Consider the following 72,089-nt stretch of genomic DNA (forward strand, 5'->3'; position numbering starts at 1 on the left):
CAAATCTTGGCAAGATCCATGGAACTCAAAAAGTGCGAGAATCAAGATGCAAGCCGACAAATTCAAGATCATTTTGGGAATGGGTATTTACAACTCATGTACTTACATTTTCATATGATTTAATTTGAGGCTCAACATAACTTAGAATGATTTTAGGATTCATGCATTTCATGTACATCATTAGGGAACTTATTGTTATAAAAGGTGTATTCCCAAGAAGGGGGGTGAATTGGAAATTTTAACTTTATTCCTAGGTTAAGTCAGAAGTCAATATGTTTTGGTAACCTAGGGTCTTTCTACACAGTTCCAAATGCGCTGATAAATAAAATACGTGGAATTTAAATCATTCACATCATTCATACAATAACATATACGTGCGGTAAATATAAAGTGCTAAAATGTAAATAGACACACGATATGTTATCGGCGTTTGGCCAACTGTGCCTACGTCCCCGCCTCTAGCTCGCAAGTCAGAGGATTCCACTCATAACTCACTAAAGGGTGGAGCGGCACCGTTTACAACCAGGTCAAATTAACACAAGGCTGACCTCAACCTTAACCAGGTCAATTAGCGGGGCTGACCTCAACCTACACGACTTAACAGGACGATGCACCTAGCTTTCCTAACCAGGTCTAAGCCAATCCGGGACTATTCCAGGGCTAGTCTCCCTCTTCAGGCCCGTTCCTGGATATACAACAGATGTGTATATAATCAGATGGTACAATGATTGTGCTTTCGTGTAAAGCAGATATGTACCCAAATGCGTGCAATAACATACACACAATATGATTCAATATGTAAGCTCAATGTGGTCTAGATGGTTCAACTCTCAAAGTATTTTCTATCAGTGTAATGTGTACTTGAGAGTGTCAAACAAAATAATCTTTGTATCACAAGATATGTTCAATATAATAGTTCACACAAAGATACTAGCCAGACAATATGTATATTTCAATGAGCAGGTTTCCTCAATCATATGATGCTCCAGTAATATATATATATATATATATATATATATATTCAGTTTGCAAAAGATATTCAATCTTTGTATTCAGCAAAGGATATGTGAGTTGATGAATATTGCAACAAAGATTTTATCACACAAACAAATATCTCTTCAAATTTTTTTCAAGATAAAAGTACAATAGATATTTGAAACTAATTTTAAAAATATTTTGCAAACAAAATACTATACGATCTTCTCAGGATATTGCAATGAATGTGCAAGCTTAGAAGATCTAACAAAGTCTTCTTAGGGTAGACTTATCAACAAAGTCCCCTAAGAATTCTTAGGTTTTGCTCTCAAAAAAAATCGGTTCAAGCAAATAAAACAAGGAGAGCAAACCTTCCCAAACACACACTCAATCCACTTACAAATTATGTACGCACTATTAAACGATAAGCATGAGTGAATGGGGCTAAAAAATTAGTAGTATGGGCTTTTGGATTTTCGGAGAATTTTCCCTTAATCAAAGTGGTTAATCCATGCTAATTTTCTCAAATGATCTCATATATATAGGCATGGGAGAAAATATGACCGTTGGGGACCTATTGGGTATTATTATAAAATTTTAATGATATTTAAAGCATTTTAACCCTGTTTAAAAATATTAACTGCGATAAAAAAATCCAAGGCAACCCGAGAGGTCCGGTCGACCAGAACAAGTTCGGTCGACCAAGTCTCATATGCTTCGGTCGACCAGGGGACTTTTGAACTAAGGTCTCAGTCGACCAAGAGAAGAAGATTTCTCAATTTTCCAAGGTTTGGTCGACCAGGCCATTTTGACTTGGCTGGTTCAGTCGACCAGACTGCTGGGAATTCTCCCGAGGACCCTCCGATCGACCAGGTAGTTGGAGAACAAAAGTTCTCGGTCGACCAGATGGTCAAATGTTGACCAAGGAGGGTTTCGGTCGACCAGGTCTCTTTGAACAACATGGTTCCGTTGACCAGGTGGTCAAACTTTTGACCCAGGGAGGTTTCGGTCGACCAGGGCTTTTTGAACTACCTGGTTCGGTCGACCAGATGGTCAAACTTTGACCCAGGGAGGTTTCGGTCGACCAGGCTAAAATGAACTGACTTAGCTGGTCGACCGAAAGTGCATCATGTGTGCATTTCGGTCCCGTTTCGAAACAAACAAGCCCTATTCAAGTGCCTAACAAACATATGTGTAAATGTGTGTGTCCTAGGGTCACTTGAGGTCCAATTTGAAGACACCAAAAAAGTCCGGTGTCGGTCGACCAAAGGGTACACCCTAAGGTCCTTTCTCATTCATGGTTTGTTTGAGCTTACGTAGTAAATCATACATGTGATGTGTGTGAGCTTATTACAAACCAAATACCTACTTACTATTACAGACCAATTAAATATATTACAATACTGAATTATAAATTGGTCTTCAAGCTTTGCTTACTTTGTGCACATCTTGATCTTAACCGTCTTAGTTCCTGCACAAAAACTCAAACACTCATTAGATACAATGAGTATTTGTCATAATCAAAACCGGGCATGACCAATAAGGTCAACACTTACATGGACTTAGAAATTTTTTTTTAAATCATGGAAAACTTGTTTTATAAAATACCAAAGCAAAGAAGCAAAGCAGAATTTTAAACTAGAAATGAATAAGTGAGAAAAAGGGGACTTCGGTAGCCTGAACTCAACCTCAGTTGCCTGAAGAATTTCTTTTATTGCCTGAAGATTAAGTTCGGTAGCCTAAAGAATTAAATGGGAAAATAGAACCTGGCAGGGGTACTTTGGTCGCCTGACCCTGGAACCTTAGGCGCCTGAAGTTGCCACTTCAGGAGCCTGAACCCCACTTTGGTTGCCTGAAGTCGCGGGAAAGTCTAAAAATCAGATTTTTTTATTAAAAGGACTCGCGAGCTATTTTATTGATCCAATGGCTGAGATCAATCCTAAGGTTAATATACTATATATTATAAATATCTAAACCCTATAACACAAGTTAGACACAGAAGAAAGAGAAGAACACACATTGCTGAAAGAACGTTGAAAATCTGCTCCTAGTGCTATACGATTGCCTACACTTCAATCTCTAATCTTCAAGTTTAGGCAAATCAACTCAGATTCTCAAAGGGAACTTGTTTGCTCAACTATACTTCAATCTAATATTGAGGTTTGATCTTTCAAGTTATTATTCTTAAGAACATCTCATCTCATCTTATTACGTGCTCTTGATTATCATTAGAAAAGTTTTGATCTTGAGTGTGCATATTCGTATAAAAATTGAGTTTTGAAAAGATCATTACTTGAGAAAACTTATTTAACTTCGTTGATTGATTTTTTTATTCAAGTGGGTGTTTTTTAAAGGATTTATATTTTAGATAAATTAAAGCTTGATTAAATATCCTTGGTATTTATAACTACACATTTAATTGAGGGATATTTTCTGAAAATTAATATACTCAGTTTGTGATTGAATACATGAAATAAAACTTTGTGAGTTTGATTGAGTTTGTATTCAAGACAAAATTTTTGTTAACTAGTTCACATTAAACATACTTGTGCATTTTTGCAAAGTGAACCAAGAACCCTAGTTGACTCCAAAACATTTTAAATATATCTTTACTTGAGAGTTTTGGTTAAATAGGGAGTTGTGTGTTGAAGCATATCATACATAAAATGATTGTATCGTTTTTCATACATTCATGAGCTTCAAGTTATATCATATGTTAATGTATTAGGATTTTGAATTGTACTCACCTACTTTTGTTAGAAGTATTGTTTTAAGTGTTAATTTTCATATTCTATTGTATACACGGTTCGGTGTGTGAACCGGTGTGTGAGGAGAGAGTTGTATCTCTTGTAAGCAGCTGAGTAGGAGGAAGTTGTGCCTCTTGTAAGCAACGGATTGTAAGGGAAGCTCCATCCCACTTTAAGGAGCAAGGTTTTAGTGAATCCTTGAATGGTTGCTCAAGGCGAGGACATAGGCCAAGTCGGCTGAACCTCGTAAAACTGTGTTTGTCTTCTCTCTTCTCTTTACTATTTATTTTCAGCATTGCATTTAAATTGTGTATATTGCATGCATAGGTTGGATAGTCTTGCACAAAAGTAATTGAGTAACAAGAATTTATTGGTAAATATATAAGAAGAGTTTAAGCGGTAAATTAGTGCCAAAGTATTTTTAAATACCCAATTCACCCCCCCCCCTCTTGGGATTACACCTGACTCAACATATATATATATATATTGTGTGGTGTGTATGCAAAGTGCAGGTTGTTGAAGATCAAAAATCGAGATTAAGAAGACTCTTAACTTAAGAAAGTACGTTTGATTAAACTTTTTCGGAAACCCAAAAGGGAGTATTTTGTTTAATCGTTTGCGAAAGAGGACAAGAAAATTTCATTCATTACAGGGCTTGAAACAAACACATATTCACGGGGCTACAAACAAACTCTACCTTGAATGTTGTGCTAAAGCTGAAAAGTGCTACATCTTATATCTTAATTGAGTATATTGTGTTTGATTAGATTGTTTGGTTATTGTTTACTTGTGTTGAAATTAAGAGTGATTGTGGATTAATTAAAAAAACTAAGTTTTTGTTGAGTGTTGCTAAAGGTTAAAGAATTCTTAAAAAGAATTAAAAGAAAATTTTAATAACCCAATTCACCTCTCTCTTAGGACTATACCTTGACTTTCAAAATGCATTTCAGTCTTATCCCTATCACCTTGTTTTAAATTTTTTCCACTTTTGTTTGCATTTTGTGCTTTGACATAAGAAATGATTTTACCATAACAAGGGGCTTGGAGCCAGTGGTTAGTTGATTTTGTGAATCTATTCAAGAAGCAAAAAAACAAAAGAACAAGACAAAAGTAAAGAACAAAAGAAAGGCGAAAAATAAGATAAAAAAAGAGAAAAAAAGAAAAAATAAAAAATAAAGGAAAAACCTCCAAGCTAAAATTTGTCAAGGACCCCCTTGCAAAATAGAGACAAGGGGTTTTTTTGATTAAGAAGACATAAACAACCTATCAAACTTTATATTTGCTCAACGAAATCAATGAACAAAGTCTCCTGTCTTAATTTTCAAAATCATGATCAGTGTCTTAGGAGTATGATGATTATATTCTAATCAAATGAGGGGTGACCATCTTTGGTCGACCCATTTTTCCATAAAGAACCAAACAATGATTTACCATTTGTTAACCAAGTTGAGCCTAAATGTTAAACCAGATTTTTCTTGAAAGTTAGTTTGCAAAAAATTCAACCTATGGGTCTCTTGGGGTTTGACAAGTCATTTGAGGCGATGGTCACTACCAAAAGGATGGCAGTCCGTCTTTTTGCTATCCAAGAAGAAATTCAAAGAAAAACCCCTTGGTAACCATTTTGAGCCTAAAAAAAAAAATTCATTTCTTGATTGACCCGTCAAAGGATCACACCCCAAACTGGGGCAGTTTTAAAAGGATTAGTCCCAAATGGAGTCTAGATGAAAGAGAAGCTAAGATCCCTCCATGAAAGGGGGGAAAAAAGGTGTAGTAAAAGACAAAAATACAGAAAAAAAAAAGAAAAAGAAGGAAAAAGAAAGAAAGAAATAAGCAACATACATTATATGTGATCCTTGACCAATGATTACCCGTGATAAGATTGACAACTTAGAGCCTTATCTAAATCCTTTTTCTTCTTTAACCAATACCTCCGTCCTATATTACAGCCCAAATGAATGTCTTGACTTGATTGGTGCATACTGTTGTTTCAAATGATTTGTCAGACTCAATGTTGAGTCTGAACTACGTAATGACCTAATCATGAAAAGGTACATAGGCAGCTTGTTCAATAACAAGTTTAGTCAATACTTTGCAAATGTTTCACCATAAACTAGGGCAGAAAATGCCATTTAAGGGAATGGGTTATTGAGCCTTAGCTTCTTTTCTCTTGTTGAAATCTAAATCCCTAGCCCGCATTTCATCCCATGTCTTAAAGTCCACCCCAATATTGGAATATTGATCAAAGTACTTAATGGGACACTAGTTCAAATTCAAGACAAAAAGCTTGAGATAAGTAAGAAAGAATCTCAGGCCGATGATGCAGTGAAGGAGTTATGCTTAGGAGTGTTAACTATATGAGTCCTTAGTATTTGATCTGTGCATTGAGAGTGTGAACAGGAACATTATTTAGCATGCACGAAAGTTGAGGAAGTCAGGGAAGCCATAAGGATTAAAGAATATACAACCAGGCACAATTCATGGAATAAGAAGAGTAGAAGAATGGAGATGCAAGCGTCAAGTTGAAGATAGTCATGGGAATGGGTATTTAGATTTCATTGTATTCGCATATTTTATGATATAACTAAAAGCTCAAAATCATACCTTAGACGGACCTTAGGACACATGCATATCATGAAGAATTTATTTAAAAGAGTCTAAGGTAAACTGAATTTTGGAGGAAAATTTTTAGAGGCCTCGTCGACGAACCCAATGGCCTCTTCGACGAACGCATAAAGGCCACTCAGCGACGAACACCTTGTTCTCATAGATGAGAAAATACCAAGAGCACAAAAATTTTAGACAGGTCTCTCATCGATGAACTCACGTGCATGTTGACGAACGAGTGTTGAACACTCGTCGATGAAGGTGTCCTCTCGTTGATGAATGTCGAGCGCAAAGCTATGATTCAGTGGGGATATGCATGGAATTTCGTCCATTTAAATTGATCTAACAACCATGATTGAATTTGAGGCCGAGAACACCTATAAATTGGGTCTTAAACCCTAGTGCCTCACTTTTGGCAAAAGATTGAGAATCTTGAACGTTTAGCACAACTTGGGATAACATTGAACACACTACTGAACTCTTGCTTCAGATTTCAAAGCATATACGTCAAATTTGAGCTAAGCTTACATTGATTTTCAAAAGGCATTCTAGCGATTGTTGTGCATTCAACTTTGTATTGAGGTTTGGTAAATCGATCTATTTGTTATTACCTATTCTCAAAGAGTTTTTCATCTCAAAAATTTATTATTGAATATTATTTGAGAGATTGATCTTGAGTGTACTTTTATATATATATATATATATATATATATTATTTGAAAAGATCACTTGAGAAAAGTTCTGCGAAAGATTGAATATTTTGGATTCAAGTGTTTATTCATTTAAAGACTCGATATTTTTGATATTACAAAACCACTTCATTAAATATCCTAAGAGCTCATAAAAATAAATTATTGAGGGATATTTTCTGAAAAATATTATATTAGGTTTTTGATCTTTGGAACACATATTATATATATATATATATATATATATATATATATATATATATATATTCATATACAAAGATCATATTGTGTTTTGGATATATGGAACAAAACTTATCAATCTAGATTTTTGGAGCAAAACTGAATTACATATTTGTATTAAGATCATTTAGTTGGATTCAATATTTGAAGTGGAATAGTCATATTCTTTTAAACCAAAGATTATTCAGAGATTTTATTGACCACATTACATACGCTCTTTGAGCCTCAAGTTTTATCATATGAATATGTGTTAAGGACTTCTATTGTACTCACGAGCTTGTGTAGAAGCATTATTGAGTTTTTGCAGAATTGTTATATTGTAATCACGGTTTGGGTTGTAAACCGAGTTTAAGGAGAGAGTTGTATCTCTTGTAAGCAAAGGATTAGGAGGAAGTTGTACCTCTTGCAAGCAGCGGATCTAAGGGAAGCTCCATCCCGGTTAAAGGAGCAGGAATTTAGTAAATCCTTGAGTGGGTTGCTCAAGGCGAGGATGTAGGCCAGGTTGGCTGAACCTCGTAAAAATTGTGTTTGTCTTTTTTTTTCCTTTTACTTCTTTTAATTTTTGCAATGCATTTCATTACCTATCTTGCATGTACGTATGTTGAATAACCTTGCAAGCACTTGGTAATTGATTGGGTATAATTGAGTTTGAACTTATTGGATTGAATTAATTCCAAGCCATGGCGATAGTCTGTGTTAAATTTTAAAATAGGAAGTGATTGATGAAGTAAAATTAAATATTTTCAAAATACCCAATTCACCCGCCTTCTTGGGATTATACCTGAATTCACATTTGGTATCAGAGCAAGGTTTACATAGACTTAATCATTATTTTTGTAAAACAATCACATGGCACACATTGGTGTAACTCCATTCAGTGAGGGACACTCCTCCACTCGACTACCAATTTTCTGTGGTGTAAATTACACTTACTAGAAACATAGGATGAGTATATACCTATTAAATGTAGATTGGAATGTATGGAAAATAGTTTCTAAGGGAAACCATGTTCCCATGAAAGTAGTTGATAAGCTAAATATTCCTAAGACTGAAGGTGAATATACAGAGGAAGACTAAAAATCTGTGCAAATAAATGCTACTGCGATGAACTTGTTATTTTGTGCACTAGATGTAAATGAGTTTAATAGGGTGTTGTCCTGTAACACTGCTAAAGAGATTTGGGAAAAGTTAGAAGTCACATATGAAGGTACTAAGGAAGTAAAAGATAATAGGATAGACATGCTTAGTAAGGAATATGAGGCATTTAAAATGACTGCTGATGAATCTATTCAATCCATGTACACTAGATTCACACACATCACAAATTCTTTAAATGCTCTTCGTAAATCTCACCCTACTTAGGAGTTGATAAGGAAGATACTTAGGGGACTACTGCTAATTTGGGAAGCTAAGGCCACTGCAATAGAAGAAGGAAGGAATTTGAAGGAGATTTCTATTGATGAATTGATCGGTTCGTTTATTACTTATGAACTAGAAATAAATGAAAGGAAGAATGAGAAAAATAAAACTACGAAAGTTACAGTGCTTAAGGCATCATCCAATAGCTCCGGTGAGGGAAGTGATTTAGAATCGGCTGATAACATGGCGCTTATCACTAAGAAATTCAGAGAGTTCAAAAGAAAAAACAAGAAACACATCAGGAAATTCAAGGGCTCAAAAATAGAAAAGGGAGAGTCAAGCAAAAGGAAGCAAAGGAATGATCTTCCCATGTGCTATAACTGTGGGGAAGTTGGACATATCAAGCCAGATTGTCCCCAAATGAAGAAAGTATCTAAGAAGAAGAAGAAGAAGAAGAAGAAGAAGAAGGCACTAAAGGTTGGCTGGGATATTTACAGTACCAGTAGTTTAGAATCTAAATCCAGTGATGATGAGATTGCAAATCTATGTCTGATGGCTCACGAAGACCTCAAGGTACAATCTTTTTGTTCTGCTTCATCTTATTATTCTAGTGATTCAGAAAATGAAAATAGCATACTTTCTTATGATGAACTGCATCAGAATTATCTGTATACCCTTAAAATGCTTGAGAAACGACTAAGAAAAATTATGGGTTGAAATTGAAATTGAAAGAATTTTCAAAGTTAGTAAAAAGTCAAAATAAATCTCATGCATCTCTCATAAAAGACAAAGATTTGAAAATTGAAAAGTTAGAAAGAGATTTAAAAGATAAATCTAGGATTATCTGTAAATTTACAGAAGAACAAACTAATTATGAAAAACTCCTTGGAATTCAAAGAAACTCCCTAGAAAAGGAAGGCTTTGGTTGTAATGGAGAGGATAACCAAAGCAGAGACATCTTTACATGGGATATTTCATAAGAGAGTCAAAATCTTATGTTCCAACTAAAGACTATTATAAAAATCTTACATGTTTTAAATGTAAGAAGTTGGGTCACATAAAATTTGGCTGTCTTTTTAAAAATAAAGATGTCAAAATTAAGAAAGTCTAGAAAGTCAAAGAAGAATCTAGTACTAACCCCCCATGGACCCAAAAATATTTGGGTACCAAAAGTAGTTATCTGATTATGTCTTACAGATGTGCTTGAGATTGTCCTCCTCAAAGGACAAGTGGTATATGGATAGCGGATACTCACGACATATGACAGGAGATAAGCTAAATTCACATCCATCATATCCAAAGATGGATGATTCATTACATTTGGGGATAACTCGAAAGGTAAAATCATTGGAATTGGTAAGGTTGGTAAGGAACCATCACTTGTCATTGTAACGTGTTATTAGTTGATGGATTGAAACACAACTTATTGAGTATAAGTCAATTATGTGATAAAGGTTATAAAGTCTCATTTGAACATGACAAATGCATTTTAGAGAACAAATATGAAAACAAAGTACTGTTTACTACAGATCGTAATGAAAATGTCTGCACCACTAGTTTTGACAATCTTGTTTCTCAACATGTAACTTATAGGAGACTAAAACACGCAAACATAGACTTGATATCTAAACTAGTTAAGGGAGACTTATTTAATGATTTCCTAAGGCTAAATTCGTGAAAGATAATATCTATGTTGCATGTCAACTAGGAAAACAAGCAAGATCTAGTTTTAAGAAGAAGAAAGTTATCTCCACTACGAGGCCACTTCAAATGCTGCACTTAGACTTATTTGGTCTAGACCCAATTCAGAGTTTAGGAGAAAAATCATACGCCTTTGTCATGATGATAATTATTCAAGATATACATGGGTACTATTTTTAGGTCACAAAGATGAAGCGTGTGAACAATTTATAAATCTGTGCAAGAAAATTCAAAATGAAAAGTGATATTGAAACCTAAGGTATAGTTCCAAGAGGGTGGTGAATTGGCTTTATTAAAAATTTCTTTAATCCTTTTTATTAGCTCTTGTCTCTTTTTACAATCTTTTAAGTTTTTCTCGTATTTTCGTTAATTAGGCAATACACACTAACTCCTATTTCCTTTTAATCAATTAATTTACCATTCACACACAACAACCACAAGACAAGAAATCAATTCAGAATATTTAAAGGTTATGGCAATGAATGTTCAATTCCTGTTGTTGATTTATGAATTTGAATATTGCAATGACAACCAAACACATTTTCAATATCATAACTTAATTAAACCTTCAGCTAACAAGTTTTGGGTGTTAACCAATTAACGCACTTCCTTTCGGTTTCCACAAGAGATTGATTAACCAACGTACTCCCTTTTGGTTTCTGCAAGCCGAAGAACAAATTAGGCCTTTTGGGTTTACTTAAATTCTAATAAGTATTACTTTATGATTTCTAGTATTAAAACATTCACGCAAGTTATATTGTTGCTGAAATTAAAAGGACACTAAGGAGAAGAGAATAACACCACCACTTTTTATGAGGTTTGACTTACCCCAGCCTACGTTCTCGCCTTAGGTCAACCACCTAAGGAGTTAACTAAATCTTGTTCCTTCCGAGTGGAACAAAAAACCTTACAAAATTTGCCCTATTTTGCAGGAAGAGAAAACCTTCTCCAAGCACCAGCCTGTGCTTGGTCCAACGATCCAATCAATCTTTTGAACCATTCAAAGTATAAGAAGATGGGAAATAAATCTGCATACAAAAAATACTCTCAAAATTTAGAGCAAGTTGTACAAATTGAGATCTAAATTGTACTTCTAAAAACCAAAGAAAAATAGAATATATGAAGCTCTAAAGTTTTAGAAATCACCGATGGTTCTTAAAAAAAAAAATTGAATTGCAATTCGGAACCGAGCTTTGATAGTTTCAATCTACCAAAATGGTAAAATTCCTCTCCAGCAAAAGATGTGAGCAAATTGAACTCAAGGAGAATTTCTTTCTCTCCAACAAAATGATGTGGGCAGATGGAGCTCAAGGAAATTTTCAGCACAAGAAGAGTTTCAACAAAAGACTTATTAATCTCTCTTCTTTTGTATTCTATCTTATGTATATTTTTCATTACCTAAGGTGGTATTTATAGGTTTTTTCAAAGATTAATGTCCCCATCAAGTTAGGTAATATTTGAAAAAAAATATTGAATTAATTTTGAATTTCAAAATTTTTCATTACTCAAGGAGGTATTTGTATGCTTTTTCAAATATCAATGTCCCCATCAAGTTAGGTAATATTTGACCAAAATTGTTAACTTAATTTTTTAAAAAAATTTATTACCCAAGGAGGTATTTATATGCTTTTTCAAGGATCAATGTCCCCATCAAGTTAGGTAATATTTGAAAAAATAAAAAAATTGTTCACTTAATTTTAAAATTCAAAATTTTTCATTACCCAAGGAGGTATTTATATGTGAAATTAGGAATAGCTTGCCAAGAAAGGGGGTGAATTGGTTTTCTTTAAAAAAAATTCCTTTAGAATTAGTTCTTTTAAGTTGTAAATCTTAGAAACAATCACAATCAACTCAGCAATATCAAATTCTCAATTTATGTAACAATATATGTGAAAATTTGCTACACTCAGTATAAGCCCTGAATCACAATTATTCTTCTTCCAAATAAACTTTCAGATTAATAGGTCAAGGATAATCAACCAACGTAGTCCGTTTCGGTTTTCGCAATCAATGCTTATTTATCCAAAACGAATTATCTTCGAGTATATTTAACAACCAAACATTCAGAATTGAAATTTAAAGCAACCAGGCAGATTATATCCTTGAAAAATAAAGAGTAGAGTAGAGAAAGAAGAACACAAGGATTTTTCAGAGGTTCGGCTTCAACACAGCCTACGTCCTCACCCTTGGCCAAACCGCCAAAGGATTCACTATTACCGTTCCTTTATTAGCTGGAACAAAACAATTACAAGCACTCCTTGGGTAAGGCCAGAGCCCGCCTTCTCCAAACAATCTCCCCTTGTTTGTTCCAACGATTCAATACTCAAATCGTCAACAAACCCTATTATAAAGATAGAAAAACAATACGTACAAGAACTTGCTCCTCAAAGAGCTCATTAGTACAAATTTAAAACACTTATGCACTTCAGTAAATTCAGAATATGAATTTTAGAATGAAGCTCTTAGAAACTTATCACCGTGGGTATCTTTCAATGAGAGAATCAGCAATTCAATGATCAAACACAGTGAGATTCAGCAAAAACTTCTCTTAATTTCGAGCAAGGATGAGAACAATATGAAGCACTTTCAAAAATTCAAAATGAGAGAGAGTATGACAGCAGATTGTGAGTTCTTAATGATCTTGGTGATTAAATCAATGTGTCTTAGGGGTATTTATAGATGTATAAAACCTTCTTACTTGTTCCCCAAAGGATACTCAAACTTGTTTCCATATATTAAACTTATTTGAGTTTCCAAATATTGGAATTTCAAAAATTATATCCGTTGGAAAACAGAAAAATGCCGCGAGGCAGACGACTGTGAAGTCCTGACAGTCGTCTGTCCATTTAATATAACAGTAAAATTCATAGGCAGAAAGGTGACAGTCGTCTATCCTTTGAGTGGCAGTCGTCTGTCATCAAAATATGAGATGACATTCGTCTATCCATATGGTGACAGCCGTCTGTCCATGTGTAATTTTAAGCCTATTAATAACATAGAGGGTGGACAGTCAACTGGTGAAACCTTCACGGTCTTCTCACTTTTCACTGACAGTTGTCTGTCGGAGCCTTGACAGTCATATGTCAGGCTTTTGTGTTTCAATTTTATGCCTTTAATTTAGCCAGTCATCTGTCTATTAACAGACAGTCGTCTGTCAACTGAATGATTTTCTTTTCTAGTCACTTTTAGATTTCTCTCTCATTGTTACTTGGAATATAAATTTATTTTAACTTTGAAAACATGTTCCAAGTTATTATCTTAAAGTCTCTAAGTCTATTTGCCTAATGAGCTTCCAAATGAAAACTTCATACTTGAATAAACTTAAAGTACTTACAAAGACTTGTCCTAAGTGCTCAAAAATTCTTCTTTGCTCTGAACTTTCTTTGTTGCTAGTTTCTATCTCTCGGAATAATCTAATTTTCATTTCTTTAAATCCACTTGATATTTCTTCATTAATTCAAACTTTGAGCTCACATGTTGATCTTCTTTAATCATCATGCTCTTATGGTCTTCAGACTTTGATCCATACTATCAGATTTTGATCCATGCTACATGAGTACTTTCAATATGGATTCCTAAGAAAACACAACACTCAACTAATAAAACTGATAACAAAACATTGCAAAAGTTCAGAGTTTCAGAGCTAGAATACATATAAAGACTCATAGTCTTTGCTAACACATACTCCCCCTTTTTTACAACAAAAACAAAATACATTCAGAATTTAAGCACGTGTAGCAAAAAGCCCAGCAAAAATCTATATGTCAGAGTTAGTGTCATTGTCTTCAGCAATTCATTTTCCTTTGGATTGCTGTGAACCTTCTTCTTCTTCTTCTTCTTCTTCCTCTTCTTCAGTTGCTGCTTCATCATCTCCCGCATCTTCTTCTGCTTCTTTTTCTTCTTCTTCTTCTTCTTCTTCTCCTTCACCTTCTTCATTTTCAACTTCTTCCTTATCAGAATTTTTACTATTCTCATTATCTGAATCAGTGTCATGTTTAGTGACATGATGCTCTATCTTAGCAATACGATTGTCTAATGAGGTATACTTGTCATCAATGGTGGAGAGTTTATCTTGAAGAGAAGCAAATTTTTCTCGCATTTCAAAACTAAAACTAGTATAATTATGATAAAATGGAACAAACCAAGGTGGCATATCAACTTCTTCAGGAGCTGAACTCCTTTCTTCATGTGCAGGTCTTGTCGGTCTATTGCCTTGAAACATCCAACCCTCGGTATACTTTTTGTAACCCATTCATTTCAATGTAGTAGATGAGAAAACATGATAATGGGTTCTTTTTACTATTTTTGAATCTGGAGAGAGGACTTGAAAATGGGCAAAGATTAAGGAAAGAATACCACCGAAAGGAAGCCCAATTATAGGAGATTCAAGCTTCATCGCCATCCACTTCAGTATAATACTGGATAAGTCTAGTTTCTTCCCTTTTAGTAAGCACCACATAACAAAACAATCAAAATATGACACATGATAAAAGGATCCAGACCTCGAAATTATGTTGTATGCAATGATCTTATGCAGGATTTGTGCCTGAAGATTAAGCTACTTATATGGTGGAGGATGTCCAAAATACATAGGTGCATCATTCATCACAAAAGGTAGAAATTCTTGTGGTGAAAATCCTTGTTCCATGGTCCATTGCTTCTCAACTAGTGTACACTCAAAATTTCTATGCTTGATATGAAGAATATTCCGTAATAAGTGTGGGGTAAGTGTAATCCTTTAACCATAAATCTCAAAAGTAATTCCATCTTCCTTCTTAACCAAGTTAGAATAAATAATCTTGATCTGATCGGGGTAATACCCTTTTACTTGATGAAGAATGAACTTGTCCCATCCTATAGCTTTGAACATTTCAATAATTTCAGGAAAATTTTCTTCAAAGAAAGTAACATCTAAAATCTTACATAACATCGGTTCAATTGTGGATAGGTGATTCTGATACAATAATTTCACATGTGAAGAGACCAGCCATTTTTCTATGTCATCGTTGCTTGTAGGCTTTGAAGAAGACGAGGAGGCTTTGTCTTCTTTCCCACAGTTTTGGTACGAACCATCTTTATATGCAGAAACCCTAGATATGTATGGAGTAGGGTATGATGGATAATCATTGTGTGAAGCTTGGGAGTGAAAGAACTGAGAAGAAAGAGAAGAGAAGATGTTTCAGAGTAAGGAAGACGAATGGACAGACATCTGTAGGGTTTAAAAATCATGTTTTTAAGTGAAAAGAACAATACCCGCCGCGAGACAGTCTTCTATCTCTAATTGGACAGTCGTCTGTCCACATACAGTAGCGTGCCAATCGACTACTAGCTCACTGGCAGTCGTCTGTCTATTGTCTTTTACACAAACAGTAGCTTGCCAGTCGTCTGTCAGCTCTCTGGCAGTCATCTTTCCTAACCAACTGAACTTCTTCCTTCTTTTTTAGTTAACTTCTCTTATATGAAACATGCCTAATTCTCATCGAATAAATACAAATTGATCCTCAGCTAATGGTTTGGTAAATATATTGGCTAATTGAGCATGAGTATTGACAAATTCAAAAACTATTTTTTTCTTGTCTACATTATCTCTTAAAAAGTGATGACATATATCAATATGTTTAGTTCTTGAATATGATACCGGATTCTTTTAAATATTTATCACACTTGTATTTTTGCATTTTATGGGGATTTTTTGGTATTGAATTTTAATGTCCCTTAATTGTTGTTTCATGTATAGAATTTGAGCACAACAGCTCCCAGCTGCTATGTATTCTGCTTTAGCTGTAGATAATGCTACGAAATTTTGTTTCTTTGAAAACCATGAAACTAATTAGTGTCCTAAAAATCGGCAAGTCCCACTAGTGTTTTTTCTATCTATTTTGCATCCAGCATAATTTGCATCTGAATAACTCATCATTTCAAAATCAGTTCCTTTTGGATACCATAACCTTAAATCTAGTGTGCCTGGCAAATATCTAAGAATCCGTTTTACTACTCTTTGATGTGATTCCTTAGGAGCCGATTGAAACCTAGCACACATACACACATTGAACATTATATTTTGTATATTAGCTGTTAAGTAAAGTAAACTTCCTATCATACCTCGATAATGTTTGGTATCAACTTGTTTCCCTTTTTCATCCTTACCTAGACTAGTTCAAGTACTCATGGGAGTTCCTATAGATTTACTTTCTTCCGTATCAAACTTCTTTAACATTGATTTAGTTCCTCCTACATAGCTATGATCCAAGAGTCATCTTTTAAGGCTTCTTCAATATTTTTGGGTTCATCTTGAGATAAAAAGGCATAATGGTTCCAAATATTCTTTAATGAGGCTCTAGTGGTTATTCATTTTGATGTTTCACCAAGAATTTGTTCTTTTGGGTGATTTTTATCATATCTCCATTCTTTAGGAAGCTTCAGATTTTCTATAAGGTTTTCATTTGGAGCATCATTATTGATATTTTCTTTTATTTCAAGATCTTCTTCTTTTTGTGGAGTATCTTCTTTTTCATCATTCTCATTTTTATTGTCATGATTGTTTAATTCATCAAATGTTATGTGTATTGATTTCATAATAGTAAAGGTTATTTTATTATAAACCCTATAAGCTTTACTATTTATAGAGTACCCTAGGAACATACCTTCATCAGATTTTGCATCAAATTTTCTTAGATCATTTTTAGTATTAAGGATAAAACATTTGCATCTGAATACATGAAAGTAGGAAATATTAGGTTTTCTTCCTTTCCAAAGTTCATATGGTGTTTTGTCTATTTTTGATCTTATTGATACCCTATTTACAATGTAGCATGATGTATTTACAGCTTCTGCCCAAAAGTATTTAGGTAGTTTATTTTCATTCAACATTGTTCTCGCCATTTCTTTGTGGAGTTCCATTTTTTCTTTCTACAACTCCATTTTGTTGTGGAGTCCTAGGTGCGGAAAAATTATGGTTTATTCCATATTTATTACAGAATTTTAAAACATTTTTGTTTTTAAATTCCCTACCTTGATCACTCCTAAAGCTTGTTATATTATAGCCCTTTTCATTTTGTAATTTCTTACATAATATAATAAGTATGTCAAAGGCTTCATCTTTGTTTGCTAGGAATAATACCCAAGTGAATCTTGAATAGTCATCCACTATTACAAAAGCATATTGTTTACCTCCTAAACTTAAGGTTTTTGTTGGACCAAATAGGTGTAGGTGCAACAATTCTAGGGGTCTTTTTGTAGATATGTATTTTTTATTTTTGAAACTTGTTTTCACTTGCTTTCCCTTTTGGCATGCATCACATATCTTGTCTTTTATGAATTTTGTATTAGGTAGTCCTTTGACAAGATTTTCTTTGATAATTTGGATAATAGGTCCATGCTAGCATGTCCTAGTTTCCTATGCCATAGCCAACTTATTTCATTCATTGCTGCCAAACAAGTTACATTCTGATTTACTAAGTTCTCAAAATTTATGCAATAGACATTATTTATTCTATGAGCTATAGACAAAGTTTCTTTGTTCTTAGGTTTTTGGATAACACATTTTTCTTTTATAAAGATTATTTCGAACCCTTTACCACTTAGTTGACTAATACTTAAAAGGTTATGTTTTAATCCTTCTACTAATAGCACATTATCTATAGTGAGTGAAGGTTCTTTACCTATTTTACCGATGCCAATGATTTTACCTTTGGCATTATCATCGAAGGTGACGTATCCTCCATCCTTTTGTTTTAATCTTTTAATTTTCTTTGCTTTGTTGTTAGTTCCATTATTGACTTTCCATTCCTCTTGTACTTTAACATACTTTCTCTTTAGTGGCCAGTCGAACATTACGTGACCTTTAGTCTTACACATATAACAAGTGGTGTGTTCATGTTTGTCGTTTGAGGAAGTGCTAGCATAGTGCTTGGCCTCCTTGACAAAGTATCCCATGTATAATTTCTTATTCTTTTTTATTTGTCTTACCATTATAACATATTCCTTCTTTATTTCCATGTAGCCTTTGCTGTCCAATCATCTTTTCAAAATTATCTTTTCCTTTGGTAAAGTTATATATAATTTTTTCTTTATCCTCTACTAATATCTTAAGTTCATTTACTTCTAAATCTTTTTTATTCAAACTATCTTTATGAGTTTTGCTTAATTCTTGAGTTACTTTATTTACTTCTTCTTCTAGCTTCTCAATACAAGTGTCTTTTTCTTTTTCAATGATTTTGAATGATTCAAGTCGCTTTAATAGTTCTTTATTTTGATCTTTCAAAGTTATATTTCTCTTTGAAATTTTTATGAATCTCTTATGCAAAGAAAACAACTCTACTTGCAACTCCTTATAGGAAGGCATGCTGTCACATGACTCATCACATGACTCATTGTAAGATTTTGTAGAGAAATAATAGGAGTTTACCTCTTCATCATCGCCATGAAACATATGTTTGTCATCTCTTGTCCGCTTGATTCATTTTCTGTCTCGCTGGAGCTTGAATCATCCCACGTAGCTTTCATAGCTTCCTTCTTTTTCTTCTTGTCTTTCTTGAACAACGGATAGTCTGGTTTAATATGCCCTGGTTTCTTGCAATGATAACATATTGGAGGTTCATTCATACTCTTATTTTCCTTCCTACTTGTCTCTCCTTTTTTAGGTTTCTTTTTATTGAATTTCCTAGGAAATCTTTTATTTCTTCTATAGAACTTGCCTAGTCTCTTAGCGATGAATGCTAATTCATCTTGATCTAAGTCACTTATCTCACTTTCCTCTTCACTAGAGCTATGGCTAGAGGCTTTTAGTACAATAGATCTTTTATGCTTTGGTTCAGGATTCCTTTCTTTTAAGGCTATTTCATAGGTGATAAGTGAACCTATGAGTTCATCTAAAGAAGTAGTCTTAAGATTTATACCTTCAGTGATAGCTGTAGCCTTTGGTTCCCATATTGAGGGAAGGCCTCTCAGGATTTTTCTGATCATTTCGTAGGTAGTATAAGTTTTCCCTAAGGCACTTAAGGAGTTTATTATGTGGGTAAATCTGGTGTACATACTTGATATTGTTTCATCAGAATTCATCTTGAATTCTTCATATTCGATTGTTAACATGTCTATCCTATTTTCTCTAACATCTATAGTTTCTTCAAATGTCACTTCTAATTTATCTCATATTTCTTAAGCCTCTTGCATGTCATGACCCTATTAAATTCGTTAGCATCTAAGGAACAGTATAAAGCATTTATAGTGCTTGAATTAATTTGAAGCATTTTATAGTCTGAATCGATCATATCCCTTTTTTCTTTTGGAATCTATTTTCCATCAACAATTTTAGTGGGAATAAAGTCTCCATCCATAACTACTTCTCATGCTTTCCAATCCATGTGTTGGAGATAGATTTGCATTCTGTTTTTCCAAAATGTATAATTATGTCCACAAAAAATTGGTGGACGAGTTGAGCATTGGCCTTCACCGAAGGGTGCTACTCCTATATTTTTCATTTGATCTTTTTATAGTTTTTTAGGAATTGCTATAACTAGGCTTTAATACCAATTGAAATTAGGAATAGCTTCCCAAAAGGGGGGCTGAATTGGTTTTATAAAAAAAATGTTCCTTTAGAATTAGTTCTTTTAAGTTGTAAATCTTAGAAATAATTACAATCAACTCAGTAATATCAAATTCTCAATTTATGTAACAATATACGTGAAAATTTGTTGCACTCAGTATAAGCCCTGTATCACAATTATTCTTCTTCCCAATGTTCAGTTTTTAAATAAACTTTCAGATTAATAAGTCAAGGATAATCAACCAACGTAGTCCCTTTCAGTTTCCGCAATCAATGTCGATTTATCCAAAACGAATTACCTTTCGGTCTATTTAACAACCAAACATTCAGAATTGAAATTTAAAGCAACCAGGCAGATTATATCCTTGAAAAATAAAGAGTAGAGTAGAGAAAGAAGAACACAAGGATTTTTACGAGGTTTAGCTTCAACACAGCCTACGTCCTCGCCCTTGGCCAAACCTCCAAAGGATTCACTATTACCGTTCCTTTATCAGCCGGAACAAAACAATTACAAGCACTCCTTGGGTAAGGCTAGAGCCCGCCTTCTCCAAACAATCTCTCCTTATTTGGTCCAACAATTCAATACTCAAATCATCAACAAACCCTGTTACAAAGATAGAAAAACAATACGTACAAGAACATGCTTCTCAAAGAGTTGATTAGTACAAATTTAAAACACGTATGCACTTCAGTAAATTCAGAATATGAATTTTAGAATGAAGCTCTTAGAAACTTATCACCGTGGATATCTTTCAATGAAAGAATTAGAAACTCAATGATCAAACACAGTGAGATTCAGCCAAAAACTTCTCTTAATTTCGAGCAAGGATGAGAGCAATATGAAGCACTTTCAGAAATTCAAAATAAGAAAGAGTATGACAGCAGATTGTGAGTTCTTAATGATCTTGGTGATTAAATCAATGTGTCTTAGGGGTATTTAAAGATGTATAAAACCTTCTTGCTTGTTCCCCAAAGGATACTCAGACTTGTTTCCATAAATTAAACTTATTTGAGTTTCCAAATATTTGAATTTCAAAAATTATATCTGTTGGAAAATAGAAAAATGTCATGAGGCAGACGACTGTGAAGTTCTGACATTCATCTGTCCATTTAATATAACGGTAAAAATCATAGACAGAAAGTGACAGTCGTCTGTCCCTTGAGTGGCAGTCGTCTGTCATCAGAATATAAGGTGACAATCATCTGTCCATATGGTGACAGTCATCTGTCGATGTGTACTTTTAAGCCCGTTAATAACACAGAGGGTGGACAGTCGACTGGTGAAACCTTCACAGTCCTCTCACTTTTCACTAACATTCGTTTATCTGAGCCTTGACAGTCATCTGTCAGGCTTCTGTGTTTCAATTTGAAGCCTTTAATTTAGCCAGTCATCTGTTTATTAACAGATAGTCGTCTATCAACTGAATTATTTTATTTTCTAGTCACTTTTTGATTTCTCTCTCATTGTTACTTGGAATATAAATTTTTTTTAACTTTGAAAACATGTTCCAAGTTATTATCTTAAGGTCTCTAAGTCTATTTGCCTAATAAGCTTCAAAATGAAAACTCTATACTTGAATAAACTTAAAGTACTTACAAAGACTTGTCCTAAGTGCTCAAAAATTCTTCTTTGCTTTGAACTTTCTTTGTTGCTAGTTTCTGATCTCTCAGAATAATCTGATCTTTCATCTCTTTAAATGCTCTTGATATTTCTTCATTAACTCAAACTTTGAGCTCACATGTTGATCTTCTTTAATCATCATGCTCTTATGGTCTTCGGACTTTGATCCATACTATCAGATTCTAATCCATCCTACATGAGTACTTTCAATATGGATTCCTGAGAAAACACAACACTCAACTAAAGCATGTTAAATCCTACTTGTTTGTTAGCATCAAAATGGAGTATTAAACCTTGTAAGGCCAACAATATGCTTTTTCAAAGATTAATATCCCCATCAAGTTAGGTAATATTTGAAAAAGAATTGTTGACTTAATTTAAAAATTCAAAATTTTAAAAGTGAACTTCCCATTTGAGATCTAAAATCTGCTCTGCGTGGCAGTCGTCTGCCACGACATTGCAGTTGTCTGCCATGGTTAAATCTGAAACTTAGAATGCTCGCAGTCATCTGCCAGAATATAAGTAGTCGTCTATCATAGTTAAATTTTAAAACTAGAACAATGGCAGTCATCTGCTAGGACACTATCTTCAATTTAAAACACTCAAAATTTTCCAATCGTATGTCCATGGACAAACAATCGTCTGTCAAGTGCCTGACTTCTTTTTATTTTTGAAAACTTCCCTTCCTCTAAGACCTTTGTTGCTCTGATTTTAAAAATATATTTTAAGCTCTTTTAACATGGTGTTTCTTAGCTTCTTTTAATTTATAAGAGCTTCACATATCTAAATGGCATTTGGTTTATAAGTACTTACAACAGTCCTTCTAATTATGATCTCCTTAAATCAGTAGGTCCTTTAGCCTCTTGAGGTTCACTTTTGACTTTGAGTTTGCTTGCCCTTAACTTCTTCATTTTTCATCCATTGCCTTTGATATTTTGAGGAGCTTCCACTAGATTAGCATTGAGCTTTTAGTTTATCAACCTTGAAAGTCCTTTTACCTAAAAACATATTACTCAACACCACATGTTAATGCATCCTTTATTTTGTTATCATCAAAACAAGATTGAAAAGCCTAGTTAGGCCAACAATCTCCCCCTTTTTGATGATGACAAATGAGAAGCAAAAAAAATATGAATACGCATTAAAAAAAATCGCCCCCTTACAACTAGCATCATTCTACTCTCCCTTACAATAAGCATTACTTTAACAAATTGTAGATTCAAGACCGATCATGCTTATTGCTCAATGATGCTCAACATGCTCAAATAGTATTTTTTGCTCAAATATTACTCCCCCTTTTGACATCAATCAAAAAGGGTAAACATTAAAATGTACACATGACCACATACTCCTCACTCATGCCAAGATTCAACATCATATCTCAAACATCCACATGTAGCATGCTGCATCTCATTTATCAAGAACCTATGTTTCAAGAAACAAGAAAAGCAATTCAAGCTAAGTGTTGCATTATACAACACATCAAAGTATATGCCAAAATAAATTTTGATCACTCAAAAGAGACAAATCCTAGGTGACCCTAGAGACAGTTTATTGACTGTGGATTTTTCTTTAAGCCTTGTTCTTTTAGTTTACTTCTCTACTATGTAGTAAACCAAGTTCTCTTCTTATGGTTATAAATCTATCTACTGAGAGTGGTTTAGTAAATATATCAGCCCATTGGTCATTTGTATTGATGAATTCTAGATTTATGTCATTTTTTTAACATGATCTCTTATGAAGTAGTGTCTTATGTCAATGTTCTTTGTTCTTGAGTGTGAAATAGGATTTTTAGATATGTTAATCACACTCACGTTATCACACTTAATTGGTATAGTTGTCTAGTTTAAATTGAAATCTCTTAATTTTTGTTTCATGTAAAGAGTTTGTGCACAACAACTACCAGCTGCATCATATTCGGCCTCAGCAGTTGACAAAGCCACGAAATTTTGTTTCTTAGAAGACCGAGGAACTAAAGATCTTCCTAAGAAGTGGCATGTGCCACTTGTGCTTTTTCTATCTATCTTACAACTGGCATAGTCCGCATCTAAATAACTGATCATTTCAAAACCAGTGTCTTTAGGATACCATAGTCCTAAGTCCATTGTGCCTATTAAGTATCTTAAGATTCTTTTAACAGCAATTTGGGGTGATTCCTTAGGTGCTGATTGAAAACGTGCACACATACACACACTAAATATTATATCGGGTCTACTGGCCGTTAGATATAATAGACTTCCAATCACGCCCCTATAGTGCTTTGTGTCTATGGATTTTCCCTTTTCATCTTTGTCTAGGCTGATGGAGGTACTCATAGGTGTGCTTATGGGTTTACTATTTTCCATACCAAATTTTTGTATCATATCTTTTATGTATTTTGTTTGACTTATAAAAGTCCCATTTTTTGCTTGTTTAATTTGTAGTCCAAGAAAATAGTTTAATTCCCCCATCATGCTCATTTCAAAATCTTCTTGCATACATTTTGCAAATTCTTTATATAGATGTTCATTTGTAGTACCAAATATTATATCATCTACGTAGATTTGAACTAAAAGTACATTATGTTAGCCCTGTCAGCTACACTATCTTGGTTTATATGTTTTGATGATATTAACCTATTTGTTGTTTCTAGTATTTTCCATCCTAGCAGATCTTATCTAGTATACATACAAAGTGTCGGATACACAGAGGTACCAAATCAGAAGCAAAGATCGGATCTAGTAGACATCAAATAGAAAAGATCGTAAGGACACTGACTCAAAAACACCAAAGCACATCCCGAAGTTTTTATTGTGTATAAATTAATTGTAATAAAGGTTGTGTGAGTGAGTGCGTATTATAACTCTTGCGGTGTGTGTCTTGCATGATTTCTGAGTAAGAGTTGAGCCATTGCATAAGCATACTAGGACACATGAGCATATAGGATCTGCACAAAAATAACAAACTCACAATTCATAGTTTTCAAAGTAAAAACAAAGAGTTTGTCAAAATAATCTTATACTCAATTAAGTTTTCAAAATGAGACAAGTGTTAAGTAATATATGAGTCATAAACATTTTCAAAACTTGGTCCCGATTTTACAAAACTAGCTCTACATCCTAAAGTCCTAAAAGTCAAGCATAATTTCAATAAAGGACATACTAAGCATATAAGATATCAAAACAAGTTTTCAAATATGTTTTCATAAAACAAGATATCTTATATTTATGGGGAAACTCACTTGGGCAAGTTTTAATCTTCATTAGACTCAATATATTTCATATACTTTTATCCAAGAATGTTTTAAGTCATTAAAACACTTTTTGACAAGGAAAAACAAAGCAATCGTCACTACCGTAGTGTAGCCTTGAGTCCTAAACATCCTTTGGTATTTTAGACATAACTTTTTTCTAAAAATGTCAAAATGAGACGATCATAGTGTCCGTGGAAATCTAAGACAAAATGCCACAACTTTCATGTTGATCACTTTTTCTGATTCAGGGACCTCATTGACGAACACAGGGTATTCGTCGACGAGTGCAGTGTAAGGTTAATCGACGAGTGCAGGGCCTAGTCGACGAATTCAACGGGCAGAACCGCTCCAACAGGCGAAAAACGGCTAGTTTACCAAATAAAATAGTTTTTCTTCCCCCCAATGGCTAGTTAACGGCTCCTTTGGCTCTTGGGCTATAAATACAAGCTATTAGACTTGTATTAAAATGGTTTTGAGCATTGTTGATCATACTTGTGAAAAATATCATTTTATCCAAAACCTAAGCACTTTGCACTTTGCATTTTAGTTATTCTTTACAAGTGCTCAATCCTCTCTTGCTCACTTATCTTGTAAGATTCATTCCTTGAGAGAATAGAGTAAGGATTTGGTTGTGTTTCATATTGGCTCATTTAAGGAGCATTAAATTGTATTTCCAATCTCTTGTAAGGTTCTTTGTGAACCATTGTTGTAAGGTTCTTTGTGAACCGAAGCGAAGGCTCTTGGTGAGCGCGGTATGGATTTGTTCCCGAGTGTAGAGATTTGTTCTCGAGTTGTAAGGCTTCTCCGCCGATGAAGGAGTATCTTTAGTGGATTGTGGAATCCTTGGCTTGGTGCTAAGGCGTGGACGTAGGCTTGGTGTCGAACCACGTAAAAATACCGGTGTTGTTCTTTCTCTCCCTTACACTCTTTATTTTATATCTTGTGCATGATTTATATTTATTTTATGATATAATTTCTTGTATCTTTCCAAGAGTTTTTATTTTGTAGAAAAATACGTATTCCACGAAAAGAGTCTATTCACCCCCCCCTCTAGACTATATACTCCGGGTTGGGACTTCCAACACATTATTTTCCTTATTTTTAATGAACAAGGTGCTATCAATTTTTCCTCTTAAAAATCATTTTTCAATTAGAAATCCACTAAGTCTTTCATACCAAGCCCTAGGGGCCTGTTTTAGTCCATACAAAGCCTTAGTTAGTCTAAATACATGGTTAGAATTTTCAATATCCTCAAAACCAGGGGGTTGTTCAACGTATACCTCTTCATTAATATACCCATTCAGGAATGCACTTTTGACATCCATTTGCTATAACTTAAATTCTTTGTAGGAAGCATAGGCTAACAACATTCTAATAGCTTCCATTCTAGCTATGGGGGCAAAGGTTTCATCATAATCTATTCCTTCTTCTTGATTGTACCCCTTTGCTACAAGTATAGCTTTGTTTTTTGTGATTATACTATTTTCATCCTTTTTATTCCTAAATACTCATTTAGTTCCTACGATCAAATGATTTTCTGGTTTGGGTACTAATTTCCATACTTGACTTCTTTCAAATTGGTTTAATTCTTCTTGCATTGCAACTATCCAAGATTCATCCTTAACGGCTTCTTCAATATCTTTAGGTTCATTTTGGGATAGGAATGCATAATGATTGCAAAGGTTCTTTAGTGAAGATCTAGTGGTCACACCTCTAGATGGTTCACCTATAATTTGTTCTTGAAAATAATCTTTCTTATATTTCCATTCTTTTGGTAATTCCATATTTTCTATGAGTTCATATTTTGACTTTTCTTCGTTCATTTCATTTTCCTCTTTGATTTCTATCTCATCCTCCTTTTTGAAGATAACATTTTTTTTTCTTCATTTTTAACTTCTCTTGAAAAAGAGCTAGATTCATCAAAGTCTATGTGAACTTATTCAACTATGGTGAGTGTTCTTTTGTTGTAGACTCTATAGGTTTTACTATTAGTGCAGTATCCTAGGAAAATTCCTTCATCCGATTTAGCATCAAATTTTCCTAAGTTGCCTTTGTTATTTAGAACGAAACACTTACACCCAAAGACATGAAAGTAATTTATATTAGGCCTTCTTCCTTTCCACCATTCATAGGGTGTCTTGTTTAGGTTTGATCTAATGGAGACTCTATTAACTATATAGCTAGTTGTATTTACAGCTTCAGCCTAAAAATATTTGGGTAGGTCATTTTCATTAAGCATGGTTCTTGCCATTTCTTGGAGGGTTCTATTTTTCCTTTCCACAACTCCATTTTGTTGTGGGGTTCTAGGTGCTGAAAATTTGTGATTTACGCCATGTTCATTACAAAAATTTTCAACATTTTGATTCTTAAATTCTCTTCCTTGGTCACTTCTAATATTTGAGACATTATACCCTTTCTCATTTTGAAGCTTTTTACATAAAGTGATCAATGAGTTGCAAGCTTCTTCTTTGTTAGTTAGGAACAACACCCATGTGTATCTTGAGTAATCATCAATAATTACAAAGGCATATTGTTTTCCTCCAATACTTTGGGTTCTAGTAGGACCAAACAAGTCTAAGTGTATAAGTTCTAGGGGTCTACTAGTTGATATATGTTTCTTCTTTTTGAAACTTTTCTTGGTTTGTTTTCCTAATTGACAAGCATCACACACTTTATCTTTGATAAATTTAGTTTTAGGCAAGCCTTTAACTAAATTATTTTAGGTTAGCATGTCCTAACCTCCTATGCCAAAGAAAACTATTTTCACTCATGGCTGCTATCAAGTTATGTCTTGAGGGATTAAACTATTAAGATTTATGCAATAAACATTGTTCATTCTAAGTGCAGTGAATAATATATTTTGATTCTTAGAATCTCGTATTATGCATTTGTCTCTCTTAAACATTATTTCACATCCTCTATCGCTAAGTTGACTAATACTTAGTAGATTATGCTTTAGACCATCTACTAACAAGACATCATCTATAGAAACTGAGGAGTCTTTACCTATTTTACCTATTCCGATGATCTTGCCTTTTGCATTGTCACCAAAGGTTACAAATTCTCCATCCTTTGGAGTGAGAGAGGTAAATTTAGATTTATCTCCCATCATATGCGTTGAACATCCGCTGTCCAAGTACCATTTATCCTTAGACGGAGTGGTCCTAAAGCAAACCTACAAGAAAGGATTCAAGTTGTTACTTTTGGAATCCAAACCTTTATAATTTTCTTTAGATTTTGCCTATTTTTTGCATTTATCTTCCACTCATCTTTTACTTTTGTATACTTTTTCTTAAGTGGACAATTAAACATTATGTGTCCTTTCTTTTTGCACATGTAGCACGTGGTGTGCTCATGAATATTTGTTGATGAAGTACTTGCATAATATTTAGATGATTTACAAAATATCTCATATACAAGTTTTTCTTTCTTTAGTTTGAGCCTCCATTATAACCAATTCCTTCTTTGTTGTTTGTCATCCTTTGTTGTCCTACAATATTTTCAAAGTTATCCTTACCTTTGGTAAAGTTATAGATGACATTTTCTTTCTCTTCAATTTGATTTTTGAGATTATTTATTTCTTGCATAATCTTGCTATCTTTATTCACTTGAGACTCAGCTAATTTTTGAGATAAGTTATCTACTTTCTTCTCAAGTTCTTCAATTTTTAAATTTTTTTCTTATTCAACATGTTTTGCAAATTCAAGTTGATTTTTAAGTGCTTCGTTTTGTTCTTTCAAGTTTGTGTTCCTCTTCAAGATTTTAATGAACTTGTTATGTAGAAAGAGTAATTCAGCTTGAAGTTCTTTATAAGATGGCATACTTTCACATGAATTACTACAAGACTCATTACACGAATCTTCAGAGAGGGAATAATAATATTTTACCTCTTTGTTATGCGCCATGATGCACATGTTCGCTACTTCTCGATCACTTGGCTCACCTTCCAATTTACTCGAACTAGTGTCATCCCAAGTTGCCTTCATTGCAAGCTTCTTTTTCTTCTTTTCCTTCTTGAGTTGTGGGCATTCTGGTTTGATGTGCCTGGCCTTTTCACAGTGATAGCAAGTGGGAGGATCATTTTTATTTTTTTATTCCTTTTTATTGCTTTCTCTTTTTCAGCTTTTGATCCATTAAATTTTCTAGTGAATTTTTTGTTTCTTCTTAAGAATTTTCCAAGCCTTTTAGTTATTAGAGCTAAGTTCTCGTCTTCTAATTCACTAGATTCATTATCTTCCTCACTTGAATATTCTTTCAAGGCTTTTAGAGCTATAGACTTCTTATTTTTGTTTTATGTGCTTCTTTCTTTCAACACCATTTCATAGGTTAGAAGAGATCCTATGAGTTCATCTAAAGAAGTTGTTTTAAGATTTCTTCCTTCCATAATGGCTGTGGCTTTTGGTTCCCAAATAGATGGGAGTGCTCTTAGAATTTTATAGATCATCTCATGGGTGGAATAAGTTTTTCCTAAGGCACTAAGTGAATTTATGATATAGGTGAACCTCGTGTACATTCTTGTTATACTTTCATCGGAGTTCATCCTAAAGGCTTCATATTCACTGGTTAACATATCAATTCTACTTTCCCTAACATCTACTATGCCTTCATAGGTTACTTCTAATTTATCCCAAATCTCTTTGGCTATTTTACATGCCATTACTCTATTGAACTCATTTACAACAAATGCACAGTATAAAACGTGTATTGCACTTGAGTTAATTTGTAACATTTTATAATCTGAGTCATTTAGTTCTTTATCTTCTTTAGGTACTTCTTTTCCATCAACTAGCTTAGTGGGGATTAAATTTCCATTTGTTACAATATGCCATGCCTTTAGTCCATAGTTTGAAGGTAGATTCTCATTCGTTGCTTCTAGAAGGTATAATTTAATCCATAAAAAATAGGTGGCCTAGTTGAGGATTGACCCTCACCAAAAGGAACTACTCCTATTTGTGCCATTTAGATATTTATATAACTACTTATTAGGTTTTTCTATAACCTGCATTGATACCAATTGAAACCTAAGGTATATTTCCAAGAGGGGGGTGAATTGGGTTTATTAAAAATTTCTTTGATCCTCTTTATGAGCTCTTGTCTCTTTTTACAATCTCTTAAGGTTTTTTCGTATTTTCATTAATTAAGCAATACACACTAACTCCTACCTTCTAATCAATTCACAATCAGTAAACACAATCAATAAATTTACCATTCACACACAACAACCACAAGACAAGAAATCAATTCGAAATATTTAAAGGTCCTGCAAATGAATGTTCAATTCATATTGTTGATTTATGAATTTGAATATTGCAATGACAACCAAACACCTTTTCAATATCAGAATTTAATTAAACCTTCAGCTAACAAGTTTTGGGTGTTAACCAATCAACGTACTTCCTTTCGGTTTCCGCAAGAGATCGATTAACCAACGTACTCCCTTTCGATTTTCGCAAGCCAAAGAATAAATTAGGTTTTTTTGGGTTTACTTAAATTCTAATAAGTATTACTTTATGATTTCAAGTATTAAAACATTCATGCAAGTTATATTGTTGCTGAAATTAAAAGGAGAGTAAGGAGAAGAGAATAACACCACTACTTTTTACGAGGTTCAGCTTACCCCAGCCTATGTCCTCGCCTTAGGTCAACCACCTAAGGAGTTAACTGAATCTTGTTCCTTCTGGGTGGAACAAAAAACTTGACACAATTTACCCTCTTTTTTAGGAAGAGAAAAACCTCTCCAAGCACTAGCCTGTGCTTGGTCCAACGATCCAATCAATCTTTTGAACCGTTCAAAGTACAAGAAGATGGAAAATAAATATGCATACAAAAAATACTCTCAAAATTTATAACAGGTTGTACAAATTGAGATCTAAATTGTACTTCTAAAAACTAAAGCAAAATAGAATATATGAAGCTCTAAAGTTTTAGAAATCACCGATGGTTCTTAAAAAAAAATTGAATTGCAACCCGAAACCGAGCTTTGATATTTTCAATCTACCAAAATAGTAGAATTCCTCTCCAGCAAAATATGTGAGCAAATTGAACTCAAGGAGAATTTATTTCCCTCCAACAAAATGATGTGGGCAAATGGAGCTCAAGGGGAATTTCAGCACAAGAAAATTTTCAGCAAAAGACTTGTTAATCTCTCTTCGTTTGTATTCTATCTTATGTATATTTTTCATTAACTAAGGTGATATTTATAGGCTTTTTCAAAGATCAATGTCCCCAACAAGTTAGGTAATATTTGAAAAAAAAATGTTGACTTAATTTTGAATTTCAAAATTTTTCATTACCCAAGGAGGTATTTGTATGCTTTTTAAAAGATCAATGTCCCCATCAAATTAGGTAATATTTAAAAAAATATATTGACTTCATTTTGAATTTCAAAATTTTTTTATTACCCAAGGAGGTATTTATATGCTTTTTCAAAGATCAATGTCCCCATCAATTAAGGTAATATTTGAAAAAAAAAAAATTTGTTGACTTAATTTTAAAATTCAAAATTTTTCATTACCCAATGAGGTATTTATATGCTTCTTCAAAATCAATATCCCCATCAAGTTAGGTAATATTTGAAAAAGAATTGTTGACTTAATTTTAAAATTCAAAATTTTAAAAGTAAACTTATCGTTTGAGATTGGAAATCTGCTCCGTGTGGCAGTCGTCTGCCACGACATGGCAGTCGTCTGCCATGGTTAAATTTGAAACTCAGAATGCTGGCAGTCATCTGTCATGTTTAAATTTTAAACTCAGAACATTGGCAATCGTCTGCGAGGATACTGTTTTTAGTTTAAAACACTCAAATTTTGCCAGTTATCTGTCTATAGACAAACAATCGTCTGTCAGGTGCCTGACTTCTTTTAATTTTTGAAAACTTTCCTTTCTCTAAGAACTTTGTTGCTTTGATTTCAAAAATATATTTTAAGCTCTTTTAATAAGGTGTTTCTTAGTTTCTTTTTATTTATGAGAGCTTCACATATCTAAATGGCATTTGGTTTAGAAGTACTTACAACAGTCCTTCTAATTATGATCTCCTTAAATCATAAGGTCCTTTAGCCTTCTTCAGAGTCTTAAGGTTCACTTTTGACTTTGGGTTTGCTTGCCCTTAACTTCTTCATTTGTCGTCCATTGCCTTTGATATTCTAAGGAGCTTCCACTATATTAGCATTGAACTTTTAGTTTATCAACCTTGAAAGTCCTTTTACCTAAAAACACATTACTCAGCATCACATGTTAAAGCATCATTCATTTTGTTATCATCAAAACAAGATTGAAAAGCCTAGTTAGGCCAATAGATATACTATCACTAAAATCCAAAGTGATATGAGTAGAGAATTTAAAAATCAAGGCATGGAAAACTATTGCAATTCATTAGGAATAGCTCATAACTTTTCTACTCCTAGAACACCACAACAAAATGGTGTAGTTGAAAGAAAGAATAGGTCTATACAAGAAATGGTCAGAACTATGCTTAACGAACATAAACTACCTAAGTAATTATGGGCTGAGGCAGTAAATACCGCCTGCTATGTTCTAAATAGAGTTTTTATTAGACCATCTTTAAATAAGACTCCTTACGAATTATGGAATGGCCATAGACCAAACATATCGTATTTTTATGTCTTTGGTTGTAAATGTTTTGTGCTTAGAGACAATGAATACTTAGGAAAGTTTAATGTGAAATCAGATGAAGGTATCTTTCTAGGGTATGCTTTAGATAGTAAAGTCTATAGGGTATATAATAAATGAACATTAACTATTATAGAATCTATCCATGTAGTATTTGATGAGTCAAATCCCTTGTCCAAAAAGACTAATGAGGATGAAATTGAAATAAATAAGAAATTTGAAAAAATTGTTTATTGAAAACGATTCAGATAAAAGAAATGAAGCTAAGGAACCATCTCCTGAAAAATAATCAAATTGAAAATGAAATTAATGAACCACCTATAGAATGGAAGTATATAAAGAATCACCCCACTGATTAAATAATAGGTGAACTGTCACGTGGGTAGTCTCATGATCCTCACTTGGAAACATGGTTAGTCATTGTGCATTCCTATCTCAAGAAGAACCTAAGAATGTGAGTGATGCAATTGAGGATGAATCATGGGTGATTTCCATGCAAGAAGACCTAAACTAGTTTGATAGAAATAAAGTATGGACATTAGTTCCTAAACCTGAAGATAAGATAGTTATTGGAACAAAATGGATATATAAGAACAAGCAAGATGAACATGGGATAGTTGTTAGAAATAAGGCAAGACTAGTAGTTCAAGGATATAACCAGGAAAAAGGAATAGATTTTGAGGAAACCTTTGCACCTGTAGCTCGAATGGAAGCCATTCGAATGCTTTTAGCCTATGCTGCTTTTAATGATTTCAAGTTGTAACAAATGGATGTCTAAAGTGCATTTTTAAATGGCTACATAAGTCAAGAAGTTTATGTAGAACAACCCCCAGGTTTTGAAAACCATAAGTATCCAAATCACGTTTATAGACTAACAAAAGCCTTGTATGGTTTAAAACAAGCTCCTAAAGCTTGGTATGAAAGACTAAGCGGTTTTCTACTGGATAATAGATTTACCAGAGGGAAGATAGACATAACACTTTTCATAAAGTCTAAGAATAATAACATGCTCCTAGTTCAAGTATACATAGATGATATCATATTTGGAGCAACAAATGAAGAGTTGTGCAATGAGTGTGCAAGTACTATGCAAAATGAATTTGAAATAAGCATGATGAGTGACTAAATTTCTTCCTAAGACTTCATATCAAACAAGAAAAACATGGAATTTTTATAAATCAATCGAAGTACATTAGAGATCTACTCAAAAGGTTTAATATGGAAGATAGAAAAATACTAGGGACACTTATGAGCTCTTTATCGAAATTAGACAAAGACGAACAAGGTATACCAGTGGATTTCAAGCTCTATTGCAGGATGATTGATAGCTTACTATATCTGACTACCAGTAGACCTAACATAATATTCAGTGTATGTTTGCGCGCAAGATTTCAAGCTGCACCAAAAGAGTCACATTTATTAGCCATCAAACAAATACTTAGATACCTGATAGGAACCATAGAACTAAGATTATGGTATCCTAAGTATACATCCTTTGAGATTATTAGCTATTCAGATGTTGATTTTGCCAGTAGTAAAGTGGGTAGAAAGAGCACGCATCGCACACATCATTTCCTAGGACATTCTTTAGTATCTTGGTTTTCAAAGAAGCAGAATTCAGTTGTTCTTTCCATAACGGAGGCAGAATACATAATTGTAGGAAGTTGTTGTGCTCAAACGCTATATATGAAGCAACAATTGATGGATTTTGGATTAAGTTATGACATAATTCCTATAAGATGCGACAATACGAGTGCAATAAACATCTCAAAGAATCCTATATTACATTCACGAACTAAACATATAGAAATTAGACATCATTTTCTTCGTGATCATGTACAAAAAGGAGATGTGACACTTGAGTTTGTATGTACAGATGAACAATAGGTAGATATATTCACAAAATCACTTCTAGAGGATAGATTCATCCAGATTAAACGTGAATTAGGTCTTATGCATAGTTGAGAAGTTGTCTAGAATTATATTAGACTACATAATTACGGGGGACCAAAATTAACAACTGGTTAAATTTATCGTATTTGGTATCACACTTGGAAAAATTTTCTAACATTTAGTATCAAAATTTTTTCCAAAGTCTCCTGATATCTAGCATTGAACTCAAGACATGGTTATCACTTAGTTAAGTGTTGGGATTTTAATGATTGCTTAGCTTATACATGCCTATGTAAATTAAAATACTGTGTTTGTACACATTGACATTTGATTCCACAACACAGATATACATTAGAAAGGCTAAGGAGTAAATTGAACATAGGGGGAGAAGTTGAGCTTTGGTTTGTAGAAATGAGATATTTAAGTCAGAACATTTGAATATATACCTTTTTGTTGATGTCAAAAGGGGAAGAAGAATATAAGTTTTATAGAAAAAATAGTGTTTGCTAAACGGGGGAGAAGTATATAAGTTTTTTTAAAGCAAAGAGAGAAAAACACATAAGTACATAAGTTATACGTGCAAAACTATTGCCTATTTTTACATTGTATATGAGCATACTTCATATTGCTAAATTTTATATTGTGCATTATTTGAGGGGGAGCCATGTTTAGCATAACCCATTTTCTATTTTTACTCGTGTATTTGTCATCATCAAAAAGGGGGAAATTGTTGACTCTATGAGTCCAATCCTGTTTTAATAAAGAAAAATCACTTGGTATTTGATCTGTGCATTGAGAGTATGAACAGGAATATTATTTAGCATGCATGGAAGTTAAGGAAGTCAGGGAAGCCATGAGGATTAAAGAATATACAACCAGACACAATTCATGGAACTAAAAGAGTAGAGAAATGGAGATGCAAGCGTCAAGTTGAAGATAGTCATGGAAATGGGTATTTAGATTTCATTGTATTTGCACATTTTATATGATATAGCTTGATGCTCAAAATCATACCTTAGACTGACCTTAGGACACATGCATATCATGAAGAACTTATTTAAAAGAGTCAAAGGTGAATTTTGGAGGCAAATTTTTAGAGGCCTCGTTGACAAACACAACGGCCTCGTCGACGAACGCATGAAGGCCACTCAGCAATGAACATCTTGTTCTCGTCGAAGAGAAAATATCGAGAGCACAAAAATTTCAGCCAGGTCTCTTGTTGACGAACTTGCGTGCACGTCAACAAAAGTGTCCTCTGTCAACGAATGTTGGGCGTAGAGCTGCGATTCAGCGGGGATACGCGTGGAATTTCTTCCATTTAAATTGATCTAACGGCAAGGATTGAATATGAGGTCGAAAACACTTATAAATTGGGTCTTAAACCCTAGTGCCTCACTTTTGGAAAAAAATTGAGAATCTTGAACATTTACCACAACTTGGGAGAGCATTGAACACACTACTGAACTCCTGCTTTGGATTTCAAAGCATATATGTCAAATATGAGCTAAGGCTACATGGATTTTCAAAAGGCATTCTAGGGATTGTTGTGCATTCAATTTGGTATTGAGGTTTGGTAAATCAATCTATTTGTTATTACTTATTCTCAAAGAGTTTTTCATCTCAAAAATTTATCATTGAATATTATTTGAGAGATTGATCTTGAGTGTACTTATTATATTGTTTGAAAACATCACTTCTTGAGAAAAGTTTTGCCAAAGGTTGAATATTTTGGATTCAAGTGTTTATTCATTTAAAGACTCGATATTTTGGATATTACAAAACCACTTGATTAAATATCCTAAGAGCTCATAAATATATATTATTAAGGGATATTTTCTGAAAAAAATTATATTAGGTTTTTTATCTTTGGAACACATATTTTATATATATATATATATACATACTTATTCATGTGCAAAGATCATATTGTGTTTTGGATATTTGGAACAAAACTGATCAATCTAGATTTTTGGAGCAAAACTGAATTACATATTTGTATTGAGATCATTTAGTTGGATTCAATATTTGAAGTGGAATAGTCATATTCTTTTAAACCAAATATTATTCAGAGATTTTATTGACCACATTACATACGCTCTTTGAGCCTTAAGTTTTATCATATGAATATGTGTTAGGGACTTCTATTGCACTCACGAGCTTGAGTAGAAGCATTGTTGAGTTTTTGCAGAATTGTTATATTGTAATCACGGTTCGGGTTGTAAACCGAGTTTGAGGAGAGAGCTGTATCTCTTGTAAGCAGCGGATGTAAGGGAAGCTCCATCCCAGCTAAAGGAGCAGGAATTTAGTGAAATCCTTGAGTGGGTTGCTCAAGGCGAGGACGTAGGCCAGGTTGGATGAACCTTATAAAAATTATGTTTGCCTTCTCTCTTCCTTTTACTCCTTTTAATTTCTGCAATGCATTTCATTACCTATCTTGCATGTATGTATGTTGAATAACCTTATAAGAACTTGGTAATTAATTGAGTATAATTGAATATAAACTTATTGGATTGAATTAATTCCAAGCCTTGGTGATAGTCTATGTTAAATCTTAAAATAGGGACTGATTGATGAAGTAAAATTAAATAGTTTCAAAACACCCAATTCACCCCCCTCTTGGGATTACACTTGAATTCACAAGGAGGCTGATATATATATATATATATATATATATAAAAGAGAGAGAGAGAAAAGAAAAAGAAAAAAGGAGAGGGGTTTGCTCATTGACGTGATTCCTTGAGCTAGTAGCAAAGTTACAAAGTACTGGTAAGGTTGTTTCCTATTAAACAAGCACAAAAAATCAAGCAAGCTTAAGCATTCCATTCATATCCTTAATGAGATTGAGTTATCTGATTGCATGTTTATTCATTTAAACTTCAAATCGATTTTAAAACATTAAGGATGAAATCCAAAGAAAGCCCTTGTTTGGAAAATGCAAGATGTATAGGACCTGTTTCAAAATGCATCAACTGGGGCAGATTTCATGTCAAGTTTCAGGAAAGCCAATTCAGAAATTTGCTTACTTGAGTGGAATTTGAAAATATGGCCAGGATCAGTTACAAATGTATGTAACTGGGGCAGTTTTGGTGTTGAGTCTCATTGGAGTTAGGTCAAGTACCTTCATAGCAAAGTGGGAGTTGAAAACATGGCCAAAGTCAGTGACAGATAAATGCAATTGGGGCAAATTTCATGAGTTTCAATTGAACCCATTGAGATGCTTTCATATTAGAGTGGAAGTTGAAAACATGGCCAAGGTCAGTGGTAGATGAATGCAACTGGTGCAGATTCCACATTGAGTTTCAGTGGAACCCATTCAGGTGCCATCTTATCAAATTTGAATGTGAAAACAGGGTCAAGATCAAAGACGAGGTTGGTGATCACAAGCACGCTGGAAAGGAAGATTCATGCATTATTCACAAACAGCATATATATCCTTTTGTCATGCGGCAGGCATATAGATCATACATATAGAAACATATCCTTGAATTTAGGCATCATAAGTAAGCAACATGTATACATATAGCAACATATCCCTGCATTTTGGAACCATAGGTAGTAGCATGCATCATGTAGCATCATCGGTCATATTTGACATATTTTATGCATCTGTTGTTGATAAGCAACTTGTGGTTAAACATCCATAACCAGGGCAAAATTGTCTCAGGAAAGGATCTTGAGATCTTGCACTCGATTGTTCATCCCCAATGGAGTAACGTTTCAGGAACTTAAAGCCCCATACGAAAGGACGTTTGCCAGAAGGTCTCAAGATTATGCAGCTGATAACCCTTGTTCAAACCCAAGTACTCATTTTCAAAAATCTCGGGATCTTGCACCCAATTGATCATCCCATTGGAGCAACCTATTTTTAAGGACTTTTAATCCCACACCTAAGGACACTTTCCAAAAGATCTCAGGGTCATGCACTTGATCAGATTTCCCCGGTGAAGCAACCATTTTTAAAACACAAGATTTCATATTTAAATAACTAAAAGTTTTGGCTCGGGTCATTGAACTCATTGTGGCTCGGATTATCACATCCATGGTAAGCCATTTAAGGAAAGTTTTGGATCGGGTCATCGAACCCGTTATGGCTCATATTATCACATCCGTAGTAAACCATTTGAGGAAAGTTTTGGTCCAGGTCATTGAACCCACTGTGGCTCAAATTATCACATTCATAGCAAGCCATTTGAGAAAAGTTTTGGCTTGGGTCATTGAACCCGCTATGGCTCGGATTATCACATTCGTAGCAACGCATTTGAGGAAAATTTTGGCTCGGGTCATGAACCCACTGTGGCACGAATTTTCACATCCGTAGCAAACCATTTGAGGAAAGTTTTGGCTCAGGTCATCGAACCCGCTATGGATCGGATTATCACATCCGTAGCAAGCCATTTGAGGAAAATTTTGGCTCATGTCATCGAACTCGCTATGGCTCGGATCATCACATCAATAGCAAGACATTTGAGCAAAGTTTTGGCTTGGGTCATCGAACCCGCTGTGGCTTGGATTTTCACATTCATAACAAGTCATCTTGGAAAAATTTTCGCTTAGGTCAGAAAACCCGCTGCAACCCGAAATAATCACATACGATGCAATTCATTACCACACCATGTGATCTCATACTTCCCACCAACCACTAATCCCCACTGACCACTAACTTTTTTTCTCTTCTTAAAAAAAATGTGTTGAGTAGTCGATTGGCCTAGTCAAAATAGGTGTCTTTAGTCTTTGTAGGCTTGTTGCTACAAATAACGTAGGAGAGTTCCTATTGTTGCATTGAAGCAAAAAATTCTACAAAGAGGGGCAGTTGTCGACACCCCAATTTTAACCAAGCCGTTTTTGGAAGACCTAGTGTAATAAAAATTCACTTCAAATCCCAAAAATTGGAGGACCCTGTGTTGACTCTATGAGTTTGATCCCATTTTGATTATGACAAAACCAATGTTTCTCACCTATGCCCTGAGCTTCTTGAATAGGTTTATCCTTAGAATGCACTATTGGTAGGAACTTAAGCAAGTCATACGGACTATGAAAATCAAGCTTCATTTATGGCGTCTAAAGAATCGAAAGAATGAAGACCTATTCTCTATTGTATTTCCGTTCTTTTTTAATTGGTCTGTAATAATTTATATGGTTTGTAATCTAGCATCTATATGCATGATATAATTTAATGCTCAACAAGACCATAGGGACCGAATGACCTTAAGGCACCCTTCGGTCGATCTTTAGTCGACCCACACCAGGTTTTTGGGTGTACTTGAAAAGACCTTAGGTCCCAACACATATGCACTAATAAGTCCCCAAGATCACTTATTATATCAGGGGAATCAATTCATGCAAAAATGGACTTAATTTGAAAATCTTGAGAGAGCTCGGGCGACCGAAGCCATTGCGTTTAAAACGCTTTGGGTGACTGAACCCTGGATAAGTCAACTTGTTGACTTTTGTTCAGGCACCCAAATCTTTTTGAACGTTTCTTCCTCAATCACCGAACCCATGTCAGGGCACTTTTCACCAACCTGGGCGCTCGAACCTTCGCGTTCAAAATGCCATCGGGCGACCGAACTTGCTAGTTCGATTAACCGAACTTGTATTTGGGCACCTGAACCGCGGACAAAAACATTCTGTCTTTTGTTCAGCCAATTGACCCTGACTTCGGGCACCTGAACCGTTAAAAATTGATTTTCTAACTGGGTCTATTCGGACACCCGAACCTCAAATCAAGCACCCGAATCTCACAGGTCAAATTATTTTTTACTATGGTTAAATTTAATTAAACAGGGTTAATTTTCCTAAACCATTTTACAATAATTTTAAGAATACCCTACATGTCCCCAACGGTCATAATTTTTCTCTTGCCTATATATATCTTCTTATTTTCAAAATTAAGACTTGATTAGCAAGATCATTAAGGAAAACCTCTCTCAAATTTTCAAACCCCATTTAACCCATACTACTTTCATACACTCTTTATTTTTCTATTCCCTTGATAGATCAAGTTCTCAAGAGTGTTATTGAGTGTTTTATATTGCTAAAACTTTCCTTGCTTGTTGATTAATTATTTTCATTGAGAGTTCTTAGCTAGGGCTTTTCCCTCGATTTAAACAATAAATATTTGAGCGGGAGTACCCTTATAGCTAGTGAGTCTTTGCAACTTGATTGCAAGACTCATCAAGCTTGTGGATTTTGATTTGCAAAAATATTATTTTACACAAGCTTGCATATTATCTTTGATATTGTTTTTGCTAGCTTCAATCCAAAATATTTATCGTGCTTTACACTTAGAATATCCTTGAGATATTTGATTTATATTGTGTTAAACTTCCTTTGATCATTTGTGTGTTGAATATCTTATCTTGAATATAAGGTTGAACTCTCACATATACATACACTCACACATCGTAGAGAGTTTACATATTGGATCTCACCTGAGCATTAAATCCATATCATCTGTGAGTGCATATTTGTTTGTGTTGTATATTGGGTACATATCTGCTTTACATGAAAACATAATCACTGTACCAGTCTTACTGTGAACATACTGTTGTATTCCAGGCGTGACCTAAGGGAGCGGTAATCCAGCCTAGTAAAGATTGTCATTAAAGGTTGAGGTCAGCCCTATGCTAATTGACCTGGTTGTTTAGGTACCGCTCCACCCGTTAAGTGAGCCTTAGTGTAATCCTTGTGCGGGTGTACCAAGGTGGGGATGTAGGCAGGATTGGCTGAACCCCGATAATATATTCGATGTCACTTTTACATTTCCCACATTATATTTTGCTGTGTGCTTGATTTAATTTCCTTACTGAATATACTTCGTGTCTAATAGACACAGATTTGCATTGAGTTGAGAAATACTGAAATTGCGTTATATGCTTTAAATATTGGTACATATTTCATATCTACAATTTCATATATACTTAGACTACCCCTAGGTTGTGTAATACTACTTCTAGACTGATTGACCTAGGTGATAATTCTTAAATACCAATTCACCCCCCCCTCTTGGGATTACACCAAACCTAACACCTTGTTTGAAAAACCTAGTATTTTTAATTGAGTCCCGATGTTTTTAACTGAGTCTTGGTGTTTTAAACCACGTCACGACGTTTAAAATTGAGTCCCAGTGTGTCAAATTGAGTCTCGATGTTTTAAATTGAGTCTTAGTATTTTAAATTGAGTCTCAGTATTTTAAATCAAGACCTAGTATTTTTAATCGAGTCCTGATATTTTTATTTGAGTCCGGTGTCTTAAATTGAGTCCAAGTATTTTAAATCGAGTCCTTGTATTTTTAATTGAGTCCCAATATTTTAATTAAGTCCCTTTGAATTTTAATTGAGTCCCGTATTTTTTTTAAAGTATTTAAATTCGGGTCCTTACAATTGCCGGGAATCAAGTCTTATTAAACTAAGTCTCTCTTTTTGTGTATAAAATTGGACCTGAACCATAGTTTTGTGCTGAATGATCATTTTATTTCTTCGAGATGATCAATATTGAACTATTTGAGTTTTTGGATGAAAATTGCTATATATTGATTGTTGAACTCAAAACAGGTCCCTTAGGTACAAATGTATTTTGGGAAATGCTCTATTATTCAAACGACATACTGCCGAATTTTTTTTAAATCTTCCTAACTTATCTTTTGTATCTAAATGATTTTTGCATTCATGATATATTTCTTAGCAATTTTTGTTGTTTCCAAAAGGAGGAGAATAGGAAAAATTGTGTACATTGACAAATTTAAATTGAACTTTAATTATCTTTATGCATATAGTCAGGGGGAGCCTTTCTTGGTTATACTTACTTTTGGATAAAGTATTTGTCATCATCAAAAAAGGAGAAATTGTTGACCTAGTTTGTTATATCCTGGTTTTGATAATGACATGTACATTTAGTACTAATGTTTGTACCAAGGCTTGCATGCAGGTTCACCTTATGCTTGTATTTGAGCACAAAGCTAACAAAAGGTGCAAAAAGGAAAACAAAAAATATAAAATCTAATCTGGTGTCACATATACCATGCCCGTAGGGGTTGCTTAACAAAATTGGACAAAAAAAAATGTATAAGAAATGTAAAAAAATAAAATAAAAAAGGCAAAGCATGTGCACGGTCGCTGAAATATTCCCTCCCAAATCTCAATAACAGAACCACATGGGGGAATTATTCTTCTGTAACAACCTTTTGGAGCGAAGGCATGGCTGGACTCTCTATATAGAGTCTCACGCATAGTAGGGGGTTGGCGATTTTTCACTGTGCGTTCATTAAAAGCTCTCCATCTTTTTCTTTTCATCACCTTCACCTTCTGTCACCTCTCGCAAACTCTCCTAGCCACCACTCTCCACTCTCCCATTGCCTCTCTCTCTCTCTCTCTCTCTCTCTCTCTCTCTCTCTCTCTCTACAGCACCACCAACTAACACTAGCACGAACAGCAAATCCCTCATGCACCAGCCTCCATCCTCGTTCTCTCACCCTCACCTATAGCCCCCATAACCACCATCACCGCACCTCTAGAACCACCATCGCCGCCAACCTGCATCTCAAACTAGGGTCTCTCTTCTTTCTCAACTACCCCATAAGGCCTTCCCCACTCTTCATTCTCTAGCCACAATCTCTAGCTCGCCCTGAAACTCTCAAGTCTCGCTCTCTCTCCGACGTCATGAATCTATGGTCTCATCACTCTTCTCTACTGTGTCGATGTCGTGAAGATTGGGTTTCTCACATTCTTGGATTTGGAGCTCAGCATTGCCATTGAGGCCTCCCACATGCATCACCGGTTACGATCTTCAGCTATGCAGGTAGACGAAGGAAATTTTGTCAAAGTTGATGCTCAGGTTTTGCTTCGGTTTCCCCTCTCTTCTTCTCCTGTTTGGTACTTAGATCTGATTTTTTTTGTGCTTTTGGTTTTTTTTATTTTTTTTATGTAGACCCTAATCCTATGTGCGTTTTCCTATTTCTTTTGTGGGAATTCGATTTTCTCTTGCCTTTCATGTAATTTTCGTGGTTTTGTGTTTATTTTTGTGTGCGGATCGCTGTAGCCACCGGGAAATCTAGATCGTGGTAGATGCATTAGTTAAACTATTTTGGAGTTGGCTTTGGTTTGTGCCTTCTGATTGTTTTGGATGATTTTCTGATGTGGAGGGGTGATATAGTTTGTATTGATTGATGGGTGTTAGGATAGGAAACTCCATTTTCACTGTTCACTATCTCTCGCTTGCAAACTAGCTTCCTTCACGGTCTCTCCCTCGCAGCCCTGCTCCACCGTCACTCTCGGATCTCCAATTCTTATTCTCACTCTCATTCTCCCATCCGCTTGTCTCTCTCTCGGATTCTCTCCTTTTCCATCGCCGGAGTACTGTGAGAGCCGAGTTGTCATGTTATAACACACAACCCCTTTCTCGGACGGAGCCTAGCAAAACAGGTGACGGTCTCGATTCCTCACATGCTTACTCACACAATCTCTCTCTCTCTCTCTCTCTCTCGCCATTCCCTCATCTCTCTTTTTTCGGATACCAGCACCTGCACACACACTAACTCATGCACACTAACACCTTCTTGCACACACTGTTTTACGCACATAAATGCACACATACACACACGATGTTTCACGCACTCAAATACACAAACACACATACACACACACACACAGCCAAACGCACCTAAACACAAATATACACATACACACAGTTTCACGCACTTAAACACCCTCACACACACACTGCTTTACATATATAAATACACAAACACACACAGTTTTACACACTCAAATACACACATACACACACACACACACAGTTTCACACACTCAAATACACACACACACACAATTTCACGCACTCAAATACACAACACACACACACACACACACACATTTTTACGCACATAAATACACACATACACACACACAGTTTCATGCACTCAAACACACACATTTACACACTCTGAAATACACCATTCACCCACTGCCTGCAACACACGCCTAACCCTTGAACATCATAGTAGGGGATCATGGTCGGCCTCCTCACGCTCCGGTTACAGCTCTAGCGGCCCTCACCTGTACGCACCTCGCAAGCACCCATAACACACACCGCTACACTCACTAAACCACACACACAGAAAACTCAAACTAACACACACTTTTACACACACTAAACCACACATATAGAAAAACTCACCCACTCTCTCTCTCACACACACACACACTAAAACATACACTGACACACGCACTAATTCACACTCATTCACACACACCTAAAACACTCACTAACCCATATGACCACCAGCGCCACAACATGCACTAATTTACTCTCACTTACACACTGACGCGCCCATTAACTCACATACCCATGCACACACGTTACCACGCACTTTTACACACTTGTTTTTTCTTTTTCACACACTTCAATGTACACCTTTTTCCTTCCCCCAAGTAGCCTCTCGGTTTCCCAGTTCCATGCATGCTTGATAGTTTGATCTGGTATTTGATTTCAAAATTGAAAATGAGGGATGCTTGGCTCGACACTGGGTTTGCATTCTGCATGTCATATCCCTTTTTTATATAATTCATTGCAATGATCACATCTTTTAATTACGTCAAGCTTGGTGGTGGTCAGGTGTTGATATATACACACACACACACACAGTTGTGTATGGCTGCAAGGATGCGTGGCCTCACCCAAAAGGTCGCAGGTGTTCGATTCATGGCCTTGACCGGGCCTAAAACTGGTCAACCCCTCTTAACCGGTTCATTCCTGAGCCAGTTTGGGTCCTCTAAATCAATATGAAACCGGTTTAGCATTCCATTTTATTTTTCATCTTTTTTTTCAATTTTCACAGATTTTGCCTTAATTTCCTTTTTGTTATTTAATTACTTTCGGGAAAATGTGGGAAAATTGCAAAAAAATCAAAAATTCCCAAAATTTCTTTGCACTTGAGAAAACCACAAAGAAATTTCAGAAAATATCTTAGGAAGACCATAAAAATATTTTTGAGGTTTGTATCGTCTCGAAAAAGCCTGAAAACCTCCTGGAATATCATTTCCATACTTAGACAAATCCTACAAATTTTAAAAAAAAAATCTCAGGAGCACATTTTGTACCTTATTTTCTTGATTTTCCAATCCCAATGATTTCAAAGGGAGGCATGAGCTCTTCGGAGTACGATATACACCGGTTCTGAGGGAATACCTATATAGTACCTCCATTTTTCGATTTTTGGAAAGGTGTAATCTTAAAGGCTTATTACATTTAGTTTGCAAGATAATTTGCAGGGCGCGTAGGGGATGCTAATACCTTCTGCTCGCATAACCATACTCCCGATCCTGACTTTGGCAACGCAGAACGATTCTACCCTTAAATGAGTAGTAATCAAGTGCTCTAACCATACCTCAAAAGGTTAGTGGTGACTCCATCACACCATATTTTTCACGAAAATATTCTTTTCAAAATTAACCCATTTTTTCGAGTTCGCAGCCGCACCCGTGCATGTTTGATAGGTCCGGGGCGTCACGACAACTGTCACTAATATGACACTATTAGTGACAGTCAATAAGCTGTCACTAATGTTATGCTTTTAGTGACGATTATTAAAATCGTCACTAATAATATACTATTAGTAATAGTTATAAAACCGTTGCTAATATTGTGCCTTTAGTGACCAATTTGAACCGAGAAAAAGCTAAATCCGCAGTGATGGTTTTAGCATTTAGTGATGGTTTAGAAACCGTCACTAATACTGCGCCCAGCTATTATTAGTGATAGTTATTCAAAATACTTTGAAAAAATTATTTATTTATTTTTTTTTTTTTTAAATTCTTGTGAGAACCTGTAGTTACATTTCAGCATACATAAATTAAACCAGAATTACTAAAACATTCATAAATTTTTAAAATTTAAAATACAAATTATTCAAAATTCAAATACATCCAAATACAAATTATTCAAAATTCAAATACATCCAAATACAAATTAAAATTAAAATATACAAATTAATTATGTTCATATAAAAAGAAATATAGGAAAAGTCAAAAGCTATATGTGCATCTGACCCGACTATAGTGCGTGGCATTGTCGTAGTGTTCTAATAGTTGCAAACCCTACAAGATAATAATTATACCATAATTTAGCTAGTATATTACAATATTTGAACATATATGCATATACTATAATTAAAAATGATTTGATAGAAAAATGATCGAACATTTGGACATAGTGTAAAAAAACGATACACTTGTGACTAAGTATGATCAATCGGAATTCACCCCACTTGATTCGGACCTTATTTGCTTGAATTGTAAGCTAAGTGCTTCAAATGAACTAAGTTTACTAAGTTTGTTTGTATTTTAACTTTAATTCTAAGTGGGGCAAAAGCTCACAAGGAGGAGTTTTTGGGCATCATCAACTCTGGCACGTCCATCTCAATGTGACGGACGTTTCAGGACTAATTCCACTTGGTTTGGATCTTGTATGTCCGAATTTGAAACCTAAGTGCTTAAAATGAACTTAGGTTACTATGTTTCATTTTCTAACTTTACTTCCAAGTGGAGAAAAAGCTCCCGAGGAGGAGTTTTTTTGCATCGTCAGCTCCGACATGTCTAGGTCAATGTGACGGACATGTCGGGACTGACCCCAGTCAGTTTGGACCTCGTATGCTCAAATTAGACACTTGGGTGCTTAAAATGAACTAATTTTACTAAGTTCCTCTAAGCGTATAATTTTCAATCGGGGAGGATTTTTTGGGCTCCATCAAATCCACCACGTCCAAGTCAATGTGATGGACATGTCGAGATTGACCACACACGATTTGGATCTCATACGCCTGAATTGGAAACTTGAGTGCTTAAAATGAACTAAGGTTACTATGTTTCATATTCCAACTTTGCTTCTAAGTGGGGAAAAAGCTCTCGGAGAGGAGTTTTTGGGTACCGTCAGCTCCGGTATGGCCAGGTCAATGTGACAGACGTGTTGAGATTGACCACACATGGTTTGGACCTCGTATGCTTGGAATGGATGCCTGGGTGCTTAAAATGAACTAAGTATGCTAAGTTTGTTTGTATTCTAACTTTGCTTCTAAGTGGGGAAAAAGCTCCTGGGGAGGAATTTTTGGGCACCGTGAGCTCTTGCACACCCAAGTCAATGTAATGAACGTGTCGAGATTGACCCTAGTTGGTTTGGACCTCATATGCTTGAATTGGACACTTGGGTGCTTAAAATGAACTAATTTTACTAAGTTTGCATCTTAGCATGTAATTTTCAATCGATGAGGAGTTTTTGGGCTCCGGTAGGTCTGACACGTCTAGCTCAATGTGACAGACGTGTCAGGACTGACCACACTCAGTTTGGATCTCGTATGCTTGAAATGGACACCTGAGTGTTTAAAATGAACTAAGTATACTAAGTTTGTTTGTATTCTAACTTTACTTCTAAGTGGGAAAAAAACTCCCAGGGAGGAGTTTTTTGGCACCGTTAGCTCTGGCACATCTAGGTCAATATAGCAGACATGTCGGGACTGACCACACTCGGTTCGCAAAAATTAGACACCAAGCTTTATAACATGTATAGGAATATTGAACTTCTTGAATATATAGATAATTATATAATATCTAGTTACATAGACCCAAGTGTGGAGAATGAATTAGTCGAGAAGGTATTCAATTCAAGCTTGGACTGAATTTCATAGCAAGATTTGCTAGGAAGATCATTGTGCATGTTATGAACCGAAAATGCATGTACCTATTTTACAAAAGTATAAAAAAAAATAATGACATTGAACATTACCATAATATAGGTACAGATAACACGTCCACAAGAACTTATGTGGCAAACGGGTCCAGGATTTTTCTTTCTTCCAATGCAAGTCTCTTGTGCAATCGCTTCTCATGATCTGCAAACTCCACAAATAAATCCCTTAGCCACTTAGCTATCCTATATGCTACAGTTCCTACCTGATAGAGCTTTAATTCTTTATTAATTATAGCATTTGTGCTGTGTAATTCCTACTACAAGATGAAGATTATAAAATCAATTATGCAATTCCAAAACAGAGCTCCAACACTAGTACAAAATCTCAATTTCATAGTTGATGGTATTTCCTTAAAAAATAATAAAAATAAAAGTAAAAGAACTTGCTAGAGACTTCTCTTTCAAGTTCCAAATTTTTAGGCACAATCCATGCCTTGGTATCTTTTCAATTATAACCTATGACCTACAGAAAATGAACAAAACAATGAAAGCTAACTGACAAGGGAAATATAAGTTCTAATGAAAGCAAATACTCGAAATCCAATATAATACGATACAGGAATAGAGGAAAAAGGTGGAAATTGTACAATCAATAATAATAATAATAATAATAATAATAATAATAATAATAATAATGAAAATAATAATAATAATAATAATAAAAAGAATAATAATAAAAATAATAATAACAAGAATAATAATAATAATAATAATAATAATAATAATAATAATAATAATAATAATAATAATAAGAAGAAGAAAAAGAAGAAGAAGAAGAACGAATGAGATTGATCCTGAGGAAGAATGAAATTCTTTTGAAATAATTCAAGATCATTTTGAATTATTTCTGGGAAAATCTCGGGTTTAGGACCAAAAGTTTATTTTTGGGAAAATCTCGGGTTTAGGACCAAAAGTTTTGAACCATTTTAAAAACTAGTTTGGAAAGGTTTTGCAAATTTTTGGATTGAAATGAATAAACCAAGAACGAGAATAATTTCGTAAAAAAAGAACATTTGACCAAGCGTCTATGTAATCTTTATATTCGTAAATTTGAAGAATGAAAACTCCTTTGAATCTTTTTGAAATCCTTGGATGAGATCCCCATTTAGAGGGTGAAATAATTTTGAAAATCTTGAATTTTGAAAAATTAATCTTTGAAGAGTCTTGGAGGTTGTAATTATGATCGATTGCGACCAAGTTGGACTCAACAAGGATTAGTTCGTAAAACCTTCTGTTCTTCAAAGGGGGAGTGTCAAAATGGCACCCAAAGAAGAAACTGTTTTTGATTACTTCGAAGCGTGAGGAGTCTTCCCATTCGGGTTCAATAGGAAAGAGATCTTCGAAGCTTTTTTAAAAAGTATCCTTTTAAAACTTGAGGCTTTTGAATAGTTTGGGCCGCAGAAGACTGGACCTGGCTTTCCATAACTTCTTTGAAGGAAGGGGCCTGAACTGTTTAAGGTCTCATGAGTGGGTTGAACTTATTATGAACAGGAATTTTATCTTGGGCTTTTGAGGTCTGTGCTTTGGACTCTTGAGGTTTTGAGTAAAGGTCTTTTGTTGTTATTCTCAGCATTTTGACCTGTTAAGAAATCTCTCATAAAGAAGTCAAGAATCGAGTTTGAAGTTCCTTTGATAAATTCAATTTTGAAATCAAAAACTGAAAGAATGGCTTGCCATTTGGCAAATATTTGTTTTGAAACAAGATTTTTGACATCTTTTTCAATAATATTTTTGGCACTTGCACAATCAATTTGGAATAAAAGCTCTTTGTTGATTAAATCATCTTGAAATTTTTGAACGCACAAAACAATCGATAACATTTCCTTTTTTATAGTTGAATAATTAATTTGAGGACCAGACTAGACTCTTGAATGGAACCTATCTAACGTTTCCTTAGAATCAAGTCTCTGCTTGAGAATACCTCCAAATCCAACATCAAAGGCATCAATTTCTACAATCATGAAGGCCTTAGGGTCTGGGAGACTAAGGCAAGGAAGGGTTTTGACCAATTTTTTGACTTTGATGACAATTTGAATACATTCCTCATTCCATACTAGAGGATTTTTCTTAAGTCTTTTGAATAATGGTTTGATTAAAATTCTAATATTTGGAATAAAGTCTGCAACATAATTGAGACATCCTAAAAATCTTTGTAATTGATTTTTATTTGGAATTTCATTTCGAAATTTGTCAGCGAAGTCTAAAGACCTTTGAATTGGAGTAATTTTATTTTGATAAATTTGATGACCAAGAAATCTGATATTAGTTTGAAAAAATTTGATTTTCAGTTGAGAGATAACCAATCCATTTCTTTTGACAATATTGTAAAAAGTATTGAGATGTTTGAATTGTTGGCTTATTGATTCAGAGTATACAAGAACATCATCAATGTATACAATGGTGAAGTTTGTATAATTATTGAAAATTTCATTCATGATATTTTGAAATTCTGAAGGGGCATTTTTTAGGCCAAAAGGCATTACATTCCATTCGTAATGACTGAATGGTACTATAAATGATGTTTTGTACTTATCCTCTTCAGCAATTTGTATTTGCCAAAATATTGATTTCATATCAAATTTTGAGTATATTGAAGTTGTATTTAATCTATTGAGTAGATCTCTTTTGTTAGGTATTGGATACCTAATCCATTGTAAAGTTTTATTTAATGATTTGTAATTAATAACAAGTCTTGGGGCACCTCTTTATATTTCAGTTTGATTTTGAACATAGAAAGCTGCACAGCTCCAGGGAGATTTACTTTTTCGAATGAGTTTTTTATTGAGTAATTCTTGAATTTCCTTTTTGTAGTATTCAAGCAATTCTTTGTTCATTTGTATTGGTCTTGCTTTTGTAGGTATTTTTTCTTCATTAAAGTCTTTTATGTAGGGTAGTTTGACAGAATGTTTCTTTCTATCCCAGAAAGCATTTGGAAGATTTGAACAAACTTCTTTTTCAAGTTTTTCTTTGAATAGGTCAATTTGTATTTTTATTTCTTGATTTTGAATTTGTTCTTCTATCTTTTTATGATAGATTTCTTTTGACAAAGATTTTATGTGTTTTTGTTTATTTTGAATAAGATTTATTTTACTTATTCCCAAGTCTTTGAGTGTATTGATTTCCTTTTCATGCATTTTGTCAATAAATTCAAATGTAATATCTTGATTTCCAATTGAAGTATGAATGCCATTTTCATTTACTGTGAAGGGATAAATCATAGTAAAGAAAGGCGTTCCAAGTATGATTTCTTGTTGCATATTTTTGACAAGTACAAATGTTGTTTTAAGACAAACATTTTCTTTACATACATGAGCATTTGAAATCTTGTATTGTATTTTGAGTGTAGAATTTGTTGCGCTAAACAATTTAGTATTTTCATAATAGCAGGTTGGTATAAGTCTTTCTTGAATACCATTTAAATCTGCTCCAATGTCAAGTAGAGCACAGGCTTTGAGAACGAAATCTTTATTGATAACAATTTTGATTTCTGAATACCATTTATGAATATTTACTTTTGACAAATAATTAAGAAATCCTTGATTAACTTGAAATTCTTCTTCATTGTCAGAATTGATTTTTTCTTTTCATTTGTAGTCAATCTTGTCAATTCTTGAATTAAGGTTAAGCAAGCTTTGTTTGAATTCTTCACTTTGTTCCTTTAATTTTTTAATTTCTTTTTGATTAACTTCTCTTTGTAAATCTTGAATACTTCTTTGTTGGATGAAGTATCTTTATCTTTGAATCTAGTGAGAATTTCTTCAATATTGTATCCTTCATTGATTTTTGGAATTTTTTCTTTTTCTATATTTTTCTTTAGTTTCTTTAAATATTTATGTTTGACCTCTGGATCTTGAATATGTTCAATCATTTCAAAAATGATTTCATTTTCTTTTGAAATAATATTGACAGATTTCGAGCATTTGCTACATGAGCAAAATCCCATCTCTTTTTGACAGGATTCTTCAAAAGAAGCAATTTTTTCTGAAGACTCAGAACTCGAAGTAATTTCATTAACAAATTCTTTGGATGATGAGGAGGTGGACTCAGATTCTTCTGATTCACTATTGATAATTAGATTGAGCATTCTCTTTTTTAATTCTTTGCTTATGTTGAGTTCTTTGATTTCTTGTTTAACTCTGCAATCTCTTGCATAGTGTCCTTTCTTTCCAAATTTGAAATAGGTTTTTTTTATTTTTGTATCCTTGAGGTTTATCTTTATTCTGAGATTTTGTAGTTCCCTTATTTCTTCATTTTTTCTTTTTATAATATTTTTTGTCATATTTTTTGCAATATCCTTTTGAAGGTTTATACTTCTTATGAATTTTTCTTTTGATGTTTTCTTGAAAGTGCTTGAATATTTTCATAACCATATTGAGACTTTGATCCTTCTATTGGCTTTGATCATCATCTTCTAATTTCACATGATGATGATCAAACAATGGGTATTTCATCTTGCAAGCAGTTGAGTCAAATACCATATTGTGAAAGACCAAGTTCCCTTCATACTTCAACTTTCTGTGAAAATAATTTCAATGACGTTTCCTCTTGAAATGTCATATTATGATATCTTAGAGGGCTTTGTTCAACATTTTATATATTGGCCACCATACAACCATGTCACTTGGTAAATGTGTAAGAAAGTTGTTGAAACTTGATATGTCTTGGTGTCACAAATTTATCAAATGCAACCTTGGGGTTGATTGTGGACAATTGCATGTCACTGAAGGTACTTAAGCTGTTTGGATGCACTTATGTATGTTTTATGTGGAGCATGGAACACTTCTAGAATTAGAGCCAGCTTCAATCCAAGAAATTTTCACCTGCTTATTTGAGTGGCCATCCAAGAACACGTCTAAACTCTGCAACACAAAGCCAGCAAGCTCTATGAGACCTTATCCTTTTAACATCCAGCACATAAATTAGACCCTTACACTGCTGGTGTTTTTAAATTTCAACATTGCATTGAATGATTTATCAATAGTAGCATAGAGAACAAAGTGTGCTGGGTGCCACAAGAAACATACCTTAGTGCACCCAAACTGCTTAAGCACCTTCAGTGACATGCAACTGTCCACAATCAACCCCAATGCTTCATTTGACAAATTTGCGACACCAAGATAGATCGACTTTCAAAAACTTTCTTACGCATGTACCAAGTGACATGGCTATATGGTGCCCAACCTATAAAACGCTGAACATAGCCCTCTGAGATATCATAATATGACATTTCAAGAGAAAACATGCTTTAAATTATTTTCACATAAAGTTCAGGTATAAAGGGGACTTGGTGTTTCATATTATTGTCTTTAACTTAACTACCTGCAAGAGGAAATACCTACCATTTAATCATCATCTTGTGAAATTAGAAGATGATGATCAAAGCCAATAGAAGGATCAAAGTTTCAAACCATGCCTTGTGAAGTATTTCAGAACTAAGTAATAATATTTTGTATTACGATTTCTTCCTTAATCGGCAAGTGCTTCCCAGTGTTACTGCTTCTTAAGACAGCTTGTCATTAAACCATGGTGACGGTCTTAGAGTACTCTTTCATGCGACTTAGTCATGAAAACTTCTTTCACCCTTTTCGAGTGGAACCATTGGTGCGACTTTTGATTTGACATGGGTTTCACTTGCATCACTAGGTTGAACCTCCATATCTGGAGGGAAATCTTTCTGCTTGTTGGACCATTCACTTACCGTCTCTACCTTCATCTTAGAAGGTCCTTCATTACAATTGCTAGGATTCCTCGATGCGGAGGAATTGTAACATCTCCCTATGCATTCTTTCCTGATCAGATGTGAAGTCTTAGGCTTACTCATCTTCACAAACACATACTTCATTACAATTTGCTCGAGTCAACATAAAACTCTTCCACCAGTTGTAGTGTCTAATGGAAACCCCTACCTGGAATGTTTTTTGTGGGATAGGCAAGAAGTCAACCTTGCCTAGAAGTTATTGATCCATTCTGAATTGCACTGCCACTCGATGTGGCAGATACTTTGCTACACGAACTATTCCAACTAGCTCACAAGCACCCAAGAACCTAACGAAAGAGCGTAGCTCGTCGTCTAAACTCAACCAAACAAACACAAATTTTTCTTTCATTAACGTGCATTATTAGCGATGGTTTTAAAAAAGAAAAAAACATCACTATTAATCCACCCCTTTGGGGGATCTTGAGTTGACTTATAAAAGTGAAGCTAGCGGATAATTTCTTCTCAGTGAGACTGCCCGCGTGTAAATCCTCTGTACTAGGTAACCCGTTTAACTTTTTTCCCTATCAAAAAAGGCATTATTAGTGACGGTTGTAAAAACCATCACTAATATACACTACTAGTGACGGTCTTTCTCTTCAAGCATTCTACTTAAATAGACATGGGTTGCTCTTTCTATTTTATCATCAATTCATATAGGTTCTCATCTGTGGTGTCAAGCACACTGGTGAGGTTTGCCAAGCCATCACTTGATTTATATCTGGTTTTTCTTCTAGGAATAATATTAGGAATTCTTTTCATCTACCCACTGCTACGAAGATAGTCTCCTAATGACCATGCTAAAATGTAGTCATCTTCATTAGCAACCCACCCACTGCTCTTGAGGTGTTTTTATTAATCCTTTTCATATTCACATATTATTTGATAGGAATGGTGTGATCCCAAGTGGGGGGAGGGGAAAATTAGGTTTTAAAAACTTTTGGCTAAATTAAGTACTTACACCAATTCACCACATATCATATCTCATTCAATGTACACACGTGTATGTAAAATAATTTTAACAATGAAAGTAAATATACACGTGTGAAGTATATCTTATTTAAATCAAATGTGTATGAAAATAATTATGACATTAAATAAACATTCATACACATGCTGAAATTTAAATGCAGAAATTTAAATAAGATAGAGAGAGAATGACACACAGATTTGTTATCGAGGTTCGGCCAAACCAGCCTACGTCCCAAACTTGGGCATACCCCCCTAGGATTCCACTATCCCTCCTCACTTAAACGGGTGGAGCAGAAACCATTGCAACCTCTCCTTATGGGGCGAGATAAACCCCAACTCAATTATAAGGCTGAGCCCAACTTTTATCCCTTGCGGCGCAGAGACTCCATAATTCAATTTTTGGGCTGAACCCAACTGGTCTCACTTACGGGGTTAAGACTCTTCAGTTCAATTAGTGGGTTGAACCCAACTGACCTCACTAATAGGGCTGAGACTTCCTAGTTCAATTTATGGGATGAACCCATCCTGTACGTAAAAATATTTTTCATACAAAATAATGCTCTTAAAAATACAAGCAGAGATGTACACATTTAAGGTCAAACATGCACTCTAGTATGATATGAATTTTTGTGCTCAGCAGAGTATGGGTGTTTTTATTAAAAATATTTTCAATCTTTGAAGAAAAATGTATATAATAAATACTTCAAAGATTTGGACCCTAATAAAAATATTATCCCAAAAATATTTTTCAAAGAACAACCAGAGAACCTAGGGTTTTTGCTTTCAAATATTTTTTTTTTTTTTTTTTTTTTTTTAAATGAAGATTTAACAATGAAAGCACAAATGCAACAAGACTTTTTCAAGCACAAGGAAATATGAATGAAAAAAATGTGCTCAAGCCTTTCAAAGATAATCCATAAAAATTTTCTCCTAATAAAATTTATCAACAAAAATATATGGGAGAATCAAGAAGTTTACTCTCAAAGAAAATGATTTTAAACCAATAAAGAATAAATGAGAGTAAGTGATTTGAATGTTAAATGCCCAAAATGAAAATATTCTCTTTCAATAAAATATTTTTCAATAAACAACGAGTGAACGAGATTTGGAGAGAATTTAAACATTTGCCCCAAAGAAAGAAATTTTTCAATAAAACATTGTTTGGGGGAACTTTGATTAAAAAAATTTGAGAGAAAAAATGGTTAATCAAAGTTGCTAATTTTGGCTAATGAGGGGGTAAATATAGACTTCTTGAAAATATGACCGTTTGGGGACACACTTGGTATTTTACAGATTGTTTAATAAAAAAAAATTAAGAATTAGTGTTGAAAAAAAACCCAACCCGAGAGGTTCGGTCGACCAAGTCAGGGAGATTTCCTGAACCTTCGTAGGTTTAGTCGGCCGTGGCTTAGGTCGGTATGCTGAGTGGGCAAGTTCGGTCGATCGAGAGTATTTTGAACTGATAGTTTGGTTGACTAGGGAAGGTAGGAAAAGTCAAGTAATGAGTTCGGTCGACCGTGGAAGCTACGTTCAAATTCGGTCGGTCAACCAAGCCATGTTAGACGTTGACTTTAAACCATGTTCAGTTGGCTGAGTTTTTTAAGTAGTAAATGGTCCGGTTGACCGAGGCTTCATAGCACATGCCTCATGTGGCAAGTTCGGTCAACTGAGTCATTAAGTACATAAGGGGTCGGTCGACCGAGGCTCTTTAAAAAAGCCAAAAATCCGACATCACCTAAAGTTATTCCAAAACCTTTGTTTAATTTTAGTTTTTATGAAAAGGGTTTTTGGTTAAACTCTAGGTGCCCTAAGGTCAATTAATGGCCTTTGATTCCCTACGATTAGTCTATGGTTATCTGAGCGTTCAAATCATATCATGTAATATGTATGCATTATTACATACTAGATATGAAAACTAAATGCATTTACAAATTGGAACATATGTCTTCTTCTTCTTCTTATTCTTTGCTCTCCTGTATTTATGGAATATACCAGACAACATCACTCTTTAAGTTCCTCTGGCATCCATTTTCCCTTGATTTTATGTGTGATCTAAAATATGTACATGTTCACGCACTTAAAAGCACACATAAGATACGAGTGCTTTGTCAGCATCAAAATAGGGATCAGACTCAAAATTCAACAATCTCACCCTTTTTGATGATGACAAATACACTAGAGCAAAATGGGTTAAACCTAAAATGCCCCCCCCCCCCTAAGAATATGCATAACTTAAAAAATATAGACTATATCGCACAAACATATTGAGAAAGAAGACATTACAAATAATCATGGATTTAATTTTAACATTAAAGCACATTTAAGCTCATATTCCTATGTTTGTCCCTTATAAAAGAAATTGACATTTTGCTCCTAAGTCTCTCACCCTTTCAGCATCAGCAAAAAGGGCTAAGCTAAGTAGAAAAGTTGATTCTTAAAAGATTTTACCTTAAAAGAGAAACTCCCCCTTTTTTAAAAGACTCTCCGCCTACTTGATGTAACATATTGGGCATAAAAATTTATAACTGTTAAAAAATATAGCAATGAAGCACACATAACAGTTTAAAAAATTAAAATGACATGTTAACATGAGTAGATCGGAAATATCCTCAAAGCATTACAATTTAAGCACAACGTAAGACCCATAAAGGATTTGAATTTAAAGCATGCGACATAAAAATAAATAGGTTTGAGCATAAGATTGGTCTAACTAGTTTGCATGTATTTTCATGAATGATCCATGAGCCAATTATACAATTCCCTTAAAATTTTTGAAAAATCATGACTTAAAATTTTTAATACAAAATAATAGAAGTCATGAAAGTGTTCAAGCACAAAAGCAAGAAGACATGATATGTTCTATGTAAGTTCATTTCTTGCGCACGCGCGTACACACACACACACACACACACACACATATATATATATATATATCCCCTTATGATTTTCGATGAAGACAGGGAGCGATGCTTGCTGAAAAAGAAACTTTAAATAAAGTTCAAGCAAGAAAATGTTTTTCTAGTTGGGTATTTAAGTGCAATCCATAATATGACCAGAAAAAGCTAACCACATAGATCCCAAAGATACTAGAAAATTTTACGAACAGGGATCATATGGCAAAACCTAAGACATTGTAGTAAACAAAATATTTTCATTCATAATATTCAATGAAGACATTACAATTAAGAACAAGCCACAATGAATTCAAAAACCAAATCTAAGTTAGAACTGTTGTGAGCACAACAAGATAGAAAAATAATTTCTAAGTGCTCCCCCTACTAGTTTGAATTCGTGCTTAGATTCTTTTAGCTACTACTAGTAAAACTATTCCTAGAATACTCATGCACCAAAAGTCTAACATTTAAGTCATGTGCAGTGTTCCTATGTCCTAAGAACAATCCATATCAAATATCGATTGAATAGGTGTGCGATATGGTGTTCAAGGTGCCTAGAAAAACTTCGGACTCAAAAAGTAGAAACAATGAAAGTGTGAGTCCATGGGTCAGGTGACTTTGATCCTTTTCTCAAGGATGGGGCTTAAATTCCCCTGTATAGTCTCAAACACACATAAGTGCATTTAAGAGCAATGATGAATTTTCATTTAAGCACATTTAACATATGTTCATCCTAAATGAAAAAACTCAGTATGCAAGAGACTATAGACATTAAGCTCTTACTAATTTTCTTGAGAGTGGGGCTTAAACTTCCCTGTATATTTGCATGCACACATACTTGCATTAAACTCAAAGATGAAGTTCATTTAGGTGCATTCCTCATATGTTCATCCTTTCAACGAATTTCAGCATACAACAAATAATAAGCATTCATCACATAGCATGACATATTGCATTTCAGTTTAAAGCACGATAGCCAATCAAGGCTATACTTAAGATAATGCAATAGGGGTTCAAAGAAAGAATGACACAACTCAAAATCTACAATGAGTGTGTGTGAAATGAAAACTCCCCATAAGTCTTGCAATTTACCTAGTCAATGGACCATCATCAAGATATGGGACGCTTAATTATAAGGATGATGTTTTACCATTTAGGTCCCAAGTGAGAGTACATAACCCAAATATTTGGGCCAAATGGTGTCCATGAACTAAATACATCCTAAGACACAAAGAAAATGTGTGCACGTCTTCAAAATATATAACGGTTTGGATTTTACATGTACACAACTATTTGGTTACTGTGCATCCTAGGTAGGGAAATGTTGACTCACTCGAAAAATGAGCAGCTCGAAAGCTATCCCAAGTATAAGAGTTACGTCGTGTAATATTAAGCCCAAGGGCTAGATCGTCTCCTCAGGGAATGCATTTAAATCTCAGATTTTACGTTCGTCCAATCGAAAACAAAATTGTACTGAACTCGGTTCAGATTCGGATTTTTCAAGATGATTCAATTTTACTTTTGACGAATTAGATGACACGTAATTTAAAAACCCTAAAACTAACATGTACTAAATAAAAGAAACAAGAATAGAAATCCTAGTTTACTTAAAGAAACATTGGGACACGCACTAATTAAAAATGGAAACTACAAATAAGGAATTAAAACATGCTAGAATGGAAACTCAATCAAATTCAAACGCACACACTAAAAACCAAGACTTTAACACAAAGCAAGAACTCGAACCAAAATAAGAATACATAAAAAAAAAAAATCTAAGCTTGAGCGATACCAAAAAGTAAAAATATGAACTTTAACAAAAAGGAACCTAACTAAATCAATCTTCAAAAAAAAACTAGATTTTTGGAAAAAACTTCAAAACAAGAACATTTTTTTTCTTTTCCTTTTTTTATATTTTATAATTTTTTTTTATTTTTCTTTATTACTACTTTTCAAGAAGTAAAACGGAATTTAAATTGAAAGAACGATAAAAAGCCACTAATTTAAATATAATAATAACTTGAATTAAAAACAAAATAAGTAAACAAAAAGAGAATTAAACTTCAAAATAAATTAAAACCACTTGAACAATATTCAAATAAACTCTTCAAGAATTTAATAAATAACTAAACAAAAAAAACAAAACATTAAGTTGCAATTGAAATTAAACGGAAGAAAAGAAAAGAAGAAAGAGGAGAGAGTGCTGCTCTGTTTTGGGTTGGTAGCACTGGTGCTCGTGGGAGTTGCCTGTGCTGGAGAAGCTGGTTGCAGCAGCTGGTGTGCTCGGGGCCTGCTGTTCCTGCTCAGTTGCTGCTGCCCTCTGCTCAGTTGCTGCTGTCCTCTGCTCGGTTGCTGCTGTCCTCTGCTATTTTCGTATGAGCTGTGTGCTCCGGTGGACTTGCAGGCAGCAGGGAGGCTGTGTTGTGTGCTCCGGAGTATCTCCTCGGGTCTGCTGGTATGCTACGGGGCTGTTGCTGGCTGGTGTTGGCCGAGAGGCCTGCTGTGTTCGGGTCTGGTGTAGCTGTTGCAGTAGAGAGTTGCTGCCGGTGTCGTGCAGGAGCTGCTGGAACAGGGGCAGGTTGCAGTGGGATTTAAGGAAGAAAAGTAGGGAAAGATTGGGGAAGAGAATAAGGAAGAATAATAAGAGAACACAAAGACAGAACCAAGGAAAAACAAGAAGAGAAAGGGGAAGAAGAGAAGGGAAAAGTAGGGAAGAAAAGAGCAAAGTAGAAATTGAAATAAAATAAAACAAAGAAGAAGAAGAAGAAGAAGAAGAACAGAGGAGCGTCGCCCCATGGGCTACTGCCAAAAGAAGAAGGAGAAAGAGAAGATTTAAAGGGGATGGGAAAAGCCCTATGACCCGGATTACCCAACCCGACCCGGCCATGCATGGCCGGGTCACATCAAATACCCATTCATATATATATATATATATATATATATATATATATTTTTTCATTTTATTTGTTCTCTGTTCGTCACAAATTCTGCTCTTTTGGAGCCCGTATCTCACAAAACTTAAAACACAAAAGTTGTAGATAATCCTTTCCTTTTTCTCTAAAAATTTGAATCGTCTCGATCGGAGCTCGGACGGAAAAGTTATACACAAAATACGAATAGGTGTCGGTTTTTATTCCCGGGAATTTTCCTGCGACAAAAAATTACCAAAATCTCATAAATAGTGCAATAAAGTTCAAGAATGATGATTTTGGCATTTTATTAAAATATTGAACAAATTTGGACATTTAATTAAAAATATAAACGGTAAAGCCCGGGTTAAACGTCCAATTACGCAGTTTCGGTGCGTAATCAAATGTGTTGCTTATACTAATCAAAAATTAATTTCATTAAATAAACCAGATAGTACAAGCACCCCTTTTAACATAACTACACTATTTTTCTATTAATGCATTTTATCATATGAATGTTGTAGTCTTTCCCTATATGTTATTGTGCATGCATTTTCAACTAACTATGAGAATTAATATTCCATTTATTATCCACTCATCCTTTCAAAAATATCTTAGCATGCATTAACTCATTATCTTGTTAGTGCATAATTTATATTCTTTAACTATGTTGGGAAAGTCTACCAAAATTTTGGCAGCCTGCCATCTGTAAGTAGGACATTTCCCAAAAATTTATGCACTAAAACCTGATAGATTCAAGCAGGCAAATCATAGTAATTTAGTTTGAGCATGTAAGAACCTATATCCACTACCAATATGCAATTCACATCACTACATCAGTCATGTAGGAGGCTTTCAGTACAAGCATGCAATTTAGTAATTACATCAACAATTCATATATGATATAAACTATCCATAAGAAAATATATTCATTTTGCAAGTGATGGATAGAGGCATTCAGCTAAGTAGATCAAATAAAAAATATCCATCCATAAAAAAATATATTCATTTAGCACAAATGGATATTTGCATTCAACTCAATAACAAATCATCCAAAAAGTATAAACACAAATTTAAGATGTTTATTGGAAAAATTTTAAGCAAGGCTGCTCCCGCTCAATTATGCAACCAAATCATTAAGATTTTAGCCAAGGGTTTTAAATGTTCAACAAACATGACTTTGGCTTTTTAGTACTTAACTGAATTGATCAAAAATTTCTTTCCAAGAATATGAACATATTTGGTTTATTTTTTATCCTATGAATGCATTTAAATATGATTAAAACTTTTAAGAGCATTATGAGTTTAGGGTTATATGATATACAGTACTATGATAAATTCCCTAAACCACAAATCTTAGCATGATGGAAAAAATATACTATATTTAAGATTTTAAATTTAGTCAAATATAGCATTACAAATCTTATAACAATTAAAACCATTTTGTCCATTCAAGGGGGATTGCCAATATCTTCAAATTTTCACCAATCAAAATTATATATATATATATATATATATATATATATATATATATATATATATATATATTAAGCTAAGATTGGATATGATCACTAGAGCTCAGTATTGGCTAGATTTCCTTAGGGTTCTCAATGTCGTAATAGTGTTTACTAAAATTTATAATAATAAGCACAAACACTATTTAAGCATTCAAAGCATAACAACCCTTTTATATATTTTGTCCTAACATCTTATGAGTATTAATAAAATTCCTTTTCAAGAAGTGCCTCATAAGATTTCATGCTACAAAAAAAAAAAAATGATCATGATTCATACACAAATTTAAATACAAGATATAAGATACAAATCATGACATGAAATATTCAATAAAGTAGAAGGAGAAAGATATATACCTTTCCATTTTATTCCTTCTTAAACATTTAAGCTCGAAGTGGTGTCTTTTTCTCTCTCAATTTTTCCAAAATTCTTATGGCTCCCAAAATCCTGGACTACTATAACACATAAGCTTTACAAGAATATTAGTAGTCAAGGGATAATACAATATGCATGACACTCAAATGATATGCATTAGGTTCATGTTATGCACTTTCAAATCATTTTCATGTTTGGGAAACTATGCATTAAAAATCATTTTTAATGGAATATGAAATACTTTGCCAAAACCTTTTCCAAAACCTCCAATCATTTGATTTTACAAAAGCATTTTAAATATTCAAATAGTAAAATCTATGCAATGAAAATAGTGGAGGACTTGCAAAGGGTTGACCTTCAAAACAGGGATACACCGAAAAATGAGCCGTTGCAATCTTTATGCAAATGCAGTTAAGTTTACTGCAATCAGACTTTGATACCAATTGATAGGAATGGTGTGATCCCAAGAGCGGGGGTGGGGTTTTAAAATCTTTTTTTCTAAATTAAGCATTTATGTCGATTCACCACATATCATATCCATTCAATGTACACGACTGTTTATAAAATAATTTTAACAATGAAAGTAAACATACACGTGTGCATTATATCTTATTTAAATCAAATGTGTATATGCAAATAATTATGACTTTAAATAAACATTCATACACATGCTAAAATTAAAGTGCAGAAATTTAAATAAGATAGAGAGAGAGTGACACATAGATTTGTTATCGAAGTTCGGTCAAACCTGCCTACATCCTCGCCTTGCGCATACCCCCCAAGGATTCCACTATCCTTGCTCATTTAAACAGGTGGAACAGAAGCCGTTACAACCTCTCCTTACGAGGCAAGGTAAACCCCAGCACAATTATAAGGCTAAGCCCAACTTGTCTCCCTTGCAGCGCGGAGACTCCCCACTTCAATTTCTGGGTTGAACCCAATCGGTCTCATTTACGAGGCTAAGACTCCTCAGTTCAATTAACGAGATGAACCCAACTGGTCTAACTTACGGGGCTAAGATTTTCCAATTCAATTTATGGGACGAACCCAACCTGTACATAAAAAAAATTTTCATTGAAAATAATGCTTCTAAAAATAGAAGCAGAGATGGACACATTTAAGGTCAAGCATGCACTCTAGTATGATATGAATTTTTGTGCTCACCAGAGTATGGGTGTTTTTATTAAAAAATATTTTTAATCTTTGAAGAAAAATGTATATAATAATTACTTCAAAGATTTGGACCCTAACAAAAGTATTCTCCTAAAAAAATTTTCAAAGAATAATAGGAGAACCTAGGATTTTTTTATTTTTGCTTTCAAATAGTTTTTTTCAAAATAAAGATTTAACAATGAAAGCACAAATGCAACAAGACTTTTCCAAGCATAAGGAAATATGAATGAAAAGAATGTGCTCAAGCCTTTCAAAGATAACCCATAAAAATTTTCTCCTAATAATATTTATTAGCAAAAATATATGGGAGAATTAAGAAGTTTACTCTCAAAGAAAACAATTTTAAACCGATACAGAATAAATGAGAGTAAGTGATTTGAATGTTAAATGCCCAAAATGAAAATATTCTCTTTCAATAAAATATTTTTCAATAAACAATGAGTGAAAGAGATTTGGAGAGAATATAAACATTTGCCCCAAAAAAAGATATTTTTCAATAAAACATTGTTTCGGGGAACTTTGATTAAAAAAATTTGAGAGAAAAAATGGTTAATCAAAGTTTCTAATTTCGGCTAATGAAGTGGTATATAGAGAATTCTTGAAAAAATGACCATTTGGGGACATGCTTGGTATTTTTCAGATTGTTTAATGAAAAAATTAGGCTTAATTAGCGCTAGAAAAATAACCCAACCCGAGAGGTTCAGTCAACCAAAGCAAGGGGTCGATCGACCAAGCTAGCGCAATTTCCCGAACCTTTGTAGGTTTGATCAACCGTGGCTTAGGTCGGTATGTCGAGTGGGCAAGTTCAGTCGACTAAGGGTATTTTGAACTGATAGTTCAGTCGACTAGGGAAAGTAGGAAAAGTCAAGTTTTGGGTTCGGTCGACCATGGAAGCTACGTTCAAATTCAGTTGGTTGATCGAGCCATGTTAAACATTGACTTTTGACCATGTTCAGGCAGTAAAGCTCTTAAAGTAGTAAATGGTCTGGTTGACTGAGGCTTCATAGCAGATGTCTCACATGGTAGGTTCAGTCGATCGAATCATTTAGTACATAAGGGGTTGGTAGACCAAGGCTCGTTAACAAAGCTAAAAATCTAGCGTCATCTAAAGTTGTTCCAAAACCTTTGTTTGATTTTAGTTTTTATGAAAAGAGTTTTTGGTTAAACTTTAGGTGCCCTAAGGTTAGTCTATGTCCTTTAATGTCCTTTAATTCCCTATGGTCAGTCTACGGCCATCTGAGCATTCAAATCATATTATGCAATATGTATGCATTATTACAGACCATATATGAAAACTAAATGCATTTACAAATTGAAACACATGTCTTCTTCTTCTTTGCTCTCCTATCTTTATGGAATATGCCAGACAATATTGCTCTTTAAGTTCCTCTGGCATCCATTTTCCTTTAATCTTATGTGTGATCTGAAATATGTACCTGTTCACACACTTAAAGGCACACATAAGATATGAGTGCTTTGTTAGCATTAAAATAGGGATTAAACTCAAAAAGTAAACATTCTTAATTTGATGTCTTGTGTAATTAGGTGTTCTAAAAGATGCCTCATTTATTTGGAACTCAAACTATCCTTATACGCCCAAGATCTCCGCACTACACACCCAATGTGAGATCCTTACACGAAGGCACTTTCTGCTTTCACTCTTATAGGTTCATATAATAAGTTTCTGATGCTAAAATGTTAAATGAATTCCATGAAAACTATCCACATTAGACCATTCAAGAATGGTTGAAATACAAACATCACTTTCAAAAATATTTTAGCATGCAGTAGTATACTCATTTTAGCGCATGGTTTATGAACTTTTGATTTTTTTTGGAAAAATTCTAACAAAATTTTGACAGCATGCCATTTGTAAATAGAACATTTTCACATAAAGACATGCTCCAAAAACCTGGTTGTTTACAACATATTATTCACATTAAGCATGCAACAACCTAAAAATATTTACTAGCATGCAATACACAAGTCACTGTATCAGTCATGTAGGTGGCATTCAGTTCAATTAGCATGCACTCCTATTATCACCTATCAACATGCATTTCACAAAACTGCATACGTCATGCAGTTGGCGTTCTAGACAAATATGCAATCAAAGATATTTAAGCAATTCAGTATAGTCCAATATAGTTCATGTCAAAATATTAACTATCCATCAAAGAGATATAATTATTTATTTGTAGTAAATTAATAATTCAAGGGAATCAGTATTCCTTAATAGTAGAAATTCAAACATATTTTTTTTTAAAAAAAAAATTGAATAAATTTTATGTGGGAATCACCAATGCCAAGTCTGGGTCAAAAATAAATTCAGATCCAAATACCCTAGACTTGAAGTCCTAGGACTCAGGTCAACTTTAACATAGATCCATTGATCATTGACCCATCTGCCTTGTACTAGCCCAAGCCAATTAATAATTTACAAGATCGACCCATTCTCATATTAAGTCCTATTAAGCCTAACCCAATTAACTAGGCTTAATTTAACTTAACTTAGCAGAAACCCAATTCCTAATAAGGTCAGGCTCCCAATTGACCAAGCGCAATTTCATTTAAGACCCAAGGCCCATTTTAATTTACCTATATCAGGCCCAACTGGGTTTTGAGTTAGTTCAACCCAAACATAAACCAACAATTAAAATCCATACCTTAAGGCCCAATTAGGCTCAGTTAGCCAAAAAAAGCCACATGGCATAATTAGGCTCTCTTTCTCTCTATTGACTTTGGTGTATTCCCAAGAAAGGGGGGGTGAATTGGGTATTTGAAATTTATTCCTAGATTTAGCTAATCTAATAACAGTACTTAACAACCTAGGGTCTTTCTATATACACATAAACTCAAATGCATAGATAATATGCGGAAATTAAATCATATGCGACATTCATAAAATATTGAATATAACATACACATGCAAGAATATAAAGTGTTGGAAATATAAAGTACACACACGATATGTTATCGGGGTTCGGCCAATACTGCCTATCTCCCCGCCTTGGCTCACCAGCATAAGGATTACACTATAGGCTCACTTAACGGATGGTGTGGCACCTAAACAACCAAGTCAATTAGCACAGGGCTGACCTCAACCTTTACAATTAGGTCAAATTAACACAAGACTGACCTCAACCTTTACATACAATCCTTATCGGGCTGGATTACTACCCCCTCAAGCCACGCCTGGAATACAACAGTATTTTCACAATACAAACATGGTTTAGTGATTATGCTTCTCAATCAAGCAGATATGTACCAAATGTAATCGATCAACCACACATCAACTGTATAGGTAATGTAAGCTCTGTGATGTGATTTTTGTGCAAGCAACACTCAACAAGATATAATCACATGTATGCTCAAGAGTGTATAAACAAGCTATATCTTTGAAATAAGATATTCAAATCTCAATAATAAATCAAGGTTTCAAAGATGCTGCAACAATATTCAAATCAACTCAAAAAATATTTTCTTCAATGAAATAGGCTCAAGAGTTGTTTGAAAGATAGTATAGCTTGTAAAAAATAGTTGCACACCAAAAATTAGCTATAGGAATCTTGCAATGACAATGCAAAGATCCTCAAGCTACTGAGTTTATCTCAACACAAGATTTATTAAACTTAAATCTATGGGATAAACTTTGCTTAACTCCCCAAAATAAATCAATCAACCAAACAAGAGTAATTCGAGTATTAAGCAATCTATACTAAGCAATAGCACAAACAAGAACTTTCACAAAGCTGAGATTGATCAAAGGAATGAAGGTATAAGAGTATTTGGAAGTATTATAGGTAAAATTGGATTTTGAGTTTGAGAGGATTTTGCACTAATGATTTTCTTAATTTCTTATTAATCCACACAAATGAGGCCCTATATATAGAAGTTGGGCAAATTATGACTGTTTAGGACATGTAGGGCATTTTTAGAATTATTTAAAAAACAATTTAGAAATTTTAACCCTCTTTAAACATTTTAACCTCGGTAAAAAACTAAGCAGCCCGAGAGTTTTTGGGTGGCTGAATCTTAGTTCGGTCTCCCGAATAGACTCAGTTAAAAAAGAAGCTTTTGAATGCTCGGGTGCTTAAATTTGGGTTCGGTTGCTTGATCCAAGGGAAAATTATTCTATCCGCATTTCGGTCGCCTGGACTATACTTTGGTTAACTGAACTCAAGTGCTCGGTCACCCAAGGGTAAAATGAACGTGAGGTTTGGTTGCCTGAGTTGGAGAGAACGGTCCCCTCAGCAGTTCGGTCGCCCATGGACGGTGCAGTCAAATATGTTCAGCTGCTCGAATCCAAGTCAACATGTTGACTTGTCCACGGTTCGGGCGCTCGATGTTTTTTGAACACAAAGGGTTGGGTCACCTAACCTCTCTCATTTTTTTCTTATTAAGTCCATTTACACTTAAATTTGTTCCCCTGATATTATAAGTGATTATGGGGACTATTTTGTGCACTTGTGTAGGGACCCAAGGTCAGTCGAAGGCCTTTTTGAGTTAGACCCAAAAATCCAGCGTCAATCGACCTTCATGCATGACATGCAGAGATTATTACAGACTGATACAAATTATTACAGACCCAAACATAATAAATGCATTTACAAATGAAGCATAAGCAGGTTTTATTCTTTTGCCCTTTATTTTCCCATTGAATTTTCCAAGAGTATGATCTTTTAAGACTTTCAGGCTTCCATCAATTTTTTCTCATGTTTGTGTACTAAATTAATGACCTGTTCAAGTACTAAGCACACACATTAGTAATATGCACTTTGTCATAGTCAAAACTAGAGATCAGACTCAAAAACTCAACACACACACACACACACACTTTTTCTCTCTCTCTACTACTACCTAGTGCATCTGCCCAAACTGCTTTTTGTGCTTAGTTCTATAGCAGCCATGTGTATAATTTCAACTTCCTTTCCTACTACCAAAATCTAAGAAAACTAGGAGAAGGAAAACGATAAAGAGAGTCCAATCTAAAGCATTAAGATAATCTTAAAACTCAAGATGATTATTTTCAAAAGAGGAACAAAACATTCAAAAACAAAACAAAACAATTCTAACCAACAATAATAGGCAACCCACAAACATGCTTTTTCTTTTAAAATAATATTTATTGCATCCTATATACATAAAAAATCCTATATTTAAATCTAGAATAATGTTCACTTAATAGCTTCATTGTATTAATGAAGCCTCCATGGTATCTGGAAAACACACACGCACGCACACACAGTCACACACATTGAGACCTATGCACCACACACGCACACACGAACAACTCATGGTTTGTAGAAGAAGAAGAAGAAGAAGAAGAAGAAGAAGAAGAAGATGATGATGATGAAGAGTTGGGTGTACCTAGCCGAGGAGCTTCCACAAACTTTGGCGAGCAACGGCGGTGAGAGGAGCTTCAGCCAACAATGGTGGTGGGAGGAGCTTTAGCGAGGAACGCAGGGAGGTAAAGGAGAGGGAGGGAAAGAAAAGGAGGGAAATGATCAAGGGGCACGCAGAATTGGGGAAAATTGGGATATTAAACAAACTATTAGTGACGGTTTAAGAGAACCGTCACTAATAGTATGTCATTTAAAATTAAATATGTTGTACTAATTAGGGGTGAGCATATAATTTGGGGAAACCCAAATTCACCAAATTAAGCGACCAATTTCGATCAATTTGGTTCAATCAATAAATAGGGTCGATTCGATTCGGTTACAATTTTACCAATTTTTTGGTTCATTGGTTATCGGTTCGATTAATATAAATTTTAATCCAGTTACCCGAATTAATATTAATTAATTAAAAATTTAAATATAAATTTAAGCTACTCTGGAGTGTTTTGATAATTCCATGTTTAGTCATTAATTTATATTTTATTAATTTTATTAATAAAATTAATAGATGAGTTGCTTGATTAATTAATTAAGCTAAATGATTATTGACGGATCTAAAAATCATCACTAATATAAAGACTATTAGTTGTGGTCTTTATTCCCGGATAGTATAGGCCGTAGCAACAGTTCCTATCTATCCACTGCTACAAAGGTAGTCTTATATTACTAGGCCATCTAAATTGTAATCATTTTCACAAGCAACCCACCTATGTATGCACCAACGTGGCTACTACAAAATCTCATTACGGCTTAACTGCAGTTGATACCAACCTCTAATTCCTCCACTAACACGACTCCTGGTAATCCATACATATGCCTGGTTCACTATCCATGATAGCTCCTCCATTTTTTTCGTTTACTTAAGAACAATCATAGTCCATGGCCAGACATATAGATCTTTCCTTCAGATTTGAAAGAGGATGCTTCTATTAGGAAAAGTGCAAAAAATATTCAGGACTTGATTCTTTAAATAAGCTAAAAATGAGTAATGCTTTGGTAAAACCTTTGCATGCACATTAACACTACAAAGTCTATCTCAAAGAAACTAAAAAAATCTTCTATGTGCAGATGATGAAATTGGGACTTACTAATAGGGGGAAAAGGTATATAATATGATGTGTAAGGGCTCTGCGTGCAAACATAGTACATGCTCTTGTTGTTGTATTTTATCTTCAACTCCATCCAGATTCTCATTTGTGATGTCAAGTTTTGCGTACTAGACAATATAACCAACTCTTTTTAATTACCTCTCCACTATGCACTACGAAGATATATAGCCTTTTAGCTTACTGACCTTGCTAAATTGTAATCATCTTCACAAGGAGCCTACCCACATAGGCATATACATTTGAGCAAAGCACACTGTTTCTCTTTCGTGCATCTCATTCCTTTTACTATATGTGATGAACAATTTCGAAAGATCTCTCAAACTCTATTGCATTTAAATGATAAGTCCAATCATTATTGCATTACTTCACCATACCTTCCTTGGTCTATACATGGTCATTCCAAAAGGTAAATATGAACTTGAAAAATTTTAAATTTAAAGAATCTTTTCAACCAATATTCACTATCGATCAATGACAACCCTTCCATTTTTTCGTCCACTAATGTTAAGAACAATCCCAGTCCATGCCCAGAGATATAGATCTTTCCTTCAAATTTAAAAGAGGTTGTTGCTTCCATTATGAAAAGGGAGGAAAGATCTTCATAACCTAATTCATTAAAAAAGCTAAAAATGAGTAATGCTTCCATGAAGCCTAATTTGCATAATACTACAAATTCTGTCAATAAGAAAATGGAAAACTTTTCAATCCGCGGATGATGAAATTAATAGGGACTTCCTAATTGAGGGAAAAGCTATATATAGTGCACTGTTTCTCTTTCATGCATCTCATTCCTTTTACTATACGTGATGAACAACTTCAAAAGATCTCTTAAAATTCGTGAACGATAAAATATGTAATACATGTCAACTAGGAAAACAAGCAAGATCGAGTTTTAAGAAGAAGAAAGTAATCTCTACCACTAGGCCACTTCAAATGTTACACTTAGATTTATTTTGTCCAAACCCAATTCAGAATTTAGGAGGAAAATCATACACATTAATTATTGTCATGCCCCGAACTCGGAAATGAGACTCGAGGGGTGAAAATGTAATCTAACCTGTCCCTATATCCGATAAAACATCCAAAGATACAGTATAAAGGATGAGGGTTTGGCCCCGTGGGGTTCCCAGGCACCCTAAACACATCCAAACACCGCAGAATATACACAGCGGAAAATGTCATTCTATATATATACAGTACCATACCAGGGTCTATACTAGAGCAGAACACGGCTCAATCAAAAACTTACAAACAGGTGCCTAAATACATCTCAAAATGGCAACCCACCAAAAATACAGTCCTAACACTTACCAAAGCGCTAACCGCAGTACGCCAACCACTACACTCCCTACACCAGGATGCTAGTTCCGGTTACTCGAAGGACCTGTAAAAATATACGTACAGCAGGGGTGAGACACCTCTTAGTAAGGAAGAACACATGTTATATCGGTGTGTGACATTTGAGTGTTATCATGATGCAACATACACGTAGTTAAATGCAGTCCAGTACTAATTTACACAGTGTATACACGCACACATACACATGATCAGCAACCCTGGTGTCGTCACACGCTTCGGCCCGAAGCTAGCCCGCGACATACGGCGTTGGCCCGTAGCCAACTCACAAACATGGCGCCACCGGCACATGGCTAGTCCTCGACTCCCATGGCATCGTATCAGCGCTAACTAGTGGATCCACACCCTTTGGCCTAATCTGCCGGTATAGGCTCATGCCCTCGGATATAGAGCCGAAAACTCTTGCCTACGTGGTAGGCGATAAACACACGCCTTTGGATATAGAGTCAGACACTCTCAGTACCTGGAACAATTCGGAACCCCGTTCCTACTAGCATTTCAACAGTCACAGACACATGCATGCTCATAAAACCAAACAAACCACATCCATTTGGTAATCTAAATCATGGTTTTACAAACAAATACAGTTTAAACACAAGTCAAGGCACGACCATCCCAATAACACAGTATAAATCATCTTATACATTCGGTTTTCAAC

Source organism: Malania oleifera, chromosome 7, assembly GCF_029873635.1.
Source record: "Malania oleifera isolate guangnan ecotype guangnan chromosome 7, ASM2987363v1, whole genome shotgun sequence".
Classification (NCBI taxonomy): domain Eukaryota; kingdom Viridiplantae; phylum Streptophyta; class Magnoliopsida; order Santalales; family Ximeniaceae; genus Malania; species Malania oleifera.